This window comes from Notamacropus eugenii, chromosome 1, assembly GCF_028372415.1.
Source record: "Notamacropus eugenii isolate mMacEug1 chromosome 1, mMacEug1.pri_v2, whole genome shotgun sequence".
In the NCBI taxonomy this organism is placed as follows: Eukaryota; Metazoa; Chordata; class Mammalia; order Diprotodontia; family Macropodidae; genus Notamacropus; species Notamacropus eugenii.
Genome location: NC_092872.1, coordinates 615,076,359 through 615,142,762, shown reverse-complemented (window position 1 = coordinate 615,142,762; position 66,404 = coordinate 615,076,359). Strand labels below are relative to the sequence as shown.

The following is a 66,404-nucleotide window of genomic DNA, read 5'->3' as shown; positions in this document are numbered from 1 at the left end:
ATCTAATTCAAATTCTGTTTGCACAGAAATCCCTTTTGCCACATGTCTGACAAGAGGTCCTGTGAACTCAGTTTGAAGACCTCAAGTGATAGCAGACCTGCCCTTTTGTGAAATATCACTAAATTTTGAAACACCACTAATTGCATGGTGTTCCCTTTTGCTGAGCTTAACTCTATCTCTACAATTTTCTTTTTTAAAAAATATACAATTATTTATTTTCAGTTCTTAACATTCACTTCCATAAGAATTTGAATTCAAAATTTTCTCTCCATCTCTCCCCAACCCCCATCCCAGGACAGCATGCATGCCATCCTCGCCTTCTTCCAGTCTATCTTCCCTTCTATTACTCACCCTTCTTCCATGCCCCTTCCCTTCTATTTTCCTACAGGGCAGAATAGATTTCTCTACTCCATTACCTGTATAGTTTAATTTCCAGCTGCATGCTAAAACAATTTTTAACATTCATTCGTAAAGCTTTGAGGTCCATATTCTCTCCCTCCCTCCCGACTCACCCTCATTGAGAAAATGAGCAATTCAACATAGTTTATACATGTGTAGCAATGCAAAGCACTTCCATATTAGTTATGTTGTAAAAGACTAGGCATGTTTCCCTCTGTCCTATCCTGCTCTTCATTTATTCCATTCCCTCCCCTGACCTGTCCTCCCACAATAGTGTTTCCTTCTGATTATTCCTTTCCTCAATTTGCTATTCCTTCTGTTATCTTCCTTCTCCTTCTTGCAGGGTAAAATAGATTTCCATATCCAATTGAGTGTGTGTTATTCCCTCCTTAAGTCAAATCCCATGAGAGTAAGGTTCAATTATTTCCTTTCATCTCCCCCCTTTTCCCCTCCATTGTAAAAATTCTTTCTTCCCTCTTTTATGTGAGATGATTTGCTACATTCTACCCCTCCCTTTCTCTTACTCCCAGTACATTCCATTCAATAGTAAATTTTATTTTTTTAGGTATTCTCCCTTCATATTCAACTCACCCTGTGCCCTCTGTCTATACACACACACACACACACATATACACACATATACCCATGTACATATACATACTTACACATATATAATATATACATACATATATATCCATACCCACCTACACACACACACATAAACACACACACACAAATATGTGTATATTTGTGTGTGTGTGTGTATGTATGTATATATATATGTTCCCTTTAACTATCCTAATGCTGAAAAAGGTCTTCTAAGCTACAAATAATATCTTTCCATGTAGGAATGCAAACAATTCAACTTTCAATGAGTTCCTTAAGGCTTCTCTTTCCTGTTTACCTTTTCATGTTTCTCTTGATTCTTGTATTTGAAAGTCAAATTTTCTATTCAGCTCTGGCCTCTTCAAGAAGAATGCTTGGAAATCCTCTATTTCATTGAAATTCCTTTTTTTCCCCCTGAAATATTATACTCAGGTTTGCTGGGTAGGTTATTCTTAGTTTTAATCCTATCTCCTTTGACCTCTGAAATATCATATTCCAAGCCCTTTGATCCCTTAGTATAGAAGCTGCTAAATCCTGGGTTATCCTGATTGTATTTCCACCATACTTGAATTGTTTCTTTCTGGCTGCTTGTAATATTTTCTCCTTGACCTGGGAACTCTGAAATTTGACTACAATATTCCTAGGAGTTTTCCTTTTGTGCTCTCTTTCAAGAGGTGATCTGTGAATTCTTTCCATTTCTTTTTTACTCTCTGGTTCTAGAATCAGGACAGTTTTCCTTGATAATTTCTTGGAAGATGATGTCTAGGCTCTTTTTTTTATCATGATTTTCAGGTAGACTAATAACTTTTAAATTCTCTCTCCTGGAACTATTATCCAGGTCAGCTGTTTTTCCAATGAGATATTTCACATTGTCCTCTATGTTTTTATTCTTTTGGTTTTGTTTTGTAATTTCTTGGTTTCTTATAAAGTCATTAGCTTCCAACTGCTCCATTCTAATTTTTAAAGAACTATTTTGTTCAATGAGCTTCTGAACCTTCTTTTCCATTTGGCCCATTTTGCTTTTCAAAGCATTCTTCTCCTCACTGGCTTTTTGGACCTGCCATGTGAGTTAGTCTATTTTTAAAAGTGCTATTTTCTTCAGCATTTTTTGGGTCTCCCTTAGCAAGCTGTTCATTAGTTTTTCATGATTTTCTTGCATCTCTCTCATTTCTCTTCCCAATTTTTCATCCACCCCTCTTATTTGATTTTCAAAATCCTTTTTTGAGCTCTTCCATGGCCTGAGATCATTGCGTATTTTTTTTGGAGGTTTTGGATGTAGAAGCCTTGAGTTTTATGTTTTTCTCTGATGGTATACTTTGTTTTTCCTCATCTGAAAGTTCACCAAGAAAGTAACCTTCTATAGTCTTATTTTTGTCTCCTTTTGTGGGCATTTTCCCAACCAGTTACTTGACTGTTGAGTCCTTTGTCAAGTGGAGGGTATACTCTAGGGATCTGTAAGTTCTCAGTTCCTCCAAGGTGGCACAATCAAGGGAGAGGAGTTTACTCCTCTTCTGTCCTGTGCAGTGTTCTGGGAGCAACTACAAGCACTCCTCTGCCCAGGATTTGCAAGTAGGATTCCCTCTCCAGAGCTTCCACCATCTCCACCATGCCAGTGTACCTCCTCACCCCAGGACTGTCACTCAGAACTGAGACCCAGATCAGTTGCTTGATTCCCCCAAGGTATTTAGCCACGAGCCCCCAAAATGGACATTGCTGCCACAGTGGCTGCCACAGCCCTGGGGCCAGGTCTGGGGCCAGACTGGGCTTCCATCTCAACCAGGTGAAAGAGCTTTCTTACTGACCTTTGATGCTGTCTTTGGTATTTGTGGGTTGAGAAATCTGGGAACCACAGCTTCTACCTATGATTCCACACCCTGAAGCCTGCTCCACTCCTGTCCATGCTGTGCTGCATAGCCTAGGCTGGGCTGCACTCTACTCTGAGCCTGGTGCGACAGACATTTCCTGTCAACCTTCCAGGCTGTCTTGGGCTGGAAATCTCTTTCACTCTGTTGTTTTGGGGTTTCTGCTGCTCTAGAATTTGTTTAGAGTCATTTCTTATATATATATATATATATATATATATATATATATATATATATATATATATATATATATATATATATATATATATATATTATGGTCTATGGGGGAAGAGCTAGAGCAGGTCTGTCCTTCTACTACATCACCTTGGCTCTGCCCCCTATCTCTGCAATTTTCATGGCTGCACCCAGCTCTCCCTTCTGGGGCCAAATAGAATAAGGTTATTCCCTCTTCCACTTAAGAGTCCTTCAAATATTTGAACTCAGTGTTTCTGCTCTCTTCTTCAAAAATATTAGAGCTTAGTCCCTAGTCATTTTCACATAGGTAAAGAAAACAAATCCAAGAAAACAATATACACAAGCATTCTTTTCTTGTTTTTTACTCATCCTTCATTTTTGAAGAGGACCAATGACATCATGGGGTGATGTCTTGACTTGCATGTAAATTGGATTGAAATGAGACAGAGTTGCACAGAGTCACCTCTTTTTCACTCTCTCCCAGAATCATTCAAGTACAATGGCAAGACAAAAATCAAGACAACTGGCAATGGCCCAGAATGTAGTGGATGATCTTGGCATCCTCCTTATCTAACCCAGTTTTAAGCCCTCCTCTACTCCTTCAGTCACCTTTGTGGCCATTGTTTTTTTTTTTCTTGGAGGCAACTGTTGAGGTCCAGTGACTTGCTCAGGGTCATACAGCCAGTAAGTGTCTGATTTGAACTCAAGTCCTCCTGACTTCAGGGACAGTCCTCTATCCACTGTGCCATTTAACTGCCCCCTTCATGGCCATTGGGACAAATTGTTTTCATCCCTGCATTCCACCAAAGTCTTTGTATTCTTGAGGTATACATCCCTCTAACTTATCATGGGTTTGAAACCTATTGGTTACCCTCATCATGTTCTAGCCTGTCTACTGAGATAGCAAATGGCAATACCTGTAAAACTTACATTAATTGCAATGAACCATCATGGTTCTGAAGATCAGATTATTTAATGTATATTCTTCCTTTTGGTAGAGTGGTGAAGAACCATAGGGGAAGAATGTTACAGGCACTGTCTGACTTGATTCCGTTCTTGTTCCTTCATGCTTAACTTTTCCTTTGTCACAATGGAAGGTTCAATGTCATATGGAAATGAAGGCTGTATAGCAGAAAATGCCTATGAGGCTTTTTTTTTTTTTTAAGATATCAATTTGAAAAAGAGGGGGTGGAATATGACTCACAGTAGCATCTGCAGGTGTTTCTATGATTCCAAGTATCAATAGTTCATTCACTTAATAAGCAGTAATTAAGCATCTAGATGTTTAACAAAGCACTTGTGTAGCTGGTCACACAATGCACAGAAAATGCTGGGCCTGGAGTCAGAAAGACCTGAGTTCAAATCCAGAATCAGACACTTCTGAGATCCTGGGCACTTAATCTGCCTGCCTCAGTTTCCTTAAATAAAAAAAATAGATAATAATGGTACCTACTTCACAGGGTTGTTGTGAGGACTAAATGAGATCACATCAAATAAGAGACTATTTTAAAGCACTTAGCACAATACCTGGCTCATAGGTGGTCCTTAACAAATTCTTATTCCCTTACTCTTCTATGTGCCAAGACCTCTGTGCTAGACACCCAGCCTAAAAAGATAGAAATGGAACAGTCTCTACCCTCCAAGAATTTATATTTTATTGGGGGAAAACAACATGTTGGCAGATGAATGAATAAAGTGTGTATTGGGCAGTTACTCTATGCAAAGAACTGTGTGTGCACTGCAGATACAAATTGGAAAGTCAGGCAGCCCATTCCCCCCATTCACAAGGAGCTCACATTCTAACGGGGGAGACACAAGTCAGATGGAATGGTCTCATCCTCTATAAGGTACAGTAGCGAAGCAGATACAAATGCCTTTTCTTTAATGTCATTCCCACTGATCAAATCATGCCAGTTTCTGATGTATGGAGATGAACACAAACTACAAACAAGTTAAATATACAATAATGTTGAGGGAGAGTAGGACACTAGCAAACGGTGGCATCAGGATAGGCTTTATTTAGAAAGTGACACCTGAGTTGAAGTTTGAGGACAGTTTAGGAAGTGAAGGTGAAGAGAAGTTGCATTTCACATTTGAGAACGTGAATTTGAGAATGAATGTTGGGAAAAGTTCTCATTATTGTCTAGTGTTCTCACATTGAGCTCAAAGACTGAATCTCAACACATACCGAACCATTTGCTTGGATGAGAATTAGTTGTCAGAGCAAGGGACTTGATGGTCCATGTTTAGGAAGGTCAGCTGTTCAGTTACCAGTCCTCCATGTAGGTGGAGTGGTTTGGATGTCTTAGCGGCTGAGGTAATTCGCATGGTATTCTAGGAGGAGTCTCTTCCTCCCAAGCCTGGCAACATGTTTGACTGGATTACACTCACCCTCTAGGTTTAATTGATACAGTCTCTGCCAAACCTTGCTGAGTAAATGACTATCTTGCTTAGATCAGGAGTTACACTGTTGCACCTTATTACTTCCTGCTGCTTGTCAAATATTTATCCAGCCGCTTGAATTTCCCCTTATAGCAACAAGCAGATGTCCATGACCCAGACTCCCTGGATGTGGGTAACAAAAGAGAGCCTTGACCACCAAAGAGAAGATTAGGGTGATGTGCCCTCGAGTTGCACTAACAGCATGGGGTAGATCTGTACCAGAAGAGGAAGGGGAAGCTGCTGGGTGAATTAAGTACTTCAGAGGAAACTGAACAGACCTCATCATAATAATCTGGGATTTTTCAGTCTGGGTAGGGGAAAGACAGTGAATAGAGTGAAAATACAACAAAAGCTCACCAATAAAGTAAAAAATAATGAAAAGACTTTATATGCACTTGGGAGGATCATAGACTTGGAACTGAGGGAGAACTTTGAGGCCATTCAATCTCATGCACTCATTTTATAGATAAGGAAACTGGGGCATCAAGCCTGTATGCAGCTATTATTTCTATGCAGATGATTCTCAGATCTATTTATTCTAGCCTTACCTCTCTCTTGCCCTTTACTTTCATTTCATATTGGATAGTTCAAACTGGATGTCCCATAGACACCTTGAACCCAACATGTCAAAAGCTGTACTAGTTATCTTTCTCCGCAGACTTTTCCTACTTCTTAAATTCCCTATTACTATAAAAGACACCACCATCCATCCTTCTGTCACCCAGGCCCAGGTGTCATTCTCAAATCCTTCTTCTCTCTCAGCCTCTATATACAATCTGTTGCCAAGTTTTGTCAATTTAAACCTCACAACAACTTTTCTAAATGGTTCTTTCTCACCTCTGACATTGCCACTATCCTTATCCAGGCCATCCTTACCTTATGGTAGACTATACATGGTTATTCCTTCCACCCTCTAGGGGTTAGGAATCTGAAAAATCTGCTTAAAATTTTTTGGCCTTCCTTTCTTACCAGAGAAGAAGGTTGACTTTTTTTTCTTTTATGGGCTGTTTATAATGCTTTATTGTAAAATTCAGGTTAAGTATTTGGTCATAGGTACTGTGTCATCTGCTGGCCTTCGGATGTTATCTGCAGCTTCCACAAAACTCCTAAAAAAATCCCATTTAATTTCTTATGCACAACCACCATATATACAAAAACCATGATGGAGAAAGTGGTGATGTGGAAGGGATACATGTAATAGATTTGATTGGTTTCCCTGCCTCAAGTTTCTCCCTCCCACATCCTCATCCTCCAAAAAGATTTTCCTAAAACTCAGTTCTGACTATGTCACTGCCTGTTCTATAAAGACCAATGAATCTCCACTAATTTCAGGATCAAATATAAAATCCTTTGTTTAACTTTTAAAGCTCTCAGCCTTTATAGCCTAGTCCCTTCTTACCTTCCCAGTATTTTTATATTGAATGCCTCATGCCTAGAAATCTTTTCCTCTTTCCCTCTGCTTTCTAGCTTTCCTGGCTTCCTTCAAGTCTCAGCTATAAAAGTTCTATCTTCTGCAAGAAGCCTTTCCCGGTCCTTAATCTTAGTACCTTCCATCTAAGATTCCCTGTCTGTTTTAGTTTCCTCATTTATAAAAATGAAGATAATAATAGCACCTATTTCCCAGATTTCTTACAGGAATAAAATAAGATCATATTTGCAAAGCATCTGCAAAGATTAAAGCACCATATACACATTATTACACAGTTGTTTGCATGGTCTCTCCCTCATTAAAAGGTGCATGTTTGAGAGTAGGAAAAGCGTTTTTTGTCTTTTTATGTAGCCCTAGTACTTAGCACAATGCCTGTAAGTAGTTTAATAGTTACATAGTAAGTAGTTTAATAAATAAAACTCTGATTCAGGCTCCACCTTGAACTTCCTGTTGCAATTTGCTTAAAGAGCACATCTTGTATCCTGCTGAAGTTTGCACAATCAAGCTTGAGACTTCAATGAGAGCTCCAGTATTAACGGACTAGTTTCCTGTTTTTCATGATATGTAAATACTGATATTCTGCCATCTGTAAAATTCAATTGAACCCATCCCTTTGAATTACTTATGTAACTGAATAGCATAAAAAAGGCTATGATATCTTTGTGGGGTGCTGGATAGTGATCATTAGCCAGCTCTACCTTCACTGATTGAATAAGGTACAATAAAAACTGTCTCTGACTCGTGCTGGTTTATTGACAGTGACTAAGATGATGGATTTACCCAAGAGTGGCAGCTGATGGAACAGTGGATAGAGCCCTGGGCCTTAAGTTAAGAACTGAGTTTAAATCCAGCCTCATATACTTACTAATTGTAAGCCTCTGGGAAAATCACTTAGCCTGTTTCCCTCAGTTTCCTCAACTGTAAAATAGAGATAATAATACCATTTACCTTTCATGGTTGGTTGAAAATCAAACCAAACAAAACTTCTAAAGTGCTTACCATGGGGCCTGGCACATGTGTATGAGATGATCTCTTAAGAGTGAAGTCTCCTCAGTTAATTGTTTCTTGTCCTGTTGAAACATTTGCAGTAGGTTGACCTTGTAGAGAAATATTTTTCAACATATTCTGTACTTTCCCAGACTTCCCCCACTTGTTTTTAGGCATGTAGCAAGGGAGGAATAACCCCTCCCACTTCTCTTTCTTTCTTTTTTTTTTTAGACTGTTTAGTCTCACAAAAAACCCATGAAAACTATCTTTGTTCTTTGGTGCTGGGGTGGATTGCTGCAAATAGATTGCACCTGCAGAGCTTGCACCAATAAACCCTGAGGAAGGGGGCTAGGGAGGAGGAGATTGCAGTTAGGACCTATATAATCTGCTGAGCTGAACACACCTCTGCACTCTTTGGTCGGTGCCATCTTTTGGGTGCTCTAAGGGAACCCTTTCTTGAGAAAGTCAATAAACGAACTATTATTTCTGCTAATATCTCTGATTTATTGGCAAGGGTCTCTGTACGCCATACAGTAGGTATTATATAAATGTATATTCCTCTCCCAAGTCACCACTTAATAAAGCCTAGTTGACTGACTGACTGACCTGTCCACATAAGGAAGAATTCAGTTGCACTGGTCTTGTTATTTCTAAAACATGGCAGTCCACCTTTTGCCTCCTGTGCCTTCTCAGCTGCTTAGCTGAGTTTAGTGATTGAGATAGCCAGATCCCTCCTGAAAGAAGAAGGATGGAAGAGGTCTCAACTACAGCAGATTCTGTGACTTGGTGCCTCTATCTCTCCCTCTCGACACTCCATATACTAGGTTCTTTCCCCTCAAGTGAATATATTTTAAAATTTTGATTTGAGAGTGCATACTTGTCCCTCTGCATGAAAAAGCATTAGGTGCTAGTTAAAACTTGAGCCTACCCTCTCTAAAATGTAAATACCTGCAAGTCAAGATCTTATCTTAAGCTTAGAGTGCTCCACAACCCAAGCACAGAGTTCTATAAGTAGAAAGTACTCAATAATGACTGATAACAGTGACTCAACCTTTCCTCCCAGAAAGTCTGGAGACTAGTAATTTTGAGACCCTAAAGAAGACTTATAATTATCTAAGACTTAAATGCCTAAGAAAAAGAATGAGAAAATTATGCCCTCTCCTCAGTCTTGACCTTCTTGCCCCACATTTTTATGGCCGTGTGGCCAGAGCTAGCTCAGTGTTTGGTAGGCCCCAAAAGAAACTGTGGGAGAGAAGAGGCTGCCTACCAGACTGAAGGTCTACAGAGTCATTGTACTGACCTCATTATTATTTGCCTGGGAAACCTAGACAGCATACTAGCACCATACTGAGAAACTGAATTGCTTCCATTTGAATTGTTTTAGGAAGATTTTGAATATCACCTGGCAGGATAAGGTACCAGACACTGAGGACCTTTCTTGAACTGGACTACCAAGTGTTCAAACCCTACTACAGAGAGCGAAACTCCAATAGGCTGGCCAAGTTGCTCTAATGTCAAATATATTTTTGCCTAAAAGACTATTTTATGTACAACTTGCACAAGGTAAGTGCTCACACAGTCATCAGAAGAAGTAATACAAAGACACTCTCAAGGTCTCTCTGAAGCACTTTGCTATAAATTGTGAGACATAGGAGGCACTGACACAGGACCGTCCAGAATAGTGTGCCCACATCAGAGAATATGCTATTCTCTATGAACAAAGCAGAATTGGAATAGCTCAAAGGAAATGTGAGGTACAAATTTAGAGACATCTCCACTCCAAATGTTCATATGGATTATTTGTGACCAATCAGTGGTAGAGGCTTTGGAAATCAATTGGTCTGATCAACCAGAGTCAGACATACTGCACCTTGATCTGGCATCATGACATCATTTTGGTCCTCTTTGATTACGGACAACAATGGGTCAGTCTCCTGTGGCAGAGCCAAAGATTGGAGGACTGACCAAGACAATGGTCAAAAGACTCCCTTTTGTTTATGGAATTATTCCAGAATGAAGCAGGGTGGTATGGGAGATCAAATTCTACCAGAAATGGATTTGAATCCCTGCTCAGACAATTACCAGTTGTATGACTGGGCAAGACTCTCACTATCTCATCTGTAAAATGAGAATGGGCCACAAGATGGTGCAACACTGGACCTGAAATTAGGAAGACCTAAGTTCAAATCAGGCTTCAGACACTTACTAGCTTTATAACTCTGGTCAAGTCACTTAAACCCTGTTTGCCTCAGTTCCTTCATCGATAAAATGAGCTGAAGAAGAAAACTGCAAAAAAAAACATTGCCAGGAAAACTCCAAATGGGGTCACAAAGAGTCAGACATGACTAAACAACAAAAATAGCAACCTGACTATACATATTTGTTAGAAGGGTTTCTCTTTTCTTTTTTTAATTGGGAGTGAGAGGAAGAAAAAAAATAAACGCTTATTAACTAAAAAATAAATTTTAAAGGAAAACAAAATAATAATAGCAACAATCTCACTGGGTTGTTGTGAAGATCAAATTAGATAATGCATGTTAATTGCCTCACAATCCTAAAAGTATTTTATAAATATGACCTATAATTAGAGATTATCTATTTTAACTCCCTTATTTGGTGTATGTTCTTATCCTTAGTGAGGTCAAATAGTCAAGTTCATGCAGTATGAAAGATGCTAATTTCCTCAACAGTGAGAAGAAAAACTCCTTACTAACAATTAAATAAAATGAGTGATGGAGTGTTTCTGAGTTTCCCCAAGAAATATACTTGATGTTTTGGCTGCAACCTGCTTTCTAGCTTACTTATCTACCCCCTTCTTATTAACAAGCTCCTAAATTTCTGTTCCTGCTTTCAGGCCAGATTTTGGGCAAATTTCTTCCCCCTCTCTGGGCTTTAGTTTCCTCCTTTATAAAGTGAGATGATTGGGCCTCTTCAGTCCCATCAACTCTAAATCCTTGCTTCTTGCATTAAAAAACCAGCTTTTGAAAGATGGTAATATTCCCCTACCCATCCTCTAGTGGCTACTTCTCCATAGATCCTCCATAGAGCATAATATTTGTCTCCAACCCTTCTGGGACTGACAAGAGCAGGTCAACACAACACTGGCAAGAAGGTGATAGTCTGGGTTGAAATCTCCTCTTATAGACATGCTTAGACAATAAAGAGTAAGAAGGATCTAGGTAGATATATGTAAGAGCTTCTGCCTTTTTGTGTGTGGGCAACTTGTAGTCTTATACCTTCTACGAATTGCTAAGTTTGCAAAGAACTTCACATGTATTCTCATTTGAACCTTATAACGTCCCGATGAGGTCTATGCTTTCATTTTCCTCATTTTACATATGAGGAAAATGAGCCTGAGAAAAGTCGAGTTACTTGCTCAAAGCTGCATAGCTAAGTAAACAGATGAGACAGGAATTTGAAGTGGAGTCTATCCTCCAAGTCCATAACTAATCCATCTGCTAGCTGACAGGGATTGGGGTATTAGTTACCATGAAGTTTAATGAGGGCCACTTGGGTGGAAACTGGACAAATTGAGAGAACAGAGCTAGCCAGCATAAAGTTAGCCTGTTAAATCAAAGACATCTACATGTCAGTTGGATTCAACAAACTGAATCAATTTTCTTTGTTGTACTCATATAACATGTCATCTGTCACCTGATGCTGTCACCTTTGAAGCCTATAACTCAGACTTTGCTTTGTGGTGAGTTTCAGTTTTCCATTAGTGTTCCCATTTGACTTCACTTCCCATATCCAGCCCTTTCCAGTTCATTGATCATTGATCACTAAGGTTCTGGTATTGGTTTCCAACTGCAAGGGATATATTGGAATACCCTCACTATCTTTTTTCCTCAAGTTCTGTAAGCACAAAATAATTCAAGGAGAACCATGGTACCCTCAAGGAAGCCATAGTTCTTTCCAGACTCCTGACCCCTTGGCTCTCTGCCTAGAGGCTGAACATCATGGACCACTATTTTCCCATTCTATGTGACCCCACTCTGGTACAGGGAGCTGACAACTATGGTGAACCCTCTTCTAATGGAGCTGTCATATATTCAGGTCTAAATTCTTCCCTGAAACAGGAACTAGACTCTTCTGTGATCAAGAATACCACCCTTTAGAGGCAACAACAGGAACATTTTGGTATACAAAGAACAGAAAAAAGAAGATTGTATATGAACTGGTGGAACTTCTGATATGTGATTCATTTTTAAGGGTATGTTATATTTAATAAGGAAGTAACACAACTGCACTGTGTGTCCCCTTCTGAACTTCCTTTTTGTTTTCTTCTGTATTTTCACTGCTTCATTGATATTCTTTTATTATTTTTTCTTTTGTTTTTCTGTTGGTCCCTACTAATTCTCCATAACCACCAAAAGAAACCAACTAAGAATTGTAGTAAAGCAAAACATATCAACACACTGACTATGTCTGAAAACACTTTGTCTCATTCTAGTTCTTTAGTCCATCACTCCTCTGCCAATAGCATGCTTCATCAACGTCACGACTGGTCACTATATCAAATAGAGTTCTGAAGTTTTTCCACAGTTCTTTTCCTTTACATGGTTGTGGTCATTGCTAAATTGCTTTCCTGATGCCTGTTCATTGGGGGGAAATTGTTTAAATTTATAAAAAATTTGGTTTTCAGATTTTACTCATTTTATTCTGCATCATTTGTCATGCTGTTGTTTAGTCATTTTCAGTTACATCTGACTCTTTGTGACCCCTTCTTGGCAAAGATGCTAGAGCGGTTTGCCATTTCCTTCTTCAGATCATTTTACAGATGAGGAAACTGAAGCAAACAAGGTTAAATCTAGGAACACACAGCTAGTAAGTATCTGAGGCTAGATTTTAACTAAGCTGTTCCTGACTCCAGGCCTGGCACTCAATTCACTGTGCCACTTAGCTACCCATATCAGTTCATATGATTATTCTATGGATTGTGTGTGAGGGGTGGGGGTGGGGTGGGGTAGGGTGGAGTTTTCTACAGCACTCTGTGACACCTTTTATTCAGAAGCTCTAACCAATGAATCTGTAAACTCCATGGAGGGCACTAGTGTGGATTTTTTTTCAACACTTTCTCAATGTTTTCTCATGAATTACAGTAGAACCAGTCAGATCTCATGGATCGTTAATGGAGGATGTGGCTGCTATAATCGGAATTTGGACCATCTAAAATTAAGCTGGCAAAAAACCTTCTCAGAGCTCATTAAATATCATTCTGGAACCTGGACCCACTTCAATGTTCAACCAGACCAACAACAAATCCCCCTCAAAGACCATACCTGCTTCATTCTCCAATTTGTATTTGTGCCTCATTTCTCCAAAACACTATGTAATCCAGAGAGTCCCAGGCTCAAATAGACACCAGCAAAATGGACCTAGTGGATTGCAGAGGAAGAGTGCTTATACTGCCATGTTTCCAGACACTACTTGGTGACATGCTCATCTAAAAGCCAAAGGAGATAGAACTCTGTGATGAAAGAGTCTCCAAAAGCAAATCTTTTACCCTTCTGGAAACCTAAACCACATATTTTTGACCCTTGACCTAGAAGTTCTAGGAGAATGGATTCTCTAAAGCTAGCATCTGGTAGACTCAGAGTATTTTTAATTTTTTTTTTTAACACTTCTGACTCTGAAATCATTTGATTAATCTTGTCACAGGAACCTCCATCCCCCTTAAACTGATTTTTTCCCAAATTTTTTCAAATTTTCAATTTCCTTGAATAGGCCTAAGAAAGAAAATGGCTGTGATGCAGTAGATAGAGTACCAGGGCTGAAATGAGAAAGATCTGAGTGCAAATCTTACCTCAGACATTTACTAACTGTATGAACCCTATTTCCCTCAATTTCTCCTTTTTAAAAATGGGAACTCATTGGAGAAGAAAATGGCAAACCACTGCATATCTTTGCCAAGAATACCCCATGGACAAAGTAAAGTCTGTGGCATAACATAGAGTTGGATCTAACTGAATGATCGAACAACAACAAAGGCCTATTGTGGGCAAAAGTCCTGCAAAAGAGATTCATCGGTTCTTCTACCTCTCTTTCCAGGCCTTTTATGCTTTTACTAGAGATGAGGTTGGACCAGATGGCTAAGGTTCTGTACTGCCTATCAGACTCACAATGTCCTTAGAGTGAAAGTTCATCACACTCCGTCCCTTATCCTCCACTGGTTAGAGAGGTACAGGAAGATTCAGTTCACTAAATTGGAACTAAACAGGGTCTGCAAACTTGTTTTTTTATATTTGGAATGGAAACAATGAAAATAATTGACATTGACGTAGTCCTTTAAAATTTACAAAGTATTTTACATATTTGAGCCACACAATAGCCCTGTGAAGGTCTTATACTATAGGCCTTATGAGGATGAAAAAAATGACATTTTGAGAGGTTAAACAATTTGCATGTGGTTACATAGGTAAATATTCCAGGTGGAATTTGAAGCAAGGTCTTCCTGATTCCAGATCCAGGACTCTACCCTCTAAGCCATACTTCCTCTCAGTGGAATGTAAAGGAAGATAATGGCTTTCTAGAACTCTCAGTTTGTGCTGAGAATAGTACTTTTTGGAGTGTGCAATGTGCTGATAGAGTTTTGGAGTGGTTTTTGTTCTTTTTAGCCCTTCATGAACTCAAATTTATGTGTAGCACCAGGGAACACTCTCACGTGGTGGGGCCTACAAACACTACCCCAGGTATGGGGAACACTGTGCCGGATGGGGGTCAGGGAATGTCAGCATACAGTGAAAACCATCATCCATAAGCTACCACCAATGTGTGTTGTTTCTTTGAAATTTTTACTTTGTAGTCTACTCTGAATTGTGATCTAATCCTGGAAGCCCAATCAGTATCTCACCTTGATTAAAAACTATCCTACAGTTACTTAGGAGATGTGACATCCAACTCTTTATGAAACTGGAGAAATGCAAATTTGAGAAAGAGGAAATAGAGCCCTTGTAGCATTTAACAGGTTACAGAGAAGGGTATCAATGGACCCAAGAAAGGTGAAGCCAAATTGGCAATAGGGGGGCACCCATGACCACAAAGAATTCACAACATTTTAGGATTTGTAGGCCACTATCAACACTGTATTCTATACTTTTATGACCTGACCACAACCCTCACAGATTTTCTCTGGCATTAAATATATTTTCAGTGGATCTCTGCTACTGATATTACTTTCAAGGAATTAAAAAAGATGACTTACCTCTATCCCTACACCATGATATTCAAATCGACCATAATCTTATGTTGTGGAAACATAGGATCTAATGTATCAGTAAGAGTAATCTTGCAAATAGGCTACCCTCCCATGATATTTTATCTTTATACATTTTTTTCATAGAAGTTCTTTGTAGCCAAAAAGTAAATATATGATTTTTGGGGAAAGAACTGGTATCAATGAAGACAAAATAATGGCACCATTTTATGGCATCTAGCAAATCACATTAAGATCACAAAAACCTGGGGCACCTAGAGTAGGCTTTAAAAATTCAAGCAGTGACAAATTAAAGGACCACTTTTTTAGTTGTTTTAAATAATCTCTATTATTTGCACCAAGTCTCCATAATCAACAAGCAGGCATTTTATCATGGAGACTGCAATATTCCTTACCCATCTGCCAACCATTCATGTAAGCAACATTACATCTAGAGAATTTCCAAGCCATGCAACCTAACCTTGATCTCATCAAACTGAACTGACAACAGCTCACACAAGGCAACACTCTCAGATTAGCTGTTCATCATCCAAGCAAATTGTACTCTTCCCTTTCCACAAGCAGAAGTGTATCTGATGGAATCTTCCATTTATAGCCAAGGTTATGTACCTACCCCTGCAACCTTCTTAAGGAAACTTGATGGGCAATACATGCAGGCCTAGTTAAGACCTTTTGAAATCTCACAGAAATTCTGGTTACTCCATCTTAGGTTTGATGTCAACTAGTTCTGTGGAGGCTGTTCCTGAATGAAGGACTCTAAAGGAAAATCATGTCAGCTATTACAAACATTCCTACCCTGCTACATTCCTGGGAATAAGCAGCAATACTTCTGCCTTCACAAAGGTATGCATTCAGATTGGTGGTAGATATTGTCTCTGTTTAATTCATCTCTTGTACCAGCTCCCCCAAAGCACCTGAAGCATCTTGGTTATTCCTCAAGGAATGTTTTCACCTATATAGTCTCCTATCCTAAGCCTTGTTGGATAAGGGTCCACAATTTTTTTCTCATGGATTAGTCCATCAGATAAAACAGACATGGCAAACAGAGAAAGAATCTGAAAGATGTTGTTGGTCCAATTTGGCTTTGATAAAAACTGAAGGGCCCAAAGAAAGTGTCAGGCTGTTACTGTCACTGTCAGGGTCCATGACGCTGATTGAATTCTTCTTGTTTAGAGAGTGAAAGGGAAAATAATCAGGGTAAGATGAAGAATGACTGGCACTTTTAGTGCAAATGGAAGTTTGGAACTCAGTGTAATAAGTCAACACAGGGAATTGGAAAGATAAGCCAATGAATTAGAGGGGAAAAAAAGTCAGGGAAGTAGAGCCAAAACCAGAAATTACTAAACAAGTCTGAGATGAGAGTTGGGAGAAGGAAAGGTCTGGGTTTCATGCTACAAGAGTTTAGTGTTGAAGAACAGATGAGGAATCTAGTTTGACAAAAAGCATCTATGGACATGAGGTGGCTCTTGACATCCCTATCCTGGATTCACAGGAAAAATTACCTATAGCTTAAGTTTGGCTCACATCTAGAAATGCTAAATAAAAAGTCTTCATATATATAATATAAGCTAAAAATGCTTCATATATTTTATATTTAAAGGTCCATCATTATATTATTGGTAGGCCTATATGTTACACACACACACACATACACACACACACACTTATGGAGTAAGACAGCTAACTTTTCTCTACACAAAAGATTCTTAAATATTTATTGACAAAGATTTAATCATGGAGCAATAACTTATACCTACTATCATATTCTCCTGGGAAACAGAGAGTAAATACATTAGGTACTTTGTGAGATTGTTGAGTCAGCATTTCAGTTTTGACTTCCCAATATAACTTAGTCTGTCTCTGTGTGTATCTGTGTCTTGGTCTGTAATCACTGAATCCACACTCTACACCTTTGTAGCCTGGGTGGACTAGTCAGAGTAGGGTTCCCCTGGTCTCGCCATTGTCTGGACTGGTTTAGCCTGAACTTGTCCTTTTGAGTTGCAGTATCTTCCAGAAACGCTGGACCCAGAGTATGCAAGAGCCCTGAACATGTCAAGGATGAAACCCATCCCAACCCGTGGTCCCCAGACTTGACATAATGTGTTGTTTGTACCCTAAGCTATACTCTCTGTGTGTACTTGGGAATCAGGACGGGCACCAGTTAGTCTGCATTAGGCTGGAAAACTGCTTCTTGCATCTGGGATCCTTGAAGATAAGCAGACCGTCATATCTTCCCAAGGGAAAAGTATGCTGCTTTTACCATTTTAATTATTCATGATTTCTCCTTCCCTGCCATTACCATTTAAGTGAAAATTTCTGTTTCTCCTCTCTTTGGTACAATTTCATAAATATGCAAGTTCCTGGTTTGACTGCAATCTCTTTGCACTTGCTTAGGGTTATACATTCATGTTCATTTCTCTTATAATAAAACTAGTTATTCATGTAAGTTTTGTGAAGTTGTGATTGCTTGTTGATATCTTCAAGAGCTCAGTGTCACCTCCATTCGATGAAGAGGCATCAGAAGACTTTTGTGGAGGATGTGAAATAATATAATTGATATAATATTATATGATATATATATCTGTCTCTGTCAGCACATCCCTAACTACATGTCTCTATTTTTGAGATTTTCTATGGCAGGAAACAAGAAAAAATAGAAAAAGAACACAGCCAAGATGGTGGAATAAAGGCAGGGACCCACCTGAGCTCTCCCCCAAATGCCTTCAAATACCTTTAAACAAATTCTAGAGTGGCAAAACCCACAAAAAGAAAGAGCAAAACAATTTTCCAGTCCAACACAACTTGGAATATCAGCAGGAAAGATCTGTTGCACCTGGGTGAGAGTGGGACACAGTCCAGCACAGACTGCATCAGAATAGATCAGGCCCCAGCAAACCAGGAACAGATCTTGGGAGCCACTGAATCAGCAGCAGCAGTGGCTCCTTCCAGAGCTCTCAGCCCACAGAGAGTAATGGGGTCAAACAACTGGTCAGAAGGGGATTACAGGGTTCTCTTTGCTAGTATGAAGCAGGATTCTGGTGCTTTGCCTATACTCAACTCTGGGTCACGGTCCTGAGTGGCAGTCTCAGAGCCAGGAGGAGCACAAGCATATCAGTACTTGCAGCCACAGTGGAATGGGGACCCTATTCACAGTTCCAGGGCAGAAAAGAGTGTTTGTGGGTCACTCAGAGAGTACAGCACAGGTCAGGAGAGTCATAAACACCTCTTCTTAGATCATACTGACTTGGAAGAATGGAAAACTTGCAATCCCTAGAAGTATATCTGAAAATAGCTGCAAAAAACCCCTGATGCTTGGGAAAGTGCACCCTCTATCCTGAATGAGACCTACTTTAATAAAGAGTTAAAAGTCAAGCAATAGACTGGGAAAATGAGCAAACAACAGAAAAAGTTGCTATGAAGACAAGAAGATCAAACCATACACTCAGAAGAAAACAAAGTCAAAGCTCCTACATCCAAAGCCTTCAAGATGGTCTCAGGCCATGGAAGAGCTCAAAAAGGATTTTGAAAATCAAGTAAGAGAGGTAGAGGAAAAATGAGAGTGATGCAAGAAAATCACGAAAAATGAGTCAGCAGCTTAGTAAAGGAGACACACAAAAGTACTGAAGAAAATAACACCTTACAAAGCCAAATGGTAAAAGAGGTCTGAAAAACCAATGAGGAGAAGAATGCCTTATAAACAGAATTGGCTAAATGGAAAAGGAGGTACAAAAGCTCAGTGAAGCAAATAGTGCCTTAAAAATAAGAATTGAATAAATGGAAGATAATGACTTTGGGAGAAATTAAGAAACAATAAAACAAAACCAAAAGGATGAAACAATAGAAGACAACATGAATTGAATATGAAGCCATAATATCTAAAAAATTAAATTAAGAGAGGAGAGACAAATGTACTGGGAGAAAGGGAAAAGGAGATGGAGAGTGGGGCAAATTATCTGACATAAAAGAGGTAAGAAAAAGCTTTTACAATAGAGGGGAAGAGGGGGAAGGGGGGAAGAGGTAATGAGTGAACCTTACTCTCATCAGAATTGGCTCAAAGGAGGAATAATATGCACACTCAATTGGGCATAGAAATCTATCTTTTCCTACAAGAAAGTAGGAGGGGAAGGGGATAAGAGAAATGTGGAGGGGTAATAGAAGAGAAGGCAGATTGGGGAAGGGGATGATTAGAATCAAAACAATTTTGAGAAGGGCCAGGATGAAAGCAGAAAGACAATAGAATAAATGGGGGTGTGAGTGTGTGAAATAGGATGGAGGGAAACACAGTTAACAATAATAACTGTAAAAAATTATTGAAGCAAGTTTCTCTTATAAAGGACACCTTTCTCAGACATACAGACAACTGAGTCAAATTTTTAAATATAATAGCCATTCCCTAGTTGATAAATGATCAAAAGATATGAATAGTTTTCAGATGAAGTAATCATTTGCTGTGTTTGTCCTTCATTCTCAAAGAACACCGTGACATCAAGATGATGACATGACTTGAAGTTGACTTTGATTTGAGTGAGGGAGGGCTGTGCAAGGTCACCAACCTCACTTTCTGCTCCTGAACCATCTGGGTCCAGTAGCCTGATATTCGTCAGGATGCAATATGAGACCTTGACCCTTTCTGACTAAGGTCTTATCACAATCATACTTTGAGTGAGATATATTCATTTAATGAATAGGCTTCTTTAAGTTACTCAAGGGATGGCCCCTTTAATAATAAAAACAAATCAAACTGGGAGGGGAAGACCCTCAGGGTTCCTGGGGAAAAGAGAAACAATTACTATTTAGTTATTACATTCACTCTGTGCTAGGTGGGTGGAGACTTGTTGTCCAGTCTATGAGCTCCAGAGTAAATTGGGTTTAAGGCTTGATCTTTCAGCAAGAGATGTCAAAATTATCTAAAGCCATACGAAAAAAATGTTCTAACTTACTATTGATTGGAGAAATGTAAATTAAAACAATTCTGAGGTACAACCTCATACTTATTAGATTAGTTAATAGGACAGAAACGGAAAGTGAAAAATGATGGAGGAGATGTGAGAAAAATGAGACAGTAATGCATTATTGGTGGAGATATGAACTGATTCAACCATTCTACAAAACAGTTTGGACCTATACCCAAAGGGCTATAAAATCATGCATACTCTTTGACATAGCAATATCACTACTAGATAAAAAGAGATTAAAAAAAAAGGAAAAGGTCATATGTGTACAAAATATTTATAGAAATTCTTTTTTGTGAGTAAAAAATTGGAAATTAAGGGAATATTCATCAATTGGGGAATGGCTAAACAAATTATGGAAAGTGATTAAGATGGAATACTATTGTACTATGAGAAATGATGAGCAAAATGTTCACAGAAAAACCTGGAAAAACTTATTGAGTTGATGCAAAGTGAAACGTACTATATACATAGTAACAGTAATATAGTAAGATGATCAGCTGTGAATGATAGCTTTTCTCAGCAATATAATGGTCCAAGACAACTCTGAAGAACTTATGATGAAAAATGTTATCCATCCCCAAAGAAAGAACTGATGGTGTCTGAATACAGATAGAAGCATACTTTTTAAAAACTTTGTTTTTCTTGAGGGCATTTTTTTTGTCTGTTTTCTTTCACAATATGACTATTATGGAAATGTTTTGCGTGACTACACAAGTGTAATCTATATCAAATTGCTTGCTTTCTCAATGAGAGAATTTGAAACTCGAAGTTTTAAAAGCAAATGTTACAAATTGTTTTTAGATGTAACTAGGGAAAAAATAAAATACTAAATAAGAAAATTAAAATAAAAAAGAAAGAAGAGAAAGTCCAGAGGTTAGAGTTACTCCCAAGTGAGTAGTTCTTTGTGCTTTAGAAAATAGTAGCCAATCCCCTTAGATGCAAACTCCTCTCCCTGATGTTATCATGGGGACAAGAGACTGCTAAATCATTCCAAAATTCTAAATCCCTCAATTTGTGTTCTGCAGCTTGGAGGACCTCAGGTGATTACACTAAATATATTCACCATCCAGCCACAGCAGTACCTTTTAAAGCACAATGAATATTTAATAAAAATAGTCAGGACCCAGAGTAGAAATTGATGGTTCAATGTTAGATTGTTAGAAAAAGTTTCCCAATAATTATAGCTGTCTCAAAGTGGAATGGGCTGCCTTGGAAAGTAATGGATTTATTCTTACTAGAGGATTTCAAGAAGAAGCAGTACGACCATTTGTCAATATTGTTGTTGCAAGTATCTTTGCGTTAGATTAGACCGTCTATCAGGTCTCTATCTATTCTGAGGTACTATGATTCTAGATCCTATATATTTTTTCAATATATAAGTATCTTAGTAGATTTACTTTCAAATGGCATATGAGAAGTTCTTTTAACATTGTAATATGTTGGACTGAATACTAGTTAAGGACTCAGAATCTCAGGTTTTATTTTTAACCCTGCCACTAATAAACTGTGTGATGTTCAACAAGTCACTGTCCTCAAGGTCTCAGATCCTCAACTATAAAATAAATGTAACTAGCTAGATAAGGGTGTATCATGGACCAGTTTGATAGTCTGATAAAGCCCAGAGACCCCATCTCAGAATAATGTTTTTATATGCGTAAGATAATATCGTATTTGAAACTGATAGGATTATAAGGGGAAATCAATTGGATTAAACTGTAGTTATCAAAATATTGGGAAAAAAGTCCACAGGCCTAAGGTTAAGAAATCTTGGACTATCTGATAATCTTCATGATGCTTTCCAGATATAAGATTTTATGAATCACTCATGTAGTTCATTTGGGGTTCAGGGGACTTCTATTCCATCAAACAACTTGATGCCAGAATTATGTGACCAGTAGGAGTGGGGAGCCCTCTGCTGTCAAAATTCTTTCTATAGTTTATCAAAGACCCTAGTGTTGCATCATGTAATATCCTGGAAAACAAAATTGGATTTAACCAGCACATTCAGTCTTTAGGAGGTCAAAGTAAAAGATTCAGCGTAAACAGAAAATGACAAGGACAATAAAAAATTGCTCAATAAAAGCATGTCCCAGAATTGTAAGCTTCACCCTGAAATTGATGATCTGAATAAAAAAAATAATGCTCACAATATATTTTTGATGTGTTTATATATATATAGGCCTTATTTCAGAGATTAACAATGCATGAAGGGCTTTTGTGAGATATTTCTCAGTGTTGGTTCACAAATCCCCCACTCAGGATCTGAGACCAAATATTATTTAAATTCCCCATTATTAAGTATGAGTATGAAGTATATCATCCCTCAAGCTGTTTTAACATCTTGCTCTCATTTGGAGTCACTTTGCATCCACAGGGAAGATGCACATCAGCATTCAAAGCCCAGACAGATTCTGAGCAGTGCTTCACTCATCACTGCTGCTAACACAGCCCCAAGGTTTCAAAGTGCCCACAAAATCATTCTGTTCTGTTCAAAAGCAGTTAGTGTTTGGGAAAAAATGAAGGCAGCAAATTTTCTGTGTCTTAGGAGAAACTTCACCAGGAACTTAAAAGGATGAGAGAAGGGAAAAGGGAAGGATGTTTCAGCATTCACTGCATTTATATATAAATTCTTTGGCCATAGATTATATTAGTTTATATACTGGAGTTCATTTATATTTTATCACTTCTGTTCAAAAGCATAATGTTTTCTCTTGACCAAGATTTTCCAGGAAATGCAAAGTGTCTTATTTAAGTGGAAAATAGAATTCACTGTAATAACCTTTTGTATTTCTTTCTATAATTCTTTCAGTCTCTCCATTAATTCTTTTGCTTACATTCCTATCCAGAAAGATTTCTAAGAACCTCATTATTCCATATTTATCTCAGCTACAACATATATTCACCCGAGGTTGAGTCACTGATCCCAAGTTATTCAATGAGTCAGTGGTATAGCTAGGAATAGAAGTAGAACACACTGATTCCTAATCTCATGCTCAGACCACATTCCTTCCCCCCCACTCCTTTCCCCAGTCATCCCTTTCCTCATCAGCTTTTTTGGGGGGTGAGGAGAGGTTACTTCCCAGTTATTATATAATATAGATCAATATTGGGAAGAGACAAAAAGATTTGAGTTCTGGTACATATTTGACTTTCTCAGCATCTCCAATGGAAAAAATGGTTTTTAGTAGGCACTTGTAGGAAAAGACCTCCACAAACATGAATAAAACTAGTGATAATAGCATATTTATATAGCACCTTCCTCTCAAGAAATCAGTATACAAGTATCTCCATTTGAATAGATGAGGGCAACTGAAATTTCTAGAGATGAAGTGATGATCACAGACTTAAAACTGAAAGGAAATTTAGATGAACAGATTTATTTCATTCTCCCCATTTATATTTGAACAGACCCAAAGAGGGGAAGGAATTTGCCCAAAGTTACAGTTAGCAGAAGAGTAAGGATTTAAACTTAGATCCTTTGACCTCAGTCTCAGCACTCCTTTCATTGTACCATGCTGTTACCCTCAAAGCTTTGTAGGCATCTTTGATACAACCATGTATCTTCCATGTCTAGATACCAAGTTCTGTGTATTGTTCTCTCAGTAGATGTGAATCTTTCCCCTTCACTTATATTGACACCACACTAGACTATTTCTTTCATTTTCTCAAGTCTGGATTGCAGTAATTATGTCTTAGTTGGTTTCACCAACTAAAGGCTCCCTTTATTCCAATTCACCCTGTACTCCTTTACCAGAAAAATGCTTCTTTAAAACTCCTTTTATCCCCTCTCTCCTATATCCTAAAACTTATAGTGGCTATCTCCTACGACACAAATTTAAGTTCCTCTTCCTAGTTTTCAAAGCCCCCACTCTATGTATTATGACTCCACTCTATTATCACAACTTATTTTTACCACTCTTTGACATGTACTCTTTTATCTAGTCAAACTTGCTTTTTTTTTTACTATCCTCTAAATACGTAATGTTCAGTTCCAATTTCACTTTTCACTCACATATTTTACCTTGCTTCCAACATCTTTTCTTCTTATTTTCAGCTATCTAAAACCTAAACATCATTCCATACCAAATATGTTACATTTTAAAGCCAAAGTCTTTCCTGACTCCTCAATCCAATATTGAGCTTTTTCAGCTTTAATTTCTTGAATTTTCATCTGAACACTTACTGAGGCTGAACTATATTATTTAGTATTTTATTATTTACTGACATCTATTTTCCTTTAATTGCAGTAAAGAGACTATGAAAACATTTTCTCTCCCTTAGAAAGTAACTGTGAATCTAGGGACACAATCCATATATTGCCAATATGAAAATATCAGTGCATGGTTTTTTAAAAAAAGATTTTTAATAGATCAGAGCAATAATTTTAGCATTCAAATTTGTGTTCTGGAATCTTTTATTTCCCAGCTGAGGTTTCATCACTGTTTTATTAAGTGCAATTCAATTTAATGCACATTAAGTACTTGCCCTGGGGAAGGCATTGTCTAGCACCTGAGGGATACAAAGATAACAATACAAATCACTACCCTCAAGGAGCTTACGTTCTATTTGGGGTTAAACAATACATACATACATGTATACATGTATATATGCACACATGCACACATCTTCCTTCCTCCCTCCTTTCCTTCCTTCCTTCCTTCCTTCCTTCCTTCCTTCCTTCCTTCCTTCCTTCCTTCCTTCCTTCCTTCCTCCCTCCCTTCCTTCCTCCCTTCCTTCCTCCCTTCCTTCCTTCCTCCTTCCACCTCTCTCCTTTATTCCTCTCTCACTCCCCTCTTCCTTCTCTTCCGGTCTCCCCTCGGTTTTATTCCTCCTTCCTCGTCAACATTCTGACAGTGTCTTGCTTTTCAGTTCCTCCCTTGGTCTCTTCCGTTTCTCTTCCCCTCGCCTTCCCCCAGTAGCCCAACGGGCCCATCCCAGCACTCTGGCCAGCTCCTTTCGACCCCGCCCCCGAGGTGTAGGCGTTAGGGGCGGGGCCGGAGAAAGGGCGTGGGGGGGGGAAATGGAGCTAGAGAGAAGGCTAGAGGGAGGAAGGGAGTCAGGAAGGGAGGAAGTCGGGAGCGCGCGCGCAGACGAAACCGGGAGTGCGGGCCGCCTGGCTATATCTGCGCCTGCGCACTGGGAATCGTGGGGCCCGACGGGACGGAGGAGACAAGATGGCGGTGCGAGCGGTTCGGGGGATCATGAACGGGTCCGCGCCCGATATGTTCAGAGCCGGCAAGGGGCCCAAGGCAGGGGCCCGGGAGCAGGCACTGGCCGTCACCCGAGACTACCTCTCTCAACCGCGCCTCAGTGAGTACGGGAAGGCAGGGAGCGCCGGCCCCTTCCCCTCCCACCCTTTCACCTGCCCGAGCTGTGGCAGAGGCGCTCCCCCGCTCTCTCTCTCCTGCACCCCCGAGCGGGCTCCAGATGTGCCCCGGTGGGAGCCGCGGTCCCCTTCCCTCCGTACGTCGGTGCTGCTGGCCCAGCAGGCCTCCGGGCGGGGCGGGACCCCTCTAGTCGTTCCTGGGGTCCGCCGCCAGGTCCCCGGCGGCCCGTGGCAGCGCCGGGCTGTCCGCCTGCCCCCGAGCCTGGCTCGGCGCGGCTTCCCCTCCCCCGGGGCTCTGCAGCTGCCGCTCCTGCCGCAGTGGTCGGCTCGTCCCCGGAGGAGAGCACCGGGGAGCCTGGGCTTGGCCTTGGGTGCGGGAGGGAAGCCGGCTCCCGGGAGGATGCTCAGGCTCGCAGGTGAGGACCGCGGGGAGCCTTCGAGGTCAGGGGAGCCCGGCGGGACTCCCCTTTCCCGGAGGGCGAGGACTTCTCCCGAAGTCATCCCTCCAGACCACGGGAGAGCTAGGACCCGGATCTGGCTGGCCCCGCGGTGCTTTTTTTTTCCCTACCAGTAAGGTTTGATGTTGATTGGCATTACCTGTAGTCCGGACCGAGCCGGATGGTGCGGGTTCTTCCCCCACTCTCCTTTCACGCAGGCTTCTTTCCCTTACCCTTTTTTGCTGTGCCGCGTTCAGTGCCGCAGTCCTTTCAGGAAGGCCTTACCCACCCGCTTCATGAAGCTGATTCCCAGCAGTGGCTGAGTCCAGTTTCACAATAACCCCCATGTTCTCCTTGGGCTGGAGATAAACTAACCCGAACCGTGTCGGGGCTGGTTTTGTCAGTGCTCTGTTTTCCATGGTGGTGTTTCTAAATTGGTGAGGTCGCATTTTTACAGTTTACCTTAATTATCAAGATAGTTCTTATCCCCTGGGAGGTTCTTTGCGTAGACTTTAAATACGATGAAAGGTTTTAGCCAGGGCTTTCCTCCCGTCTGACTAATCCGATCAAGATCTTGATCACTTGCCGTGTCATGTGACAGCACTGCAGAGTAACAGGGAATGAGAGCAAAACTGGCTTCCTCATTCCTGGTATGCCCCTTTCTTTGGAGGACTCATTAAATAGAAGTTAGCTTTTGAAGTCCAGTATTATCCAAAGTGAGGAATTCTTGACAAATGTTGCATTGCATTTTTTTTCATAGATTTGGGAAAAGAATGCTTAAAAATCTTGGCTGTTCAGTCTTTTCATTCACGTTGGACTCTCTGTGTCCCCATTTGAGATTTTCTTGGCAAAGATGCTGGAGTGTTTTGCTATTTCCCTCTTCAGTCCATTGTATAGATGAGGAAACTGAGGCAAACAGGGTTACACAGCTACCAAGTGTATGAGACTTAAGAATCTACCATCATTCAATTCAACAAACATTTATTGACCAGTTCCTATGTGCATGGCCATGAAGATAGACACAAAAATGAAAAAAAATGGGCCTTTTCCTTAAGGAACTTAACATTCAGCTGGAGGATTTGTGTGTCAGATAAAGGAAGGAACCTTTCCTTTTGAGTCAGGAAAGCTGGAATAGCTATGTGACCTTGGGCAAGTCACTTATACTTTCTGGTCCTTGTTTTCCAATTTTGTACAATGAGGGGTTTGGACTAGAATTTTTCCAAGGACTATTCCAGCTATATAAATCTTTAAATAAACTCCATTTTTGTGGATGATGTTCATCTGTTTTTTTTTTTCTCTTGATAATAAGTCTCAACTTATTTCCAAGAGTGTTTGCAAGAAAAAACAAATTGTAGCATTAGAAAGGTGAAGTAGTTCCAAAGACGGATTTGCAGTAGTTATTCAGTGTATACTTTGTTTTAAAGAGCTCTCTTTATGGTCTTGAGAGAGGTTGAAACTTTTAACTAAAAATTATATATTGTAAACCCAGTCAACTAAGGTACTTTCACAGTTCGAAATGTTGCATATACACTATATTAGGAACATTGTTTAAACTGCATGGTCATAGGTCATAAAACCACTTAAACCTACTAGTCCATAGAACACAGAAATTAGAGCTGGAAAGGATTGTAGAAACCTTCTTTCCCAGCTTTCTCATTTTATGGATATGGAAGTTGAGGAATATAGAAGTTGAGGTTGTGCTGAATGATATTTTAGTAGTTAGCCTCTTGTACTGGTTTTATATGTGACTATATGTATGTATGCATAGTTAAATATATGTGTATATATAGTTATATATAAATAATGAAAGTTGAATATGCTTTGTGGTCTTAGTATAAGCTTAGTTTTCCCCAGACTATTCAGGAAAGCTTGGATGATAAATCGTGTAGCTTAAAAACAATACTAAAATTGCATTAAAAAAAAAAACCAAACATTTGCCATGTTCTTAGTACTAGTCACCAGCATCCACTCTTGAAAAAGCTACTTAATTTTGAATTTTTCCATTTTAAAGTTGACTGGTGATATCACCATAGGTGATTTGTAACAAAATGTTTACTATGCACGTATTTTCAAGTCCTTTCTCTGGGAGCCTCAGTTTTCTCATGCAGAATAGGAACAGTAATAACTAACATTCTGGGTTGCTGTGAGAAAAATGATTTGTAAATCTTAAGGTGATATGGAACTGTTGATTTCTTCTGATTATCATTATTGGTGATTCTAGGTGGCTGAAGGAAAAGGGATGATGATGGTGACCAAGACAAGACTTCTACAACTTTTGAGACCTTTCTCTTGGAAGGTAGTCAGTGAAAAAATGATCAGCCAGAAATTAAGTGGAGTTGGCAAATAATAGCTAAGGATATGTACTCACCCGTATGAATAAGTAATAGCTAGCATTTGTGTAACACTTTCAGGTTCAGTAAGCACTTCACAGATATTATTTTATTCTCATTAATACCCTGGGAGATAGGTGCCATTATTATCCTCATTTTACCAGTGAGGACAGTAAGGTAGCCAAGAGTTAAGTTCACACCAGAAGGAAATGTTTGAGGTCAAATTTGAATTCAAGTCTTCTAATTCCAGGTCTGGGGCTTCATCACCCTGCAGTTTTTGTGCTTTTGTGAGATAATCAAAGTAATAGCTAACATTTACATACATATACATATGTGCCAGGAACTGTGCTAAGTCCTTTACAGTTATCTCTTTTGATCCCTTCAGCAACCCTAGCTGAAATTAATATGCCCATTTTACAGATAAGGAAACTGACACTGAGGTTGAGTAACTTACCCTGGGACATACAACTTGAATTTGCTTATGAGACTGGATTTGAGTTGGGGTCTGCCTGATTCTAGGCCATTCGCTTTCTCCACTGTGCCACCTAGCTGCTTACTAGGTTTCTTACGGCACAGGAGAATTAGAATTTCATTATTTTAAGACTTTGAGGGGTTCTGTAAGATACATAAAGTTTGTGGATCTTAAATATTTTAGAATATCAGTTTCTTTCAGTAATCATAACCTGGAGTCAACTTTGGTAAAATAGTGAAATAACCAAAACTGTACTTGGGCAGTCTTTTAGAACCTTCACCCACTCCTGCTTCCCCCATCCCAATTTTTCCAGGTTTCCAGTACTTTGGTGTTTGATTACCCTTTATTGTGGAAAGATTATGAGATACATAATTGCTTTAATTTTGTTTGAATAATGAGTCTGAGGTTAAAAGGGTGGGTCTTATGTTATGCAATTGCCACAGAAATTCCCCCTTGAAAATTTCACAATCATTAAGTAGCTGGGGTATTGTTGGGAAAAACTCTTGCCCTGCCTAGGGTGGGGAGGTGTTAGAATGTCATCTGACCAAACTTCAGTTTTTCTTGAGATTTTGAAGAAGAGATTTTGAAGAAGCCTGGTAAATTGTTCCTTGTTTAATGATTTAAATATGAAATGATATGCCTCTTTGAATTAGAGTACTGACACCTAAATATCCATTTGTAGAATTTCTTATCTTGAATTTCTTGGGATCCCAAGAGAGTATCTGTTCTAACCCCATCATTTTGCAAATGAGGAAACCTGGCCCAGAGAAGTAAAGGCAAATTAATACATATTATGGAGTTCCTATGTGCATTGAGCTAAGATCTTGGGATACAAAGAAAAAAAATGTGTCTTCCTGCCCTCAAGAATCTTACATTCTAATGGGGGAGGCAATATGAAAGCAATAAATGTTTATTGACTGACTGGATTATATACTGGGTAAATTAGAGATGAATTGTCCAAGGTCATATATGCAGAGACTGGAAGGTCCCATTCTAGATCCAATGTTCTTTCCACTCAAGTGGTCTAAAGGAAATTTTTAGGGGAAATCCAACATATTTTTTAAAGTAGTATTTTATTTTTCCAATTATATGTCAAGACAATTTTTAATATTCATTTTTACAAGATTTTGAGCTTGAAATTTTTCTTCCTCCTCCCCTTCACTAACCTCTTCTGAAAATGGTGGACAATTTGATATAGGTTATATATGTGCTGTCATGTAAAACATGTCTGTATTAGTCATAGTCGTGAAAGAAGAGACAGATTAAAAGAAAAAAACAAAAAAAGAATTAAGTGAAAAATATGCCTCAGTTTGTATTGTGTCCATCAGTTCCTTTATCTGAATGTGGATAGCATTTTTCTTTGTGAGTCCTTTGTACTTGTCTCGCATCATTGCGTTGCTGAGAAGAGCTGAGTCATTTCATAGCTGGTCATCACACAATGTTGCTGATGCTGTGTATAATGTTCTCCTGGTTCTTCTCACTTTATTTTGCTTCATATAAGTCTTTCCAGGTTTTTGTGGAATCTGCCTGTTTGTCATTTGTTATTGCACACTAGTATTCCATTACATTCATATACTACAGTCTGTTTAGCCATTCCCTAGATGAATGGTGTCCCCTCAATTTCCAGTATTTTGCCACCATGAAAAGGGCTGCTATAAATGGTTTTGCACTTGTTGGTCCTTTCCCCTTATTTATGATCTCTTTGGGATACAGATCTAGTAATGGTATTGCTGGATCAAAGGGTTGTGCACAATTTGGTTGGTTGCTCTTTGAGCAGAGTTCCAAATTGTTCTCTAGAATGGTCAATTCACAACTCTACCAGCAGTGCATTAATGTCCCAGTTTTCCTTCTAATCTTGCTTTCCTTCTAATCTTGGTTGCTTTGGTTTTGTTTGTATAAAAATTTTTTATTTTAATGAAAATTATCTGTTTTACATTTCACATAATGCTCTCATGTTTCATCAAGAATTTTTCCCTTCCCCATAGATCTGACAGGTTATTATTTCTTGTTCTAATTTGTTTTATGATGTCATCCTTTGTCTAAATCATGCACTCATTTTGACCTCATCTTGGTAAATGATCTAAGATAATTGTCTGTTTGTGTCCTATTGTTTTCCAACATTTTTTGTCAAATAGTGAGTTCTTATCCCAAAGGCTGGGTTTCTTGAGTTTGAGTTTATCAAACACTAGATTACTATAGTCATTGACTATTTACTACTATGTCTTGTATATGTAATCTATTCCACTGATTCCCCAGTACTTATTAGCCAGTACCAGATAGCTTTGATTATTGCTTTATAATATAGTTTGAGATGTGGTGTTGCTAGGTCACCTTCCTTTGTATTTTTTTTTCATTAATTCCCTTGATATTCTTGACCTTTTGTTCTTCCAGATGAATTTTGTTATTTTTTTTGCTAGCTCTATCAAATAATTTTTTTGATAGTTTGATTGGTATGGCACTGGATAAGTAAATTAGTTTAGGTAGAATTGTCATTTTTATTATTTTGGCTCATGTTACCCATGAGCAAATGATATTTTTCTGATTGTTTAGATCTGACTTTATTTGTGTGAAAAGTGTTTTGTAATTGTTCATATAGTTCCTGGGTTTGTCTTGGCCCCCAACACATTCTTGCTGGACCTTTCTGAAGAAAGGAAAGGTTTTTTTTTTTTTTTTTTAATGAAGAATGAATGGAAGTGCTTATAGTGTTTGTCTCACCTCTCTCCTTTTTGATGATGTTAACTTTAAGACAGCATTATAATCAACTGAAATCTTTTCCTTGAGAAGTAAGTTGTCATGTTGCAAAGAGGTGCTGGTTAAATATTGTTAAGGTTAAAATGTAATGTTAGATCTCTTTCTTCTCTGTGTTTGCATTTAAAATACACGACTATAGAAGTCTGTGTTTCTACCTATGGCTTTAGATCTAGAACAAATTGGGGGAGAATTTTACAGAAAAGGAAATTGAGACCCAGAGAGATTTAATTTCTTCCCCATAGGTAGGTAGTGTTGCTGTCCCAATAGCTAACCACATTCTGTGTGGAAGTGTGGGCCTACATGTTTCAAAATCAAACACAACAAATTTAAGAAGATGGTGGGAATGGAATTGTGTTTAAACATCTCAGACTTTTCAGTTTAGTTAATAGTGTTTGAAGTCTTTTTAATTCATCAGCTATTTCTTAAGTACAAAGCACTCTTAATCTTTTTAGCTTTAATATTTTTCTACATCTTTTTAAAATTATGTCAGTGAAAAAGCACTATTTTTCTAACTTGAGGCCATACTCAAATACTCAATTTTGAAGAAAGAAAATCTGAGAAGTATCACAGACTCCTGTGTTCTTGAAGCCAACCCCTAACATTGGAAGCCAGAAAACCTTTTTTCCAGTTATAAGCAAGGAAAAACAATTATCAAAAAAAAAAAAAGATAGCATGTTGCTATAGTACATTGATTTCTAACATAAAGTAGAGGTCTAGAGAAGCCTTTGAGAAGTCTTGGCTATAAACTCTAAGCATTGTTAATTATTCTGCTTTGAATATAGCCTTTTCATTTGTTTAACAAGTATTAGGAACCTAATTGAGTGGAGCAGGAATTCACTGGTTCATCCATTTTGGTGCTATAGACTTATTCTTTTCAAGTTATCGTGTAGTAAAACCAGGCATGAATAGGAAACATGTGTATGTATAGTTTCCGGCAAGATTGTATTTGTCAAAAATATTGGAGTCCCCTCCTTTCTCCTCACCCCCCAACTCAAAACAGTTGCCAAGGCCTACGCTCTAGGCATCTTAGCACCACTGAACCAACCTAGATGTTTGTCCAGTTGTTCTTTGAAGTACTGGGACTGGTTGCTGTATTTGGAAAACAAATCTTTTTGATATAATGACAAAATGGGCATTTCAGTAGAAAGTTCTGCAACTGAATTAAATACAGCGGAAGCTATATGCTGATATCAGAATATTTTTATTTGTTTATGGTTAAGTTTATTAATTTTTTTCTTTTGACTGGATCTGTGATTTCATCAGTTGATTCTCAGTATGGAATTTCTTCTACTGCACATCAGTTCTTATTCTGCAATCATATGAGTTTCCTGGAACATTGAGAAGTGAAGTGAATTGCCCAGGGTCACATAACCAGTATTTTTGAGAATTGGGGCTTGAACACAGTTCTTTCTAATTTCAAGGTCAGCTCTCTACTCATTCTATTCATGCAATCTCTCTTAAGTTCATAAGAAAATACAGTTTAGAAAAGCTGAAACATTGAAATAGTTTTATTTTAAAAAAAAGTATCAGGTTATCTCAGCAATTTCTTGCTCAAACCATTAAGAATAATCTGTTTTGGAGTTTTAGCACCAAAATTTATTTGGATATATCTGTAGAGTATGCTTATTAAGAATAAGCTTACTAAGCAACACGTTCAGACCATGAAAAGAAAATTCAATCTGACAGTGTCCAATGTGAAATGGAAGTCAGAGATTACAATTACAGTTTTTATAATTCATTAGCCATGAGTAGTTAACTTGGTGGGGAAAGTGGCTGATTGTACATAATCATTGCAGACTTAATGTTGTACAAAAGTACAAAGCGTAACTATAAAAAAAAAGATCAGAAGCCACTGGAAGTATGTTCTGTTTGTCCTCAACTAGTAATCCTTTCTTGTCTTCTGAAAACCTATTTATGTTCTCCATTTACAGGAAGTACTCATGACTCAATTTTTTTTTTCTCTTGGTCATGTTGTTTTTCTTGTGACTGGCAAAATCTTGTGGGCTTTTTTCTCAACTATTTCCTCTATGGACACAGATCAGATGAGATGCTGTTTTGAACTTGAGAAATGTGTCTAAGAGGTAGGTCATGAATAATAGACCTTTTGATCCTGAAAGTTCTGATGATTGGTGTCAGCTGAATTAAAAATATACTATTTGGAAAGCCTGATTTTGAATTTCAACTCTTCCAAATTGTACCTTGTGTGACATTGGACCTCTTTTTAAAGATTACTGAGAAAGAAACTGCTACCTCCTAAAGCAGCCCTTTCCACTTTGGGTTAGTTCCAGGGGTATGCAAATAAATAGATTTTCTGAAGGAAAAAAAATACTCCCTATACTCTTCAAGTTTAATTTGCATTATTAACATTTTCTCCACCACTTTTAACAAAACTATAAGCCTTGATTTGTAGTCTTAATTCTTGAAGGTATAAATGGTCATGCTAAAAATGTAATAAGCAAGCTGCTTTGAATTTTCCATAATCATCTTTATGTTCTAAGGGGAAAAGTTATGTCTTTTGTGATTTCCAGTCTTCATATCATTAATTCAACAAGCATTCATTAACAAATGGCGTTCTTTAATCTTGTGACTCAAAACTTAGTTCATATTTAATAACTATAAGTTAAAGAGGGACAAGTAACTTGTATTTTCGTTCTCATTTTCTTGGAAAATGAGAGTGACAGTGCCCTTGGTACCTCTTACTGGTTGCTCTGGGACTGGATATGTAAAAACACAAAACATTGTAAATCTCAAAACAGTCTCTAGTCTGCTAATGTTTTTGCTGTTTTTTTTCTTTTTAAAAGTTAGTAGGCCTTGGCCTCTTGACAGAAATGTGTATGTGTACCTAATGTTTGTATGTGTATATGTATGTAGATACACACTTTTTTCTCAAGCCAAATACTGTCTTAAAATACTGTATAGATATTAAATGTGTAGTGGTAGGAATGACCCAGGCAGATGATACATATATCTGCCACCAACTAAGAGTAGCTATGCCTGGAATACATTTTAAAAAATGGAAAATAGGCCTTGCCTTCAAGGAACTTACATTCTAATGGGAATGCAGCTTGTACATATATCTATATTTAAGGTGTTTATATATAGAAGTACATATATCTATATCTATCTTTCTATATATTTAAGGTATATAATAGAAGGGCAGACTCTGGGCTGACTGGGAAAGGCCTCCTACAGAAGGTTGGCTGTTAGCCAGGGAGTTTAAAAGGTGGAAATGAAGAGGGAAAGAATTCTAGGCAACAGCAAGTACAAAGACATGGAATTGGGAAATGATATGGAGGATGTGAGGAACAGCAAGGTGGCCAGTTTATAGCTGGACCACAATACTTAGAGGGGGAATAATATTAAGAAAACTGAAAGTAGGGTCCAGATTAAATGCCATTTCCTGGCTGTAAATCATCCTGAAGTCCTCAGAATTCAAAAGCTGATGTTAAATAATTCTTTGCTACTAGTACTAGGCACTTATTTTTGACCAGAGTCTTCTTCCAAATTTGTTCCTAGGCCTCAGAGAACTTTGAGTGAGAAATTCCTAAGATGTTTACAGCTTCTTGTAAACTATTCCATGCCTTCTAGAACTTTCTAAATGTGTTTGTTTCAACTTTTTTGATTGTGGAGCTTAATGCTGAAATGTGTTTGTCAGAGATCTTTAGTAGAAAACTTTATGAAATTTTTTTTTATACTTTTAATTCCCATTGTGCTTTTATAGTTTGAGTTGCTGAGATTAGAGTATACATGAATGGGTCACAACTAGAAAATTTCAGAATCATGTTATAGGCTGAACGAAGTAGTGAAAAGCCATGTTAAGTGCTTATAACATCCAAAGGCACTATACTAGATTATGGGAATGTAAAGTCTAAATGAGAAACACTCCTTTACCTCTAGGAGTTTACATTCTAAAAGAAAGAAACTACACATTGTGGGGTATAGGGATTGATTTGGTCTGGAAAGTTAAAAGAATAAATGGAATTACCGGACAATTGTCAATCCCTTCTAGGAATAATAGTAGGATGGATTTGATCTCTGTTCCCAGATCAAGAGATGGTAAGTAGAGTGGGGTAGCGGGCCAAGGGGACAGGTTACTGACTAACTTCATGGCAGAGTACCATGGTGAGTGTGGGGCAGCCTAGATATGGTGAATTGAGTTGGAAAGGGCCCTAGAGGTCATCAAGTCCAACTTTCTGAGCAGGAAATACCTCCTGGGGAAGTAGTCATATGACCTTTACCAACAGATCTCTAAGTGATAGAATTTGCTACCTCAGGAGATAGGCTTTGTTTTCACTTTTGACCAGTTGTAATTTTCCCTTATGAGCCAAAATCTGCCTCTGCAACTTGGATTCATTGTTCCTGGTTCCGTTTTCTGGGACCATGAAGTAGTTTGGTCACATGTCCATATTATAGCTGTTCATATACTTGATTTCCATGCCATCAGGTTAATTTAATGCAAGTGATCTATACCCTGGGATAAACTCCTCACTTTAAATTTCAGTATGTCATGGTTTAATAACTTTACCAATTAGTAATACTCACTTTCCCCTGATACCTCCTATCTTGTACCACCTTGCACAAGTTAATCCCTTCTGAAAATGTAACTAAGAACCTTCACTGCAGACTCTAGATGTGACCTGATCAGGGGCAGAGTATATAGTGGGATTGTTCTCTTCCTAGTTCTTCAGATGAAATCTTTATTAAGGCAGAAACAAACCCAATAAGAAAGAAATAGATATATTGTTTAAAGAGATTCCCCCCTAGTTCAGTCCTTCACTTCTCAGTTGCAGTAGCAAATGTCAGTGGGCTTAATTAAGACTTTCTGTTCTTCAATTCATGGTTCATGCAACTGACAACAAAAACTTCATAAATCACAAGTTTTAGGATGCTTCTGAAGCACCATGGTACAGTTGAAAATCATTGCCTCTGGAATCAAGAGAGCCTGAATTCAGATCCTGCCTCTGATAATTTCTTGGACAAATCACAATTCTTTTTTTGTGCTTTTAATTCCCAGTGTACATCTGTAATTTGAATTGCCAAGATTAGAAAATTTTTTTTAATCTCTTAAAATGAAGCTACTAATTTGAGCTATACTAAGGATGTATTAATGGGGCAAAGTTGGAAAATGTCAGAATCTTTGATCCTCAGTTACCTCATGTAAAATCAAAGAGTTTAACTAGATGGTTTCTGAGGGCCCTTGTAGTTATAAATCTATAATCCTGTAAATTAGTAAAAAGAAACTTTGCATTTTCTGTGGTGGAAGAGATGAACCAATGACCAATAATGATACCCGTTTTTGTACATTGATTACTTTTCTAGAAGGATCCCTGTCACTCACATTTTTGGGAAAATTCTAGATACGTATACTCAAGCATTGTTTTAGACATTTTTCCTAGAACTATATATAGTGGAGAACAGGCAGTGAACCAGAGCCACAGAGCAAAATGCAGCCTTATCCTGCCACATCCCTCATGGGATTAGGCCCTCCCTAAATTAACTCTTTGAGTCACTTAACCTCTGTTTGCCTTAATCTGCTGGAGAAGTAAATGGCAAACCACTACAGTACCTTTGCTAAGAATGCCATGGACAGTATGGTCCATGAGGTCACAAAGAGTTGGACTTGACTCAATGAATGAACAACTACAACAACAAAATTATCTCATAGACCGTATTTAGAGATAGACTATAGTTGGAGACCCTTTTAGGGGAGGAAGGGTCACAGTCTGATTCTTGCCTACCTCTTCAGGCTTATTGCATATTGATCACCCTCATGAATGCTGTATTTGAACCAATCTGGCCTATTTTTCTCATGGAAACCCTTCCCCTTACCTTTAGCTTTCTTCACAGCTTCTTCATAGATTTTCTTTTAGTTTTTCACAGAAGAGATACACATACATGAAAATTTCAGAGTGCTTTTTCCTTCCTCAAATTATTTTGGATGGCCAAAAGATGCCCAGTTGACTTGGGTTTTACTGGCCAGATCCCTTCCCCTTTCTTTTTCCCTTTCCCTTCCCCGTCCCCGTCCCCTTCCCTGTCCTTTCCCAAAACCTTAAACCTACTACACCCATGGCCCCTGCCTAAGGGCTCTTCTGGACCCTCCTGGTTTAAGAGTGATTATCAATAGTAATTTGTTGCTATTTCCCTTCCAGCCTGATGTCTTTTCCTTTCCTTTGCCTCATTAAAGGGGCCATGCCCTGGCTACTTCAAACAGGCTTATTCAAGGAATGGGTGTTACCTCACCCTAAGTGAGTACCTGCAAAGACCTTGGCCTAAAGGGCCCAAGGTCTCCCAGTGCATCCTGGGTCATCTCTAGTCATCCTGATGAATATCTGATTACCGGATTCAGATGGCTCTGGAGGAGAAGTGAGACTGGTGACCTTACACAGCCCTCCCTCACTCAGAACAAAGTCATGTACAAGTCTTGTCATCATTTCTCTGGCATGATCTTCTTCAGCAATGGAGGAAAACACAACAATTTTGTCTGTACTTAACTTTTTGTATATATATTCTCAACCCTTCCTCCCTAGTAGATTGTAAGCTACTTGAGAGTAGAGACTTTTTCTATTTAGTCTTAATACTTAAGACATAGGAGATACGTAATAAATGATTGTGGGATTGGATACCACCAACTGGGACATAGTTTTGTTGATGTTCAGTGGTTTTTAGTCTTATCCAACTCTTTGTGACCCTACTTGAGGTTTTCTTGGCAAAGATACTAGAATGCTTGATATTTTCTTCCCCAACTCTTTTTACAGATGAGAAGACTGACGCAAACAGGGGTAGGTGACATACCTAGGGTCATAGCTATTGAGGTCAAGATGTGAGCTCTGGAAGATGAGTTTTCCTGAATTTCAGCCTTATATTCTATCTGCTGTACCATCTAGCTAGCTACCTTTAAGACATAGTAAATAAATGATTGGGATTGAATTAGAATGTAGGATTTTTTTATACTCTGATTCGTATTAAAATCTTAAGGTTATTTTTACATTAATTGGTGGGATAGCAATGTTTTTGTCCCATAATTATCCAATTAATTTTTTTAAACCTAGGGGAGTAGTGTTTCCATTTAAAACTTCTTCCTTTTTATCTTATTAATTCCTGCCCACCATCCTGGCCTGCTTTAGTTAACTGTTACTGTTTTTCCTTTCAGCATACAAAACAGTATCAGGAGTCAACGGTCCTTTGGTAATCTTAGATCAAGTTAAGGTAAATATAGTTCTCTCTCTGGTGCTTTTTTAAATTTTGAAGAAGTTTAAAGGTACACATTTGAATCCTGATTTGGATATTAGAAAAAAGAAAGAATAGTTTTGAGTTAATCAGTGACTTAGAATGAGTATTTATATATGCATTGTGTATTAAAGAATAAGTCATAAGTTGATATTTCATCTAGACATACTTGTATGTATCTTTATTACCATTAAAATCTTCAGAAATGGAAAATAACACTATATAGAAAGCAGTCAAAAGACCTGAGTCAAACATCCTGTCTCTAATTGCAAGAATAAAATAGAGAAGTGAGTAAATTCTAATTTACATCTTTCTAGAAAGAGGAATGGAAATGGGAGATTATTATCTTTTCAACTTTTATTACTGAAGGTTATAAAGTTAAAGGATCATATTTAGAGTTGAAAGAAACCTCAGGTTCATTTGGCCTAACTTAATTTCATAAATGAGGAAACAGATGTTCAGAGTTGCCTAAATTGATGCCCAGTTCATATAGCTAGTAAATGATGCAACATGGTTTAATAGAATATTGAACCACAGAGTCAAAGAATTGTATTTTTTTGAACAGTCTGGTATACAAATGTATTCGTAATTAAATTTTTAAATTCATTCACTTACTGTCTACAACCCACACTTTGCAGACAAAATGGAGTATTTGTAGTTTAGTCATTTTTCAATAACGTCTGACTTTTTGTGGCCCCATTTGCAATATTCTTGGTGAAGGTAGTGGAATGATTTGTTATTTTCTTCTCCAGTTCATTTTACAGATGAGAAAATTGAGGCAAACAGGGTTAAGTAATTTGTCCAGGGTCACATAGCTTGTAAGTATCTAAGGTTGGATTTGGCTCCAGTCTTCTGACTCTGGGCCCTACCATCTCTGTCCCTCTGTGCCACCTAGCTGCCTATCATTTCATTGAGGAAAATATTATTTGCAAGCTTCGATTATTCTTTTGTTGAAATGAAGCTCTACACAGTGTTCATGTGTAATACTAAGTTCTTGCCTCTCTAGATAGCTTTTCCTCTCAACTTTGGAGCCAGAAATAAGGACTTTAAAAGAAATAGTTTTTATAATTGAATTTGTATAATGGATCTCTTCTGGCTTTCTAACATAGTTTTATTCCAAGTAGAGATAAATGTTTGGGTATGATGCAAAGGATCCTTAGCCTTTTGTGTGACTTGATCCTCTTTGGCATTGTAATGAAGCCTGTGAACCTCTTCTCAGAATATTATTTTTAAATGCACAAAATAAAATACATAGAAAGGAAAATAATTATATTGAAATAATTATCAATTTAAAAAAATTGGTGAAGAATCCATGGTAAATAGATTTCTTTTATACATCTGTAAATGTGGATTATTATGCCTTTATCATTGGTTTGAATTTAAGCTTTGCCCATCTCTTTGCCACACGTAATGACACATGAGAAGCCATAACTCTTGTTAAAGAAGAAAGGAAATTGCCACTGGCCAGATGTACAGGTGACATTTGACTCTTATTCATGTGAGTTTGTTTATAAATTTGCCTGTGACAGGCTTCTTAAGCATTTAAACTGCTTGAGAACATGTAGTATTAAGTACAATATATAAACCACCTTGAGGAGCTTTATAACTTGGATTTTTTCTTTTAATTTTTAAACTTATTTTCTCATTTTAGTTTCCCAAATATGCTGAGATCGTCCTCTTGACCTTACCTGATGGCACAAAGAGAAGTGGTCAGGTTTTAGAAGTTAGTGGCAGCAAAGCAGTAGTTCAGGTAAGCAGCATGTACTAAAATTGGCCAACTGTCTTTTCTTTATATATCTTTGTAGTTAGTCAACTTTACTTTTGTTTTTGCTTGTGACCATTTAAAAAAATCAGCTTGGAAAGAGGGGTATGTATGTCTATTAAAGTTCAGAAGTTGGCATTCTTTTGCTTTTGCCAAGAAACTATCACCTATAGTCTAGTGACTATAATGAACTGGATTATCACCAAGGGAGTTAAATTATGAGGACAGGGAGAAATTTGTGGTAGATAGAGAACCTTGACTTGAGGAAAAGGTATAAATAGACATGATAAACTCTCTGTGAGTCTTATTTGAGAATCTGTTTTGGGAAAGTGGGATTAAAACTGTACCAGAGAATGGAAATCATAAGCAGGCAAATTTCTGCTTAATATGTAGAAGAATTTTCAGATTGTTAGAACTGCCCAAAATTTATTGAACTGTTAAATGAGGTTGCAGTTGTAATAGCAAGTAATTATGCATAATTTTATAAAATACTTCTGTGAACCAGAACTCTATGAGGTAGGTAGTACACTTGGTATTATTCTCATTTTTGTAGATGAGGAAGCTGGCTCACAATAAATTACTTTACCTAATGTCATAGTTAATAATAGATACAGTAGGGCTCAAATCTGGGTTTTCTGACTCTGTACCATACTGCCTTTGTTACATCTCTTTTCTTTATATCTCTTTGGTAGGTTTTTGAAGGAACTTCAGGTATAGATGCCAAGAAGACAGCTTGTGAGTTTACAGGAGATATTCTTCGAACACCAGTGTCTGAAGATATGCTTGGTATGTAAGGAGTAGTATTGCTTATTTTGTGTAGAGGTATTTTTTTCCTTATCACAATCATACTTTTCAAATCTGATATCTTGTCCTTGCAGCTATTTTATTGCCTTTTTTTTTACAGGTCGAGTTTTCAATGGTTCTGGGAAACCTATTGACAGAGGCCCAGTTGTCCTAGCTGAAGACTTTCTTGATATTATGGGTAGGTATTAATTTTTAGGAAGTAGAATAAATTGACCTTTTGGAGCAGTTACTGTTATAACTATTTCCTGCCTGGGAATCTAAAGCAGTGGCTACTTAGGTGATATTAGGAAAATTCCACTCTCCACCCCCTCCATCATGTGAGATGCCCTTCGGGGTAGTGACAAGTGAATAAGGGCCCCTCATCATCATTGTTTCCCCTAACATCTCCCCTCACCCTTATTTTTTGGTTTTAAGTGGGACAGAATTTCTTGCACAGCTTTTTGCATCAGTGACTTCAACATTATCTTCCACCTTCAAATCCATAGCTATTCCATACTCCACTGTTACTGTTCTAGGACTTTACCATCCCTTTGGTCACACATGTTTGCTACTTTGGTGTCATCTTTAGCTCCTTATTCTCTCTTACCTTATATGTCTAATTAGTTGCCAAATCTTGTCATTTCTCTCTGACAACATCTCTCATATCTCTCCCTCTTTTTGCTACTCATATAGCCATCTCCTGCGTTCAAGTCTTTACTTCTTACCTTATTGCACTTATTGCAATTACCTTCTAATTTTGCTTTCTGTCTCGAGTCTTTCCCCCCTACAGTCTATCTTCCACACAGCTACCAGTGATATTCCTAAATCATAGGTCTGACAGTTTCATTTCCCTATTTATTGGTTCCCTGTTGACAGTAGTAGAGACAAATATTATTTCAGTTTTATCTCATCTTTTTAGATTTCTATTTTTGTTCTGTAGTGTATGTAATAAACATTATAGTTTATAACATATACAATATTGTGGGTGCATGCTTGAAAATTTGTTACTGATGGGGGAGCATAATCAGAATTCTTGGCCACTGTTCTAGATAGATGAGATCACATGTCCAAGTCCTTGTTGCCTTTTCCATAATAGTCATTAAATAAATGCTTCCCTAAATTTAAGTGACCATGTGGGAACAGAAGACCCTTACCTCTTGCCAAATCATTTTAGTAATATTTGTGAGATTGGCCTACAAAATTCTCAATGTTACATTCGTGATTGATATGGTTTTTAAATAAATGTCAGGGATATTACAAACATAGCCTTGAAATCAGGAATATGTTCCTGTTTTGGCCTTTATTTCTCTCATGGAAACATAACATGTTAGTGCAACCACATGTTTTGTTATTCTGTAGAGTACTGTAGACATGGTTGCTCTCAGAAAGAAGGCTGAGTTGTCAAATAATTTAATTCTAGGTAAAAATGAACCAAAGGGGAAAATGTTCTGTGCAACTAAGATCTTGTAGGATTTTTTAATCTCTTGACACTTGATTATCTACTTTTAAAAAAAAAAATTGTGTTTTCCCCCCAATTATATGTAAAAACATTTTTTTTAACTTTCCTTTTTTAAAAAATTTTTTAGTTCCAAATTCTCCCTACCTCTCTTCCATTTCCTCTCATTGAGAAGGCAAGCAATTTGATGATGGTTATAAATGTGTAGTCATGTAATACATATTTCCATGTTAGTCATGTTGTGAAAGAAAACACAAGACAAAAACTTCAGTCTGCATTTAGACTCCTGTTGGTTCTTTCTCTGAAGCTGGATAGCATTTTCCATCGTAAGTCCTTCAGAATTGTCTTAGATCGTCATATTGCTGAAAATAGGCAATATTACTGTTACTATATGCAATTTTCTGCTCATTTCACTTTGTATCAGTTCATGTAAAATGTACCGCGTTCTTCTGAGAGCATCCTGCTCATCCATTCTTACAGCATAATAAATAGTATACCATAGTCATTCCCCAATTTTCAATTCTTCTTTACCACTAAAAGAGTTGCTATAAATACTTTTGTGAATATAGGTCCTTTTCCTTTTTGCTTTTTATCTCTTTGGGATACAAATCTAGTTGGGATATTACTTGGTCAAAGGGTATATGCATGGTTTTTAGGCCTTTTGGCATTTTTCCAAATTGCTTTGCAGAATGGTTGAATAAGTATACCACTTCACCAACAGTGCATTAGTGTCTCAATTTTCCCACATGCCCTCCAACATTTGTCATTTTCCTTTTCCATCATATTAGCCAATCTGATAGGTGTGGTAGCTCAAAGTTGTTTTAATTTACATTACTTTGTCTGAAAACTGCCTATTCATATCCTTTGACCATTTTTCAATTAAGGACTGGCTCTCATTTCTGTATATTTGACTCACTTCTCTATATATTTGAGAAATGAGATCTTTATCAGAGAAATTGGCTGTAAATTTTTTCAGTTATGATTCCTATGTATTTCCCTCCATCCTGTTTTCCCCCTACTTATCCTACTCTCTTTTCTTCCACCTTGTCCATTCTCAAAAAGTATTTTGCTTTTGACTTTTACCTCCTCTAATCTACCCTCTCTTATCACTGTCAAGATTCAAGCTCCCTTTTGGCCATAAGTTCTGGTATGCTGCTGCTTCTCCTTGCCCTCGTACTGAGACCCAGGACTGCGACTCAGATCCAGATATGGCTAATGCAACCAAGTCCTGCTCCCAGTACAGTAGAGGAACCTCTGTAATCTCCTTCTGACCAGTTGTTTGACATCCTTAATGTCTATGTGCTGAGAGGTCCAGGAATCACCATTACTACATTACTACATTCAGTTGCTCCCAAGGTCTATTGCTGGTTTGCTGGGTGACAGCCTCTACTGGACTGTGCTGCACTCTCATTTTAGTGTCACAGACCTTTCCTGCCAACCTCCTAAGTTGTCTTGGGCTGGAAAATTGTTTCATCCCTTCCTTTTGTGGATTCTGCTGCTCTAGAATTTGTTTTGAGGCATTATTTAAAGTTTTATGGAGGTGTTTTGGGGAGAGTTCGGGAGAGTCCTTGCCTTTTCTCTGCCGTCTTGACTCTACATCTCTGATTATTTACCTTTTTTGAACATTAAGTTTATTCTTTTATGTACATTCAATAGGACAGCCAATCAACCCTCAGTGTCGAATCTACCCAGAGGAAATGATTCAGACGGGCATTTCAGCAATAGATGGCATGAACAGCATTGCTAGGGGGCAGAAAATTCCTATCTTTTCTGCTGCTGGCTTACCCCATAATGAGGTGGGTGCTAGAATAACTTCCTGGTGTCAGAGCTTTTATCAGGAAAGAATTTCTGTAAGCTTCTTTTAATTAAGAAAAAGAGAAGCATTATTTTTTTATCTGACTTTTATTTTTGTAATTGCTGTGCTATGATATTTGTCCAGACTTAGCTTTAATTATATTACCTTATACATAGACTATTTAGTAGGTTGGCCAGACTTAAGAGGAGTCCTATGATATCTTATTAGTTTTTAACCCCTCTAAAAGAAATTCTAATTGTCTGGTATAGAATCTCAGAGGTGATAAGTTATGGTTATTTTGTCTCAATATAGTGTGTTAGGACAATTTTCAGCTTTTTTTCTGTATAATATTCATCAGATTGCAGCTCAGATCTGTCGTCAGGCTGGTTTGGTGAAGAAATCCAAAGATGTAGTGGACTATAGTGAAGAAAACTTTGCGATTGTGTTTGCTGCTATGGGTGTAAGTATAGTTTCTGTTCTGTAGGAACATTCGAAACTCTTGACTTTGGTTACTGGAATGGCGGAGTAAACATCGAGGTGACTGGAGGAAGTTATAAAGTGATTGTTTAGTAAAACTTGTTTTGGAATATAGCCTATGACTATACCATCGATTTGGCAGGTGCTCTGTCTTGGCTTTTTACTTTATTTAAAATGTCAGGGAACAAAAATGTTAATTGACAGAATTGTACCTTGTTCTTCCTGTTGCCCAAGGCACTGTGAGGCAAAATAAAGGTTGACCTTTAGTATTCCAAAATTGGACTATGGCATAATGCCATTCTTCATAAAACCCATCCTTTGAAATAGGCCAGCTGTTCATTCCTTGTTGGCCTTAACAGAACAATGTGTTTCATATGTTTGAGTGAAATTGTAAAGAATCAATTCAGATCCAAAGTTGGAATTTTCTTGGATATATTTTTAAAACTTTTCATCTCCCAGTGCTGATGAAGATACTGTTATTTAGGTAAACATGGAAACTGCTCGATTCTTCAAATCAGACTTTGAAGAAAATGGCTCAATGGATAATGTCTGTCTCTTTTTGAACTTGGCCAATGACCCAACGTAAGTAAAGGCAACTGTTTCTATTTCTATTATTCTTATTCAGAGACCTAGGCTCAGTGCCAGAATGGCACTTTGCTTTCCAAACCTGCGGAGTCCAGCCTTAGTCACTTGGGAGAGATCATGGTAGCATTTAGCATGTAATTGATTTGATCCATATGCAGAAAATAATACATAGTGTTGAAAATTCACTAAGAGTTATTAATTAAGCAATTGAAAAATCACAGCTTATTTTGCCCTCAATAACTTTTACTACATTTCTAAAATCATGTCTTTTTAAAATTAGAGGCTCATAAAGTCTATTTAGTTTTTAACTTTTTAGCTGGAGTTTTATGTTTGAAGAAGTTATGTTTATTTTCAGCATTGAGCGTATTATCACTCCTCGTCTGGCTCTAACAACAGCAGAATTCCTGGCCTATCAGTGTGAAAAGCATGTATTGGTCATTCTAACAGATATGAGTTCTTATGCTGAAGCTCTTCGAGAGGTAATTTTTTGGTGTTGTTCATTTCTTAAGTATGATCATGCTAGCCAATGAGAATGAGCCAGTGGAGTCTTTTGTAAATGATTCAGAAACTGATTATTAACTTTGCAAATTATATTGGCCATTTATGCCTTGTGTTTCTTTGTCCAGCTTTATTTGCCATTTTTCTTCACATAGAACCTCCATCAGAGAGTGGGGTAGTAGAAAAGGAAAAAGAACAAAGCAGTTATTTGCTATTAACAACACTTGTTTGAGATGAGATTAAACATCTACACATTTAATGCATCATTTTGTATATCTTATTCCTGATAGGAATCCTTAATATAATTTTATGTGTTTATCAATTGTTGGTAGACAATTAAAGAGGAGCAATGTAGAACTATTCAGAAGTCTTAGGATATTTGCTTTACTGTCACAGTTTAATTTCCCACTGACCAACAAAGATCAGTTGTACTTTTTCAGAAGTAGATGTATAATTAAGATTGTTTTTACTGCTTCCCTTTATTTTGTGCTGTCAGTGATGGAAGGGAAAAAAATCATTGTTTATTCCTGCTTTCTAATATTAGATGACTTCCAAGGATATATCCATAAATATTCATATATCAATATGTGTTAGTTTAAGTATCCAGTCTGAAATATGAAGTCATTATTAAATGATGTAGCCTCTAAATGTTTGACTTCATGTTGATTAGATTTCACTCCTTAAATTAGGCTTTTGGTTTTCCATTCTAAACAACTTATGCTTGTATTGGCAGAGGGTGTTGAATCTTTTGGAGGAAAAAAAATTTAAACAGGCAGCATCCCCTTTTTTGAAATTCTGTGCTCTAAAATAGTCTCTTAATGAGCAGATTTTATTTTTTCAATGAAAGAATTTTTTTAAAACGTTTAAATTGTCTTGAATTTCTGGTAGGTTTCAGCAGCCCGAGAAGAAGTTCCTGGTCGTCGTGGTTTCCCAGGCTATATGTATACAGACTTAGCCACAATATATGAGCGAGCTGGTCGTGTGGAAGGCAGGAATGGCTCCATTACTCAGATCCCCATCCTCACCATGCCCAATGATGGTAAGTTTTTGTTCTTTGGGTTATAACCCATGTAATCTTTGTTAAACCTTGTATTTTGAAGAAGTTTCCATAATACTATTGGAACTGATTGTTTTTATTTGCCAAGTTCTCAGGTAACTGAAAAGGAGTCTTTGTTTTATTTGTAAGTTATATCCAATTATCAGTGTTTTTTGTGACAGGATGGTAGTGTATATTACATGCTGAATTTTTGTTATCAACCACAGTACACCACATGCACATACCCTCTCAGTTAGGAAGAACTGGGTTCAAATTCTGTTTCTGACACAGTACTGGATGTGTGACTCTGAGCAAATCATTTATTAGTGCATCTATCCCTAAACAACTCCATTAATACGAAAATTTGCAGAGAATATACTGATTTGCATTGAGAAAGGACATTCTAAACTGAACCTATTTTTTCCCTTATAAATATATGTTAATCACACACATAAAAATAAATAGAAAGAGCATTGAAATAAGAGTTGGGAAATCTTAACTAACCCTGACTCTCTTACTTAGTCATATGCCATTCAGTAAGTCATCTAACCTTTAAAGCCTATACTCTCATGTCCCTCCCATGGTCCCCCAAAAGGTGTGGGATGAGCTGAATAACCCTGAAGGTTCCGTCTGCCACTAAAGTTCTATGATATTCTGAATAACAAATTTTTATCAAATGCCTCTTATAAGATATTATGCTAGAATCAGGGAAAGTAGTGTAAGTTACTCTTTCCTACTAATTGATATATGTATGTGTATATATTATACGTGAGAGTTTTTTAATTTTTCTGTATATATTTGTGTATATTTTGAGCTTCACAATTACACTGAAGAAGTAGGTACTACAGCCACTTGCTTCATGGTTGCTTCATTGTCAGAAGCAGGATTTGAATACACGTATCCACTGTCCACCATGCTGCTTCTCAGAAAGGATTTACAATTTAGTTAGGGAGATAGTATGGGAAACATAAAGAGATACTTTGAAAAAACTACAAAATTATATGTGTTCAGTGGCAAGTAGATGATGTGGACAGTAAATATTAGGAAAGGCCTGATCATTAAGGGCTGACAGACCGTTAGGAAAAGCTTGTAAATAGCAGCCTTTGTGTTTTCTGTTGTTGTAAAAGAAGTACCTTGAATATACTCATTGGCTACTTGCTTCATTCACTAACTATTGGCATTTGAGAGGATTTAAATTTTATTTTTTGTAATTACATGTAAAGAATTTTTAACATTTGTTTTTTTAAAATTTTGAATTCCAGGTTTTCTCCTTCCTTTTCTCCCCTCCCCTCCTCATTGAGAAGACAAGCAGTTTGGTATAGATTATACATGCAGTCATGCAAAACATTTCCATATTGGTAATGTTGTAAAAGAAAACAGACTTTTACAATATAGGAAAAAGAAAATTTTTTTAAAAAAGCACATTTGAAGGCATTTTTCAGAAATCTTTATTTCCTTGGTCATTCATAAATAAGATACAAAATGCTTTTCAAGAAAGAAACTGTTCCTTTTTACACAGTAATAGTTTATTTCTTTACTGCCTTATCGGAATTCAAACACCTGTCATAATCTCATGCAAATTTTTTGATGCCTATTGAGTGTTTTGTATTTGCTCATTGTCTGTTTTCATGTAATGGGATGTTTTGTCTGCTTAATTTTTAATTAGCAGAAGCATAATGTTAATAGAAAGGTGGTACTTTCTTGTTTTGTCTCAATGCTACTGTGCTTTTCTGCCATAAGGCATTCTTTTCATAAACTTTTAAGAACTTCCATGTCAGAAATATTTTTTTAAACCAAATTATTGTGTGCTTCCTCCAAGAATCACTTATTTAGGTAGGCAACTATTTTTGAGTATACACGACGTCTCCATTTAGAACTGATCCATTTTACAATAATGTCATATGTAGCTCACAAAACATAAAGTGTCTGTAAAAAGTCTTATTGTATTTTTAAGCTCATAAAACTTCAGGTGCTTAAAATTCTGCTGAGACTTTTGGGACACCCTATATATAATGGAATGATCATATCCTACTATAGTAGTGATTAATCTTATAACCTTATTGAAGAGTTCTCATAAATAAATCACATTGTCTTCCTAGGAGTCTTATTCAAATGAAAACTATTCAGCAAAATAACCCTATATTAACATATTTCCTCTGGTAGACATCACTCATCCCATCCCTGACTTGACTGGATATATTACCGAAGGACAAATCTATGTGGACAGGCAGCTGCATAACAGACAGGTATGCAGGAGACCATTTAGTATGCTGAAAAGTGCTTTCTACAATGGTAGTAATTTTGTTGAGTGATTTTACCTTTGTCTTTGGGGAAAAATTGCATTGAGGTATTTTAGAGAGATATCTTGTCATAGGATTATAAATTTTTATACTTGTACATGAGTATTTGTTGTAGCCTAGAAAGAGCACTGATTTGGGGGTTATAATTCCAGTTCTGATCCTTGCATTGGCACCACTGGGAAAGACACTTCTTTTCATTTGTAAAATAATGATTATGCTTATACATTGAGTTCAAAAACTACGTGAATGTTGACTGTTATTATTCATTACTTTGGAAGAGAGATAGGCTCGTGGGTACAAATACTTTATCACAAGTGATCTGAGGCCAAAAATGTTATCATTTAATAGCCAGTTGATATACTGCCCATGATCATATTTAAAAAAAAAAAAACCTTTCCAACTTTTATATCTTTAGTGAAAATCCAGGGTCATTACTATACCATGATGAGGCATCAGACGGAATAAGACTGATTATTTGAGTTCTGGTGTGTAAAATGACCACATATTGAAGTATTAGAGAATATAGAGTGGTTAAAATTAGTTCGAATTGGCTTGCTAATTATACTATCATAATAATTCTTGTAAAAACTTGGCTTATTATGTCTTAAAATTAAATTATTTAGAACTTAACCATTATTTCAGACACTCAAGTACAAGCTTGCCATTCTCATTTTCTGGTGGAGCTATAAAAACTTACTGGGATTGGGTCTCTAATAGATAACTCTTCTCTAAAATCAACACCTGGCTGGAACCTTTTCCTGTTTGTTGAATGAAAGGTGTATGTAACTTTATGAGTTAAGAAAGTAATCTCTTTGAAGGTCCTTATCTTTAAAATGAGCAGGTTGGATTAGATAATTTATAAATTTCTCTTGCCATTCTATATCCTGGAGTTTTTAACCATCAAAATATAGTATCATTATTGTTTAGTCTTAAATACTCCACTCTTCTTAAAGTATATTTTTTTCTCTTTGCTTTCTCCTCTAATTCCATCCAAGATTTACCCACCTATTAACGTGTTGCCCTCCTTGTCCCGGTTGATGAAGTCTGCTATTGGAGAGGGTATGACCAGGAAAGATCATGCAGATGTATCTAACCAGCTGGTGTGTATGTCCTTATAAGTTTTTGTTTTTAAAAAAAATGTACACCATGTAAAATCTTAACCCACCCTTCACTAATTATTCTTCTACCTTTCTCACTTGTTCCTTTTGCTTCCCCCAAATTCCATTAATTACAGACTTTGAAATAAAAATTTTTAAGCTCCCTTAGATGGAATTCATTGGAGGCCTGTTTATGGACACTCAAAGCAATAACCTTTTTCAGGGTTTAAATATTATATTTAAAGTCATGTCTAATATGGCAGTAGTTTCTAAATCGTAAACCAAGCAACAAAACTGTTATAAATTTTATTGGTAGTTTTACTACCATCTTAAAAAGCATACAGTAAAACATTTCTTGGTACATTAAACAGTAAACATTAGAAGCACTGAAGAATATAGTTTCATGTGCTGTATATGCTATCTTATTTAGACAGCCACATTAGGAACTATTTCCTTTATTTGGGCTTGCAGTACAATTTTCTCATAAAAACAGTAAAATAACTGATAAAAGCATCATTGATGGAGCATGACAGCAATCCCTTGTGGCTTGCTCTTTGAGAAATCCTTTTTGAACCCAGGCTTGGAGCATGGGTTTTATATGTTGGTAAATTCTCTAGAAATAAACCCCACTGAAATTTAAATGGTTTAAACATCTTTCTGCAGCTCTAAGGACAACAAGAGGGTTTCTTTGCTTACAGAATTCTACAAATTCTTGAGACTGGTCTCACTAATATCCTTAGAGTTTGTACAAAGAAGTCACCTTTGAAGTGAGACTGCTTTATGGAGAATGTTCTTGGATGCTTGAGTACTTAAACTTTTGGATAATTCTAAGCAAGAACTCACCTTGTATTGATTTCCATTCTGTTATGTAGGATTAGATTGAGGTTTCTTTAGATGGTGATTCCATTAAACTTAACAGGACAACTACTGTGAAAGAACAAGTCCTCATTCAAACATGTTAATAGAACCTTTTTTGTATGTGTTCTGCCTAGTATGCGTGTTATGCTATTGGTAAGGATGTACAAGCCATGAAAGCAGTTGTTGGAGAAGAAGCCCTCACCTCTGATGATCTCCTTTATCTGGAATTTTTGCAAAAGTTTGAAAGGAACTTTATTGCTCAGGGTAAGATACAAATGTTATACTTAAAAACTTCATAGTAGTCAACTTTATTAATGATTCTGAAGATGCAGTTTGAATTGTGTATGTTGGTTTGACTATATGTCCCCCCTTTCTCACATTTTTCCAGTCTCAGATATATTCTCTTCCTCTTTAAGGCTCCTAGACTTAAGGCTAGGTCTTGGTGCCTGTGAAATCTTTGTCTTACATTAATCTTTTCTCTTCTTTCCCTTTCCTTTCATAAATGGTCTCTCTTATTTTGAAGAGATCTTAGCTATATTCTCTCCCTCTAGCTGATAAACTATTTGTCTCCTTTTGCTACCAGTTTATTAAATGAGTGACCTTTATTTCATATCCATCCCTTTTCTTTTAACATTCCTTTAAAAAATTTTATTTATTTTTAGTTTTCAACATTTGCTTTATTATAAGCTTTTGAGTTATAAATTTTTCTCCCTTCCCCAAGACTGCATGCAATCTCATATAGGCTATACAGGTATGATCATATTAAACATATTTCCACATTAACTCATGTTGGGAAAGAAGAGTAAAAACAAAAGGGAATAATCATGAGAAAGAAAAACCAAAAAAAGGAGAAAATAGTATGGTTTGATCTGCATTCAGACTTCATAGTTACTTCTATGCGTATGGATAGCATTTTTCCATCATGAGTTTTTTGGAATTGTCTTAGATCATTGCATTGCTGAGAAGAGTTAAGTCTAACAAAGATGGTCTTCATATAGTGTTGCTATTCCTGTGTGCAGTGTTCTCACTTCACTCAACAACACTCATTGCATTTCCAGTAAACATCCCTTTTTATATCATGACTTCCACCTCCACTGTTCTACTAAACTATACCCTTGAAGGTCTCTAGTCTCTTGACAAAACTAATGGCCTTTTCTCTGTCCTTTAACATGTTAAAGTTTATCATCCAAATTTTTTCCTGGTTGCCATGATACTGAATTCTTATTTCTCTGATTTTTTTCTATCTCTGTTAGCTCTTCCTCATCCTACAATAAAAACTATGGGCTTCAGTTCCTTTGTTTCTCTCTGCTTCTCACTCTGTACTCAGTTCCTTTGTGAACTGATTTTATGCCATAGCTTCAACAATTACCACTATGTTCAGATCTGCATGTGAATCTTTAGTACTGTGATTTCTCAGTATCACCTCGATCTGTGTTCAGAATTGAATTTACTATCATACTTCCACATCCCATCCCTTTCCCACAACTGTCTCCTTCTACATCCAGTTTTATCTGTCCATTTGTTTCCATTCCCACATACAGTATTTTAATCCAGGCTCTTGCCCTGTCTCTTTCCTTTTCTCTTTTCCTCTTCTCTTTTCCTCCTTTTCTCATCTTCCCACCCCACTCCTCTTTACTGGAGCACATTCTAATTCCTTTCCTAGACATTCAAGATCCTCCTTAGTTTGTAGTCCCTTTTTGTTATGTGCTGTCTTTCAGAATGAATGCATCTTTTATTCTAACCACGTTGGTCTGCCTGCCCCTGGACATAATACATTCAGAATTTCAGACTTTTGTTCATTCTGTTCCTTTTTCTTCTACCTTTCTTCCAAGTCTTAGTGAAAAACCAGCTTGTTGAGGATTTTCAAAATGGTTCTGTGCCATAATGATCTTCCTGATCTTCCCCTTCTCTAAATTTCTTTGACCCTTCTGTGTACTGTTTTGTCACAGTCATATACTGCCTTGCTTTGTTACTCAGCTTCTTAGCATAGATGTATATTAATATTAATATATTTGTGTGTACACACACACACACACACACACACACACACACACCTACACATCAGTAGATGGATAGATAATCTTTGTCATTGTGTGTCCTCAGATTATTGGTTCCTTGGGGAAAAGAGACTGATACATTTTATTTATGTGCCTTAGTACTATGCATATAATAGATAATCGGTGATTGTTTGTTGAATGAATGGGGCAGGCTTTTTTGTAATGAAATTAATCAACTCCCTTTACTCTGCCGTTTTTTAGGTCCTTATGAAAACCGCACTGTCTTTGAAACTTTGGACATTGGTTGGCAGCTCCTTCGAATCTTCCCCAAAGAAATGTTGAAGAGAATCCCTCAAAGCACCCTGAGCGAATTTTACCCTCGAGATTCTTCAATAAAGCACTAGCTTCTGCTTCATCTCTGTGAAATACTGGTTTTATTCTTCTCTTCTCCCTCTGCCTCTTCCTCTGTGTTGAAGTTTACGTGTTACCCTGTAATTAAAACGAAGAGTAGGTAACATTGTGCCAGTGTTCCTGATGTTTTAAACCAATAATAGACTTTAAAATATCCTCCATTCAAAAAACCTGTATCTTCAATGCTTTTTTAAAGTGTCTGCGGGGATTGAAATGAAAGTGTCTTTTATTGATGTGTGCGTTTGTACTTAATGGTGTAGTTAATCGTCTAATTACACCCTAATTATTTGAGTCTCCTGGACCTTATTTCTTTAACCCTCTTCAGGAGTGTGACTGGATGAAGTTCTGATGTCTTGGCTTCCACGTAAAGGCCAAATCTAAGTTTGTGCAAGTCCTTTAGGAAGAGCCAAAGGCATGTATTTCATTGCCCCTTGAGAATATCTTCTTTAGTCCTCCTGCATACCACTGTTCCCATGCTGTTGCCCAGAACAGATGGTACTTGCTTTTATCTGTTTGATGGATAGACTAGGAAGGGAAGCCTTTTCTCTCTAACTTTTGCTATGTCTAATGATGAGGATGATGATCTATAACATTTGATCCCAGAGCATAGGCAACCACTGACCTTGGTGTTGACTCTGGAGGGAGGAGGAACTCTTAGTTTTTGCTGCTACTCCTTCTAAGTTAGGTATAAAACTTGCAACTTTTGCACAATTGGTATTTATCTGGTGACAGTGAATTTCCTACTTTGTCATGGTGATCCTTATTGAGCCTCTAATGTAGAGGACACGTGAGGTCTAGTTATTCTTGTCTGTGCTGCAAAAATCAATTAGCTTGTTGGAAAGAGCATCGGAGCAGGCAAACACACTATCCATTCCACCCTGATAAATTAAGGCACCTTTGTGCTCTGACATGCTGTCAGTGTTTACATCTCAGAAATGTTTACCAAAAACTGAAAGCTTAACAGAAAGGGGAAAGAGAACAACATACTAGCACATGAAAATGGATATTTTGAATTCTATTACATGTAGAGTGTTCTGTTGAAATTCTCCATTTGGTCCTGCTTTCTGACCACTTTGACCTCTCTAGGGTTAACCCCGTGGCACAAATATTAACACTGAGATTCTTCAGGATTCTGATTTGCTCCTTTCTGATGTTATCCCTGCAGCTGTCTTCTATGCAGCTTTTCCGTTGTTTGGTCTCTTTGTGTTCTTTGTAACTTGGGTGCAATTGCAATTTCATTTCTAGTGCATTCCATCCTAAAGTTGTGTAAAATCCTTTATTTTTCTTGGGGTGGGAGGGGGTTGTTGTTAGCATGAAAATGTCAATGTAGAAAATGTGACATCTGAATATTACCATATGAAAAATAAATGTTAAATGAAATGGAAATTGACTAAAAGTTATTTTATATCCCTTTTCTAAACTTGAGATTCAGTAGGTCACAGTAACTGCAATATAAGAAGCTATAAAGATTTGAAGTTTTATGAGTATTAATTTTGAATAGTTAAAATTCATTATACTCACCCACATAACCAATGCTATAAATACAGAAGCCATGTTTCTTTTCACAAAACTATTCTCCCCATGCTCCCCTTTTCAATTTCCTGATCATATGAAAGAGCCTCTAGTAGGCTCTAAACTTTCATATTCTGTGGTCTACTTTGGATTTTGGTCCTTGGTTGATGTTTGCCCTTAGTTCTCCTGCCATAGGCCTAGCACGGTATTTGTAGATTGCTTTATTTTCAGGGTGGCCAGGGGATTGGGAAGAAGGGTGAGGTCTGCAATCTATTAGCCAAGAATGGTGAGGGGGTGCCCTTCAGCAGGCTTAGAGTACTGTCAGTTGAACATTGTCACATAAACACCAGACTATAAGCATAGGATTGTTAGCCTTACTGAGGGGTAGTTATATTTAGTAATATCTTCACATAGACCATGCTGTGTGTTAACAGTTTCATTTGGATTGCCTGTATATAATGTGAGATGATTTAAGACTGTCTTAGAATTTGGGTAGTGAAAATATCAGATGAAATTGTTCTCAGCTAATCTTCACCATTGGATTGAAATTTGCTTTTTAGGCTAATTTGCACCCTTTATCAATTTGTTTTGTAACAGTTCCTTATTTTACTGGAAAAAAATTTTGATTATTTTAATTTCAAGAGAAGGTTTTCTATCTTAAACTAAGTTTAAGTGATTTTTTTTCTCTTCATTGTTTTATCAAAAAGTCTGTTAAAGGGACTTGTTAACAGTGTTTGTTTTCAAGTGACTGTCAATCCAGTCTGGGAACTTCAAGTGAAGGAAAGATATTTTTCAGGCAGTTTCATTTTTGGCATATGAAGGCAGTTCAGTGCAAATGAAACATTGCTAGTTTATGGAAATTCCAAACCCTATTGCACTAGTGAGTAGAAGCTGAACTATCACTGTGTGCAAGGAGAAAACATTCCCCTTTTGTCTTCTGAAGCTAAATTACTGTCATTTAAAGAAAACGAAATCTTTAAGTCAGTTGTAGCAAGGATGGAAAAATGTGGATGAAGAACTTAGGGGGAAAATTTACAGTCTCACTAGTACTGTGACTTTGATTTGGGTTCTGTTTCTCAGGAGAAGAGTAACAGTGCTGATAGATACAAGATAGTAGCTGCCTCGCCCAGTGTAAGCAACCCTGGAGTTTGGGGGTTGATTGGCACACTAGAGGTTTCAGAACTGATCATGTGCTGCCTGATGACAGGGCCTGGGGGCTTTTCCCCTGTGTAATCTTTGAAAGAAAAACAGTCCTTCACTAAGGTAAGAGACTCCAAAGAGCTTTGAAGCAGGACTCCCTCAGATCTCACATTTCAATGTAATATGTTTGTTAAGATCTTAATATTGGTCAAAGGGTACCAACAGATGTATAAATTACTAATCACACTAAAACACTTTCAAGGTCATTTTGCACTCATCAGATCGGCAAAAATGACATGAAAGGAAAAAGACATCTCAAGACATCTTGGAAGGACTATGGGAAAAATTACATGTTAATAATGCACTTATGATGAAGCTGTGATAAAGCCATTTTGGAAAACAATTTAGGGAACTGCTCCCAAAGTCATAAACCGCCATCTTTTTTTAAAAAAAATACATTTTTAGCTTTTTTTTCATCATTATAGTTATTCCCAGCGTCCTTCTTTCTCCTCCTAGAGAAACCATTCTGTATAACAAATAGTATTTAAAAGAGGGAGCTGTTAATCAGCACAACTGAATAATACATTAAAAAAGTGATGCATAACATCTGTGGCCCTTCCACCTCCATATAGAGATAGGCTAGGCGTGTCATCTCTTCATTTGAGTCATGTTTGATCTTTCTAATTGTGTTATATTCACTTTAAAAATTTTTATTTATCTTATCTGTTTCTCAAAATTATTTTTATTTTATTAAACATTAGACAATTACATGTGAAAAAATTCACTCATCTTTTAAACTTCTGAGTTCAAAATTCACTCCCTCTCTCCCACCCCTTTCCCTTTTTAAGAAGGCAAGTACTTTGGTTTCAGTTGTACATTTGAGGCCATGCAAAACATATCCATATTAGCCACATTAAAAAAGAAAACAAAATAAAAATTAGGAAAATTAAGAAAAATAAGCTTCAATCTGCACTCATAGTTCATCAGTTCTGTCTCTGGAGGTGGATACTGTTTATCATCATGGGTCCTTGGAATTGTCTTAGATTATTGTCTTGATCAGAATAGCTAAGTCTTTCACAATTGATCATACTTACAGTACAGCTGTTACTGTGTACAATGCCCTGGTTCTGCTCACTTCATTTTGCATGAGATTATGTAAATCTTCTGGTTCTTCAGAAACCATCCTGCTTATTATTTCTTCTATCACAATAGTACTTCATCGCAATCGTATGCTACAACTTGTTCAGCCATTTCCAAATTGATGGACATCTCATTTTCCAATTCTTTGCCACCACAAAAATAGCTGCTATCAATAATTTTGTACAAGTAGTTTCCCATTTTCTTTGATCTCCTTGGGATATAGTAGTGGTATTACTGGGTCAAATGGTATTTGTATGCAGTTTTTTAGTTCTTTGGGCATAGTTCCAAATTATTCTCCAGAATGGTTGGATTACTTTACAAATTCACCAATAGTGCATTTTCCTTTTATCTAATAACAGCCAATCTGATAAGTATGAGGGGGTATTTCAGGGTTGTTTTAATTTGCATTTCTCTCATGACTTTTTAATCATATGACTTGGTAAATTTGGTTTCTTTTGAAAACTACTTATCTCCTTTGAACATTTATCATTTTTAAAAATTTGGCTCAGTTTGCTTATATATTATTTGAGAAATGAGATCTTTATTAGAGAAACTTGTTCTAAAAATTTCCACCCGGTTTCCTGTTTTGCTTGTAATTTTACTATATTATTTTATTTGTGTAAAACTTTTTTTAAGTTCATTTAATCAAAATCATCTTTTTTATTTCCAGTAATCTTTTCTATCTTTTGTTTGGTCATAAATTCTTTTATTCATTGATCTGACAGGTACATATTTCTATGCTCCCCAAATTTACTTGTGATAATCACCCTTTACGTCCTAGTCATTTGTCCATTTTGACCTTATTTTGTTGTACATTGTGAGATTTTGGTCTATGCCTAGTTTCTGCCAAATTGCTTTCCAGTTTTCCTAGCAATTTTTTTTCAAATATTGAGTTCTTACCCCCAGAGTTAAAATTTTTGTATTTGTCAAACACTAGATTACTGTGGTCATTTACTACTATGTATTGTGTGCCTAACGAATTCCATTGATCCACAACTCAATTTCTTAGCCAGTACCAACCAGATTGTTTTAATGAGTACTACTTTGTAATATAGTTTGAAATCTGGAACTGTTAGGCTGCCTTCCTTAACATTTTTTTCCCATTGATTCCCTTGATATTCTTGACCAAATATGACCAAAATATTCTCTTAGATGGATTTTGTTATTGTTTTTTCTAACTTTATAAAATAATTTTTTGGTAGTTTGATATGGCACTAAATAAGTATTTAGGTAGGATATTCATTTTTATTATTTTGGCTAGAGGCCTACCTATGAGCAGTGAATATTTCTTCAGTTGTTTAGATCTGCCTTTATTTGTGTGAAAAATATTATTTAAATTGTGTTCATATGATCCCTGCTTTGGTCTTGTCAGGTAGACTCCCAAGTATTTTATATTGTCTGCAGTTATTTTAAATGGAATTTCTCCATTTCTTCCTGCTGAGTTTTGTTGATAGCATATAGAAATGCTGGTGATTTGTGTGTTTATTTTATATTCTGGAATTTTGCTGAAATGTATTGTTTCAACTAATTTTTAAGCTGATCCTCCAGGGTTCTCTAAGTATACCATTATATCATCTACAAAGAGTGATAGTTTTGCTTCCTTATTGCCTGCTTTTATTTCTTCAATTTCTTTTTCTTGTCTCATTGCTATAGCTAGTATAATAATAAACATCCTTGCTTCACTCCTCATCTTATTGGGAAGGCTTCAAGTTTATCCCTATTATAGATAATGTTTGCTCTTGGTTTTAGAGAGATACTACTGTATCAGTAAGAACCCCGATATATACAGAGGGGCCTGCTATCACAGGTTCTTTGATCTGCTTTTCTAAAAGGAAAGGCAACTTTGGAGGGGTTAACAATCACTTTAATCAAGCATATATATCTTTCACCTAGTTCAGGGGAGTTAGCAACCTGAACTTTAGAGAAAATACGGAGAAATCAAAGATTAACAGACATGGCTTCCTCTGTCTGACCATAATCAATGCATATATCACAAATCAACAGACAGGTCCAACTGTCTTGACCATAGTTACTAGAGAGGGAAGCACCAACATCTAGTTTTTTTTAAAGCCAAGGGGCTTCCCAGAATCTCATCTGGCATACAAACCTTCTTCCAAAAACTAAGCCCCAAAGTTAAAACCACACCTCAGAGTCTTTAAACACTTTTTAGAATCGGGGCATCACAAATCTTGAGAACCAGTGCCTTGTTAACAAAAAGGTGTGGGCCTTCCCAGGCTCAACAATGGGTGGGAAAGATCCCCCTTAATCACATTATCCAGAGGCTTTATACTTAGTATAAACAAAAACAACAAAAGATCCTACTTGACTTGCCCTTAATATTACTTACTATTTTTTAAAAGGTTCCATTAGTTCGTATGCTTTCTAAAAATTCTAGGAATGGGTATTGCTTTTTACCAAAGGCTTTTTTTTCTGCATCTGTTGATATAATGATGTTTTTTGTTGATTTTGTTTTCAACATGATCAGTTATGTTGATAGTTTTCCTAATACTGAACCAGCTCTGTATTCTTTGTATAAATCCCACCTGGTCAGAGTGTTTGATCTTTGAGGTATATTGCTGTAATCTCCTTGCTAGTATTTTTTTTTTTTTTGCATTGATATTCATTAAGGAAATTGGTTTATAGTTTTCTTCCTCTGTTTTGGCTCATCCTGGTTTTTTGATAGGACCACCTATTTTTTCAAATACTTTATATAGTATTGGGATTAATTGTTCCTTAAATGTTTGGTAGAATTCACTTGTGAATACATCTGATTTTGGTAATTTTTTCTTAGGGAGCTCACTGGTGGTTCAATTTATTTTTCTAAGATAGGGTATTTAAATATTCTATTTCCTCTTCTGTTAATATGGATACTTTATTTTTTGTAAATATCCATTTCACTTAGATTGCCTATTTTACTGGCAAATAATTGAGCAAAATAGTTTGTAATAATTGAATTTCATCTTCATTGGTGGTACATTCACTATTTCATTTTTGATACTAGCAATTTATTTTTCTTTCTTTTTTAAGCCAAATTAATCATTGTTTTACTTATTTTTTCATAAAACAGCTACTAGTTTTATTTAATGATTTTTAAATTTTTATTTTTATTCATCTTTACTTTGATTTTCAGGATTTCCATTTTAGTGTTTAATTGGGATTTATTTTTTTTTGATTTGTTCTTCTTCTAGTTTTTTTTTTTTTTGGTTAGTTATATGCTTAATTCATTGGTTTGTTCCTTCTCTCCTTCATTTATGTACACATTTAGAGATATAAATTTTCCTCTATGTACTACTTTGCCTGTATCCCACAAATTTTGAAATGTTGTCTCACTGTTGTCATTCTCTTGAATGAAATTATTGTTTGTTTCCATTTGTTCTTTGGCCCATTCTTCAAGATCAGATTATTTCATTTCCACTTAACTTTTAATCTATGCTTCCATGGGCCTTTATTAAATGTAATTTTTATTTATTATGTTCTGAAAAGGATGCATTCAATATTTCTGCTTTTCTGCATTTGGTTATGAGGTTTTTATGCCCTAATATATATATGGTCAGTTTTTGTGAAGGTGCCATGTACAGAATGTACTTAGCAAAAGCGTACTTCTTTCTATTCCCATTCAGTTTTCTACAGAGATTTATCATGTCTAACTTTTCTAAGATTCTATTCCTCATGACTCTTTTCTTGTTTATTTTATTGTTAGATTTATCTAGCTCCGAGAGGGGAAAGCTGAGCTCCCTCACTAGTATAGTTTTACTGTCTATTTTCTTTTCATGTATTTAACTTTTCCTTTAAGAACTGGGATGCCATGGCATTTGACAGAGATGTTCGGTATTTATTACTTCATTATCTATGATTCCTTTTAGCAAGATATAGTTTCCCTGCTTATCCCTTTTAATTAGGCTTATTTTTTTGTTTTTGCTTTGTCTGAGATCAGGGTTGCTACCACTCTTTTTTTGTTGTTTTTAAATTTCAGCTGAGGTATAACCGATTTTGTACCAGCCTCTTATTTTAATTCTGTGTGTCTCTGTTTCAAATGTGTTTCTTGTAAACAACATATTGTTGGATTCCAGTTTCTCATCCATTCGTCTACCTGCTTCGATTTTATAAGTGAGTTTATTCCTTCCACATTCACATTTATGGTTAGTTACTGTGCATTTCTCTTCATCCTATTTCCTTCTGTTTCTTCTCTCTCTTTTTATCCTGTCCCTCCTCTAAAGTCTATTTTGCTTCTGACCACTGCCTTCTTTTACTTGCCCTTCCTTTTATCATTTTGCTTCCTCTTATCCCCTTCCCCTCCTACTTCCCTGTCGGGTTACCAATTGAGTGTATATGTTTCATTTTATGAAGCAATTTAGATGTGAGTGAAGTCCAAGCATTGCCTGGTTTTCACTGCCATTTCTCCCTTTACTGAGAAATTTCTTCCTTGTGTGCCTCTTTTATGTGAGATAATTTTCCCCATTTTTCCCTCTCCCTTCTCCCATCTTCCAGGGCATCATCCTTTCTCACCTATTCATTTTTTTTTTATATCACCCCCACATAATTGACTTACTCCTGTATATTCTTTTTATGTAGAATTCTTCTAACTGCTCTAATAATGATAAATACACATATCATCTTCCCATATATAAAGATACATAGTTTAATCTTATTGAGTACCTTGTGATTTCTCCTTCATGCTTATCTTTTTGTGCTTTTCTTGAGCTATATTTAAAAGTCAGATTTTCTATTAAGTTCTGGTCTTTTCATCAGGAATCCTCAAGTCCTCTATTACATGTAATCCATTTTTTTTCCCTTGAAGAACTATATTGAGTTTTGCTGAGTAGGTTATTCTTGGTTGTATTCCTAACTCTTTTGCCTTCTGGAATATCATATTCCAAGCCCTCAATTCCTTTGACATAAATCTTGTGTCATCCTGACACAGCTCAATCATATATGAATAATTTCTTTCTGACTGCTTAAAATGTTTCCTCTTTGACCTAGGAAATCTTGACTTTGGCTATAATATTCCTAGGAGAGCTCTCATTTTGGGATTTCTTTTAGGGGGGTCATTGGTGGATTCTTTAAATTTCTATTTTGCACTCTGGTTCAAGGATACCTGGGCAGTTTTTCATGATGATTTCTTCTAATATAATATCTAGGCTCTTTTCTTTGATTATGACTTTCAGGTAATCCAATAATTCTTAAATTATTTCTCTCTATTTTTCAGGTCTGTTGTTTATCCAATGAGATATTTCACATTTTCTTCCTTTTTTCCCCCAGTCTTTTGATTTTCCTTCATTGTTTCTTGATGGCTTATGGATACATGGTGTCCTCTTGCCCAACTTTTGCCCTAATTTTTAAGGAATTATTTTCCTCAGTGAGGTTTTGTACATCTTTTTCCATTTGGTCAATTCTGTTTTTAAGATGTCATTTTCTTCAACATTTCTTTTGTGTGCCTCTTTTAACCAAACCATTAATTGTCTTTTCATAATTTTCTTCCTCTAATTTTTTCCTATTTGATTTTGAAAGTCATTTTGTAGCTTTCTCAGGAGTTCTTGTTGGGTTTGTGTTCAGTTCACACTTTTTTCTTGGAAGCCTTGCTTGTAGCTACTTTGACTTCATGTTCTTAAGAATTTGTCATGATCTTCCCTGTCACCATAGTAGCTTTTATGGTCTCATTTTTTTTCTTTCTCAATTTCCCACTCTGTTTATTGATTTGGAACATTTTGTTAATGTTGGATTCTATTGCTGGTGTGTATGGGGGTGGCAGGAGGGGGAACATAGAGATTCTGTCTCAGGCTTCAGCCTTTTTTCACTGCTGTTTTCAGGGCTAGTTCCAGGGGATTGGAAGTTTTCAATGCTTCTAAGTTGGTGTGATCTAGGGAGTGGTATGGTCCTTACTCTCTTGGTCTTCATTCTGGTCCCTAACCAGGAAGAGCCTTTGGGATTTACAACTGATTCTGCTCCTCTAGACTTCTCCTCCTTTGGGACTGAAAGTGATACTGTTCCTCAGAGTTCCTGATCCCTTGAGGGCAGAAGTGACACTACTCCTCAGGGCTTTGCTCCCTCTTGACTGAAAGTGCTCATCTCCACCCTTGACCTGTGACCCAGAAGTGGGTGTAGGCAGTGGAGTTGCCAAACAGTATCAGGTCCTGTGTCCAGCGTTAGCACAGGGGTACCCTGTAATCTCTCACCACTTGCCAGATCTCTTTACCATTTCTTAGTTGGGAGCTCCCAAAGTTATTGCTGCTTCTGTCCCTGTAGTCCCACCACTGGTTTTTCATCCACATGGACTCTGGACCAGCCTTCTACCCCATGTCACAGATTTCTCCTTCCAACTTTCTATGGGCTAGAATAATGTCTCACTCTGATCTTTTGTTTGCTTGGCCACTCTAGAATTTGTTTGGAGGGGCATATTGGAAGAGCTCAAGTGAATGTCTCCACTCTGTTATCATGGATCGTCATGTTTTATTTACTTTTTAAAAATAAGTTCTTATTGAGGTTTTCTGTTTTTACATCATTATCTCCAATATCCTTCCTCATTCTCCTGAAGAGTCATTGTAAGAATAGTTTTTTAAAGAAAAAAAACAGCACACCTAAAACATCAAAAAAGTCTGAAAGCATGTCCAATGTGTAATATCTATTTCCACCTCCATTAAGGGGTGAATTTGAGGCGTCCTCATATCTCTTTATCCAAGTTATACTTGATCTTTATAATTTTGTTACATTCACTTTTGATTTTTTTTGTTGTGTTAGTAATTCTTTTCATTTACATTGCTGTAGAGTGTGTGTGTGTGTGTGTGTAACTGCTTCACTTTGCATCAGTTTATGTAAATCTTTCCATGTTTTTCTGTATTCATCACATACATCATTTCTTATAGCACAGTGATATTCTGTTTATGTACCACAATTTGTTTAGCCAATCCTCAATCTATGGATATCTATTTTGTTGTCAATTCTTTGCTATCACAAAAAGTGCTGCTATAAATATTTTGGTGTATGTAAGAGGTTCTTTGGATTATAAGACCAGTAATGGAGTCTTTGATTCAAAGAGCATATACATTTTAGTAGTTTTATTTTCCCAATTTCAAATTGCTTTTCAAAATGTTGTATCATTTCACAGCTCCACCAACAATCTATTAGTGATCTCATTCCACACCCCTTCCAACATTGACTATTGCCATTTTTGGGTCATCTTTGCCAATTTTCAGGGAGTGAAATGAAACCTCAGGGTTGCTTTGATTTGTATTTCCCTTATTATTAATGATTTTGATCATTCTTTCATGTGTTCGTGACTACTTTGTAATTCTTCTTTTGAAAATTATTTGTTAATATCCTTTGACCATTTACCTATTGAGGAATGAGTGCCATATTTTTTGACCAGCAGAACTAGACCTATGCCTTAAAGAGAGCAAAGAAAGAAGAAAAGAATTCGTATACAAAAATATGGCAACTCTTTTTGTAGTGAAAAAACTGGAAACTAAAGGCTGCACAGCAATTGGGGAATTTTTCAATTAATTATGATATATGAATGCATTTCATTGCTATGATGCTATAAGAAATGACAAATGGGATAGGTTCAGAGAAATCTGATTCAGAGCAAAATAAGCAGAACCAAGGGATTAACAGGACCATTGTAAAGGCAAACAACTTTGAAAGACTTAAGAAGTCTGATTGGTGCGATAACCAGCCATGATTCCAAAAGACTAAGAATAAAGCATACTGTCCACTTCCTAATAAGTGATGAACTCAGGATGCAGAATGAGACATTTGGGGGCATATCTACTGTGGGAATTGGTTTTGCTTGATTGTGTATTTTCATTGTAAGATTTTGTTTTGTTTTTCAATGTGGGGTGGGGGTATTGTGGGAAGGACAGAAAATGAATGCTTATCAATCAATCAATCATTTAAGTACCTACAGTATGATAAATGTTGGGTATACATGAGACAAAGAAAGAAACAAGATTAACAGGAAACAGTCCCTGCAGACACACTCTCTCTGTCTCTGTCTTTCTATCTCTCTCTGTCTCTCTTTCTCTCTCTCTCTCTCTCTGTCACACACACACACACAGTTAATGCCAGCTACTAAACTAAAATGTCTCCAAGTATTTAGATCAGAGATTCACACTAAGAACTTAGATCAGGCAAGGTTATATATTTTTTCCCAAGTGCATGTTTTTTGGGGGGGCTTGTTTTGGTGACTTCCAACAAAATTGTCAGGTTCTGGAAGGACAAGCATTGTCTGAGGTCTTGCCTTTCCATTTTTTAAAAAATACCCTGGAACTAAATTTCCATGTAGTTCAACTTTCTGTCAAGAAGCAGGTATTAAGTACCTACTATGCACAAGATACAGTGCTAGGTATCTGCAGGACAAAGACAGAAAAGAGGAAAACTGCCCACAAAAAGCATACATTCTAACGGGACAAACAACATGTAATAAAAAAAAATAGGTAGTTCATCACCACTAGAGGGCAGCAGGTTTTTTAAAAATCACATAGTCTCAGCATTTTCTAGGTCAAAAGTCCTCTACAGCAACTGCAAGGGTACTAGTTTATCCATAGGAAAAAGAAAAAAAAGAAAAATGAAACAAAAAAAATCCCAAAAACTTCCTTGAGTTAGCTAGGGTCTAAATAAATACACAACAATAATGGTAATCATCGTCATCATCATTATTAGTGTGGTAGAAAGGACCAAAGAAGTAAGACTGCTGCTAGTCAGGAAACCTGGGTTCTAGTTCAGGCTTTCCCCACTACTTAATAGCATTTTATTTTTTCCAATTACATTTACAGATACTTTTCCACATTCATTTTGATAAGGTTTTGAGTTCCAATTTTTTTCTCCCTCCCTCTTCTGTCCCCTCCCCAAAACAGCAAGCAATCTGATGTAGGATATACATGTACAGTCGTGTTAAACATATTTTCCCACATAGTCATGTTGTAAAAGA

The 66,404-nt window shown here is 37.0% G+C and overlaps 1 protein-coding gene across 2 annotated transcripts; it reads left to right on the top strand.

Annotated features, from left to right (window-relative positions):
- The first annotated feature begins 25,165 nt into the window (after nucleotides 1-25,165).
- On the top strand, nucleotides 25,166-55,075 carry ATP6V1B2 (ATPase H+ transporting V1 subunit B2). Of its 2 annotated transcripts, none has more exons than XM_072634973.1 (14): nucleotides 25,166-25,401; nucleotides 38,558-38,613; nucleotides 40,286-40,384; nucleotides 41,089-41,182; nucleotides 41,301-41,378; nucleotides 44,292-44,431; nucleotides 44,789-44,890; nucleotides 45,392-45,489; nucleotides 45,848-45,971; nucleotides 46,879-47,029; nucleotides 49,190-49,272; nucleotides 50,322-50,426; nucleotides 51,416-51,545; nucleotides 53,540-55,075. In XM_072634973.1, exons 1-14 carry the CDS (start codon nucleotides 25,266-25,268, stop codon nucleotides 53,680-53,682), a joined length of 1,539 nt encoding a protein of 512 aa, XP_072491074.1. In that variant the 5' UTR covers nucleotides 25,166-25,265; the 3' UTR covers nucleotides 53,683-55,075. The 2 variants fall into 2 exon arrangements, with proteins under 2 accessions (XP_072491074.1, XP_072491073.1); XM_072634972.1 differs by lacking the exon at nucleotides 25,166-25,401 and adding an exon at nucleotides 33,455-33,488.
- Nucleotides 55,076-66,404: the final 11,329 nt, after the last annotated feature.

Bases quoted from the DNA above. Each gene is read 5' to 3' on its own strand.
- ATP6V1B2 (XM_072634973.1), top strand. From the start codon at position 25,266: ATGGCGGTGCGAGCGGTTCGGGGGATCATGAACGGGTCCGCGCCCGAT. The intron at 45,972-46,878 runs GTAATTTTTTGG...AATTTCTGGTAG, and splicing joins ATGCTGAAGCTCTTCGAGAG to GTTTCAGCAGCCCGAGAAGA. The intron at 50,427-51,415 runs GTGTGTATGTCC...TGTTCTGCCTAG, and splicing joins CAGATGTATCTAACCAGCTG to TATGCGTGTTATGCTATTGG.